We start from the raw sequence: 72,089 nt of genomic DNA, 5'->3' as shown, positions 1-72,089 counted from the left end.
GGCTACATGAGGTAGATGAGAGATAGAGGTGGCATGGTAGACTGGCAAAGGGATAGAGACTGGCGGTCTGTGGGCTGGGGCAGCATTGACAGGAGGCTGGCGATTGGCTGGCAGCTATAGGAGGGGCTGCACTAACACATGGTGGGGCTGTAAGGGCCGACGGGTCTGCAGGCTCACCTACATAGGAACCGGTGCATTTTTTGGCATGGATCATGGTGTGCCACCTGGCACACAGGGTGCAAACTCTAGAGGCAGCGGCTACAGGTGGATGCAGGCTGTAGCATAATTTTTGGGATGGGGGGGCGACGAAGATTTCAGGAGGGGGGGCTGGCACAATTACTGGGGAGAAGACATTGCAACACAAAGGTCAATGCCCCATAATTAAAGAGGGGAGGTTGGGGAGGAGTTGAACTCCAGACTGGTCACTACCAACTGGGCACCCGCGTAAGTTGGTGGCACCAATAATTTCTTCCATCAAAACAAGTCTGACGAGACATTCTCCATTTTGCATGCCATAAAGGCTATCAATTGGATCAAGCCATGCTCCCCCCCCTTTCTTTTTAAACATCACCGTACATCAATATGCACGAGATTCGTGTTTCTTTTTTTTGGGGGTAAAAACTTGACTTTAAGAGAGGGAAAAAGGAAAGCCCCCTGGTGATTTCTTGATGAATGATTCTTGATTCTCCTCGATTACTTCACACCGATGTTAGCGATTGTTGCAACTTCCACATGGTAGGCTCTCACAGTCAAAGGATCTTGGCTTTGATACCACTTGTCATGTACTGGTTGGAGGATGCACATGTGTGAAAGAATGATGCATAAATTGAGAAGCATTGGCCCTCCAAATGGGGTGGAAGGAGTGCCTACGTGAGTGTACTTTTGCTATTGATCCTCTAGAATGCTCATACAATCCACATACCACATATGAATGCCTAATGGCTCATGCTCACACTCCATGCATACGAGAGGTTACAACCTCTCATGCCTCTTGGGATCCATCCCTTGGGCATACCCCATCATTCTACCCTTAGCCTATGACACTTTTATGCCTACCATTTATTAATGCATACCCATGCATTCCTACCCATTCCTATCATAGGACCTACATGTGTGAGCGAACCATTTATTCCATTAATATATGAAATACATTATCCATATGGCCTTAGCCATTTAATCCTACCTAGCCTACCTTCTAATTAATACATTTCAATCAGCCTAGCCTAATACATTCTAGGCTATATAATCGAGTCGGTGACAGTTTATGCGCCTAGAGATACTCCAAACTCATACATGACCGTGGGCAGTCCTTTGAGGATGGACGTTGACTAGGTTGGTTATTTAGATCTTATAGGCTGGAGAAGGCCATTTCTCAATGTACACCTTGCTGAGCTTTACATTAGGAGATCGGGATTCCTACCCATTAGAGCTGAGTATCCATGAGAGACTTAGGGAATCCCAACTACATCGAGGCTACGTAGACAAACCACAGATATAATAGTAATGGTTGCCTTACGAGGACAAGTGTATTCAACCAAAATTCCCATCGAGGCTACCCTCACCGTTGGCCGCATTTTAACTCAGGGCAATCGAGCTTGGCACAGTAAATAAAGGCATGACTGGCAGTCGTTGTTCACTCTTTGATGAGGGACTGCATGCCAGTCTATAGAATCGCCTACCAAGCTTAGATCCTCTGAAAATATATGTACGTTTGGTCTCGTGCATACTTTTGGATTGCAGTAATGCTTTGCTTTGGTCATACTACATTTTAGGAGCTGCCATGACCCGAAAAGAAGGGGAGAAATGGGCAAAATTGGCTAATTTTATGAACGTTTGCCTCTTGTATTGATCGTCTTAGTTTGCTCCTTGAGCACATATGGAATAAGAAGTATGCTAGGAATATGTACTTACAGAAGTCGGTGAAATAGCAATTATTTCTATATAGTGCATGGACCACATTGTTTTCTCATTTCCTTGACCGATTTCATGGACAACTTCTTGCATTTTTTGAAACTTGTAAGCTAGTATTGAAACCATAGAGCCTAGCACAAAAAAGAGGGAGCTCACATCCCCTCATACTCCAGAGCAAAATCCAGCTGCAGAAAAGATGAACCGTACCATTCAAGAAAGGTTGCAATGCATGCTTTCCAATGCAAGTCTTTCTGGTGGTTTTTGGGCTGAGGCAATGAAGACTGCAGTGCATGTGATCAATAGATCACCTAGTAAGAGTTTGGATGGTGGTATTCCTGAAGAGGCATGGAGTGGCAAGAAGCCCTCTTACTCTCATTTGCGTATATTTGGGTGTGAGGCATATGCACATGTGCCAAAAGACCTTCGAAAGAAGCTAGATCCTAAGTCTAGGAAATGCATCTTTCTGGGTTATGGTGAAAGTGGAGAGATTGGCTATCGTCTCTGGGATCCAGAAGCACAGAAGATCATACGCAGCCATGATGTAGTCTTCAATGAGAAGAAGATGCATAAGGCACCGATGAGGGATGTGGAAATGAGGAGAATCACTTTCCAGGATGTGAATCCACCTGCATATGTTGATAGACAGCAAGTTGTCCATGCACCAAATGTGCAAGAAATGGTACCACCAAGTACTCCCATAGGTATACAATCAAGGGTAGATGATGGATCATCTATTGGTGGAAATGATGAGCCAAATGTGGCTGATATGCAAGTGGGACAGCAAGCTGAAATGCCCTTGAGAAGATCATCTAGAGTGTCTAGACCGCCTGATAGGTTTGTTCCAGGGGTAGACTATGTGATGCTTACTGATTGCGGGGAGCCTTCTTGCTATAGAGAGGCTATGATGCGTGAGGATCAACGCAAGTGGGAGTATGCTATGCAATCAGAGATGAGTTCACTTATGAAGAATAAGACTTGGGACTTGGTTTCTTTGCCACATGGAAAGAAAGCATTGCCATGTAAATGGGTCTACAAGATGAAGGTCACAGGTGATGATGTGCCTAGGTACAAGGCCCGTTTGGTTGCTAAAGGGTTCAAGCAAGAGAAGGGTGTGGACTTTGATGAGATATTCTCTCCGGTTGTGAAGATGACCACACTTAGATGCATGCTTGGACTAGTGGCATCAGAGGATATGGAGCTTATGCAGATTGATGTCAAGACAGCTTTCTTGCATGGGGATTTGCATGAGGAAATTTACATGGTGCAGCCGGAAGGCTTTGAAGAAAAGGGCAAAGAGCATTTAGTTTGCAAGCTAAAGAAGAGTCTCTATGGTCTTAAGCAAGCGCCTAGGGAATGGTATCAGAAGTTTGATGCTTTCATTCGGTCCTAGGGTTTTAGGAGGAGTGAAATTGATCACTGCCTCTACACTAAAAGGGCTAAGGATAGTAGCCTGATAATCTTGGCACTATATATGGATGATATGCTATTGGCTAGCAAGAATACTTATGAGCTAGATGCATTAAAGGCCAAGTTGCATGAGGCCTTTGATATGAAGGATTTGGGACTTGCAGGTCATATTCTTGGTATGCGCATCAAGCGTGATTGGAGTAGGAAACTCCTTTGGCTTTCACAAAAAGAGTATGTTACAAAAGTATTGCAGCGTTTCAATATGGAGGGGGGGAAGGCAGTGAGTACTCCATTGCCTCCATATGTGAAACTGAGTCATACAGATAGTCCCAAATCAGATGAGGAAAGGGCCATGATGGCCAAGGTTCCTTATGCATCAGCAGTTGGGAGTCTTATGTATGCTATGATAGCTACTAGACCAGACATTGCATTTGCAGTGGGAGTTGTTAGCCGGTATATGGCTAATCCAGGAAAGAGGCATTGGGAGGCAGTTAAGTGCATCATGAGGTACATGAAGGGTACCAAGGAGATGTGCATTTGCTTTGGTAAAGGAGACATGTGTGTACTTGGGTACACAGATTCAGACTATGCAAGGCATGTGGATAGTAGGAGATCCACTTCTGGTTATGTGTTCACCTTTGCAGGTGGTGCAGTGTCGTGGATGTCTCGCGCACAGAAGTGCATTGCTTTGTCTACCACAGAGGCTGAGTATGTTGCAGCCACAGAGGGTTGCAAGGAGGCTATATGGCTTGATCGGCTAGTGGGAGATTTGGGGACTCATACATACAGGTGTACCGACATTGCATAGTGATTCCATGAGTGCTATTCAGCTAGCACGGAATCCGGTCTTTCGTGCAAAGACCAAACGCATTGAGGTCAGGTACCATTTCATCAGGGAGGTACTTGAGGACAAGCACATAGAGCTTGTTAAGGTTCATACAGATGATAACCTTGCAGATATGCTGACGAAGAGTCTACCTAGTCAGCGGTTTGAGTATTGTCGTGTATTGATGGGCATTGGATAGTATGCTCACTGGTTGTTCTCCCTTAAAGGCACATTGTCCTTTAAGTGGGAGGTTGTGGGGGTTAAAGGTCACTGTGCCTTTACCCCGGTTATGTACAATACTCAAACACATATATAAATGAATGAAAAAGAAGATTAGGGTGGTTCTGCACCCACCAAAACTTGTGTGGCTCTCTGTCTCTCTCTCTCTCCTTCTTCCGTTCTTGCTTCCGTTGAGAGCACTCTCACCATGACCCGAAAAGAAGGGGAGAAATGGGCGAAATTGGCTAATTTTATGAACGTTTGCCTCTTGTATTGATCGTCTTAGTTTGCTCCTTGAGCACATATGGAATAAGAAGTATGCTAGGAATATGTACTTACAAAAGTCGGTGAAATAGCAATTGTTTCTGTATAGTGCATGGACCACATTGTTTTCTCATTTCCTTGACCGATTTCACGGACAACTTCTTGCATTTTTTGAAACTTGTAAGCTAGTATTGAAACCATAGAGCCTAGCACAAAATTGGTGTTTCTAGCCCTTGTGCTTACGCCCACCGCCTCGTTCTACCAGTTATGGTTTGCACATGTTTCAAGCACAACAATAGATCAGCCCAACTTAATATATCTTCACGACTGTTTGTAGTCTATACTCATCAATTCATGCTACATCATCACCGATTATTATCCCTCAAAGTGTCAATTCGTGTGAGTTTTAAGATTTCTATAGTAGCAATGGACTGTGTTTACATATGCACGAGGGAGTTGAAGCCTTCTATGAGTTAGAAGGAAGCCATGGATCCCCGTAAACATGGTTTCAAAAAGTTAACATGTGTAGGTCTTCGGACATAGGGAGCCTTGACCCAAAAGAATTGGCACCATGCTAGGGACAATCCAAAACTAGAACAAGAGTAAAGGACGTATCCTTTGTGGAGTAATCGACCTGGTTCTAGGTTTGTGTCACTTGGTGTGGTTCATGAGATTGTTACTAGGTTTGTGCTGACCCGTGACTGCAAGATATCCAAGGCCTTTTTTCCATTTGAGTTACTTTTCGAGGGCTAGGATATTGGTATAGGAACTTTAACACTCTGTGTCCCATGGTATTGTATCATTTTGGCATGGAAGGAAGTTTTGGTGTATAGCTTAAAACTGAGACAACTTCTCATATATGTGGAAAATTCTGTTAGCTATTATGAGATTTTGTGACTCTAAGTTTACTGTGTATTGTTGGGTTTTTGGGTTTGTTTACAAGGTTGTTGTGGAAAAGGTACATGGGGAGTACATATTCCAGTGCTCTTGGTATATTGGTGATGATTAATCATGCTGGTTTAATTTATTTATTATAATTTTGATTTGATATGGAATTTAGTCCCTATTAGGGAGCAAATGACCTTGGCCTAACAACCCTTTATTTGTTACTCACAGCCTATTATTTATATAATTAGCCGATTATAGAAGGTGTCAATGAGGGGTTGATTTCCACCATGTGCACGGTCCCATAGCTTGAAAATTGGCTAATAATACCTATCCTTTGGATATTCTACGCTATTAGTTAGAGGAGAAATTGAGTAGTCGATTGGTAGCATGGAACCATGCTATTGAGAATATAATAGATAATCATAGTTGCTTCATGTTATTACCTTGACTCACTGGTTTAAAACAATAAGACCATAGGACTGATTTTAGATTCTTTTGTTTAATGCCATGGATAACAACTGCACAGGGGCAGTGAAGCCGGCCTTCCCATTTAGAGCTAACTAATGTTTCTTTTTTTGGATGGTGGGGCAAGTGAGTCCTTGCACTTCTCGACAAGTTTTTCTGAGAATGCCTATGGTAGCTCAAGTGGTGGAGAACACTGACATGAACATTCCTGTATTGGGATGAATGGAATATTTTCTTCTTTGTGAAGGGTCCTTGGAAGGGCCTTTATAGGTCAAATTTTGGATATCCATATGGAATAGTCTAAGGACTGGGAGGGTTATGAGGTTGGTTAAACATCTGAAATACATTATCCCCCCTTTTTTGATTTGGACAAATACATTTTTGAATAATGTACTTAATTTTGTAGTATATAAGCAGTTAGCAGAATAATTTAATACAAGGGAAGCTCTTAGAGGATGAAATCTAGTTTTAAAACATGGGAATATTGGGGTACAATCTTATTAATCATGTCTCCCTTGCAAGTAATTTGATGTATAAGGATTAGTGATGATGCTGGTTTCTACATATGGCTAATATGGACAATACACTTACGCAGCTTGGAGGCAGCTTGGTGATATGGCATATAATTAACACTAGTTTGATAGAGCATAAAAGGACATAAAAGTGTCCTTTTGAGGTTTTGGAAAATAAATCACAACTTGTTGTAGATGTGTTTTTTGGTGATTTCCTCTCTTGAGCTTAAGATAGACTCATAATACTATTATCTAAAAATATAAGGAGCACAAAAAACTATTACATGTGATTACAAAATGCTCACAAATGTATCGTAACACAGTCTTTCACCCAGACAATACTCAGATTTGAAACTTTATCTAGCATGCCTAAAAATAAAATTAATTTGAAGGAGCTAGCATTTTTTACAGTGTTTATAAGTATATCAAACACCTAAGAGTGACAAAAATTTCTTTAAAAATCATTTTGGCAAGATTAATTTATCATTAATCAAGAGTAGTTAGCCTAGTAGGTTGCATTATAAGTTGCATTTCACAAATAAGCATCTTTATATACTACACATAATAGCAACAAAGTGTCATATCTTAAGTATAACAATATTATATCATAAGGGAAAGTCACCACATCACAATAAAGGCTAAAACTAAAAAAGATTAAGTGCTCTTAATATCAACTACCAAAACAGGTTTTGCATTAAATCTCACTTTATAGTTTTGAATTATAACGTATATAAGTGTTTTGCAAATTAAATTTTTAAATTGGTATCACTCATTAATGATTAGAGGCACTCTATAGGTATAATTTAAACGTATCAAGGTTCTTATAATATCCATTAACCCTTGTATCTTGAATTTAGTGTGGATTACAGCATAAGGAACAATCAATATACGATTTGAATTTGGTGTTCTACATGACATTAGGTCCCCTAAAAACTCATGCTACTCCATAATATCCTACTGAAGACATATATGAAGTATGGTTGAGTTTGGAACTTGTTAGACATGTCAAAGAATTTGTAAAAGACTAATTTTTGCCTCGCCATCAACATTCACTAAAATTACATGTAAGGCCATAGATAATAATGAATATGATTATCTAGCTCCAAGGAAATATAAACATATGTATTATAGTAATCCTTAGACTCTAGGACTTACAAACTCTAAGAAAACTCATTCTAAGTAAGAAGTATGGCCATTTTATCTAAAACTTGAGAAAACAACTTGAAATATTGATGTTAGGTTGACCTTAAAACTTTAGGTAGAACTCAAAGTCATAGGTGCAAGTTTGAATCCATAATAATTCCAAGTTTTTTTCAACATATAACCTAGTATGGCAAATAATCAAAACCCCAAAACACCTTATCAATGCTTTTAAATAATTCTAGGAAGTGGCTACTTTAACATGACATAAAAGTGCCCTAGGACATTTTTATGTCCTTCTACCAAACTAGTGTTAAAAGAAAAAAGAAGGGAAAAAGTTAAGTCATTGTGAATGTAGTTATGGTTAGGACAAACACACACATAGATATGAAGAGAAGTCCTTAGTACTTAATTAATCTGGGAGAAGAATGTCTAATGATCCACAAGATTTTCTTGTTCAATAAGTGCATGCACCCTATTTTAATATGTATCTACTTCACTTTCGTTTTTTTTGCAACTCAAGTTTTGTTAAATTAGTTTTGCATCTTTTCATTGAGCTGTTTGACATGCATCTCGTAGATGAGTCCTAACGAGATTGCTTTGGCATGACTCGAGGCATTATCAGCCAGGGGCCAACTTCATCATAAGAAGAGATTAGGATGTTGTGTTTTAAGAGCTTCAGACGATGTGGATGAGTCCACACATCTGAGTTGAAGCCCCCATGCAAAGACATAGCCCGCCACTGGATCCATCACCACCCTTGTATTTTTCACCCCTGCCCCCACTTCCACCCCTCCCACAATAGCGAGTATGGCTGAGCCAGCCGCCTCTAGTGGTACTATGAGACCCTTGGGGTCATGCCCTCCAGCGCACAATTAATGTTGGAATGCCATTCTTTGACCTGGATCACACCTTCCCCCATGATAGAGCTTAGCTCCTTTTAAAACACGGCGGCAGTGTGCCAAATTTCATTTAATATGTTGCCTTGATAGTCCTGCACACGATCAATTAAATCTCTCTGGCGGTTTCTCTCAATCGCTTGAAAAAAGGCCTTCGAGGGGTAGTCTCCCACTGCTAGCCAGGTCTACCGACTCATGGTTCTCGCTACCTCCGCTTCTTGCACAGCCACCTCAGAGTTGACCACTAGAGTGGCCAGGTAGGGATCTTTAGGGGAGTGCATGATGGTGGCACGAAGGGATTCCTGCATCGCCAGACCAACCACCCTAGGCCCATCCATAGCCTTTTGGTTTCCCCTAGATGCATAGCAACATTATTATGCCGATGACTCACGAGAGATCATCGAGGATGACAATGGCACCGCTATCATAGCTCACATGAACTAGCTCATTGCCATGATGTTTGACTCAAATATGTTAGATCCATGGCCAAAGTAAGACCGACAAAAAAAAGACTATGTATAGATCGACTCATAAAGGAGTACCCTATATTGCTTGGTTTTGAGTTTGATAGGAAGTACATGCTTAAACGCATGGGTGACGTACTCAAACATCTTCAATCAGAGATATGGGATACAAGCAAGGAGGGCACAGGCCAAGGCCTCCTCATGTGGATAAGCTAGATTGGAAGAGGGCCAAGCAAGAGCTTTGCTCCATAAAAGTGCAATAAGTAGCCAAGACATGAGCACATATGCATAGCAGAGGTGCTTCACACGTTGAGAGTGGTGGCAAGAAAGGATTCAAGGCTGTGGTAAGTGTATGTGTGCTATATACTCCTTTTGTAATTTTAAGTTTGGTTTGAAGACATTTTTTTTCTCAGTAGCACTTCATTTGATGTTTTTAATTTGAATTTACAAGCATTCCGTTTACTTATGTATGTACGTACATACATATATGCATACATAGTACACATGCACATGTATATATATATGTATGTATATACATACATACATGCATACGAAGGTATGTACATATGTATGCATGCTTGTATGTCTATACAAGTATTTATGTAAGTACATACATACATAATAGCATACCACCTAATTTGAGAATTGTAAACTCTAAACGAGAACTCTAGGGAAATCTTGTTTTTTCATGTGAATTTTGTATATTTTGTAAAAGATACTCCTTTTGCAAACTGACTTTTGACAAAAAACCAAAAGATCGTAACTTTTGAGAGTTTTTGTTATAATCATATTCTAAAAAAGAAGCATGAAAACTTTTCGTTGAAATTGGAAAACTACATAAAACCCTTACAATATGGACCTATGCATCCAATGCAAATTTCAAGCCATGGCATATCACATATCATAATTCAAATAAGCTACAAATTATGTTGCTTCTCTCATTATACATGCTAGTGATCACTACAGGATATTGGCCGGTTTTCAACTCATATTTCACCAAAAAAAACATTGGGAATTTTTCCTAGCTGCCTAAAGAAATGTCACTATGTCCTTCAAAAAAAGTGTGTCAGTATAGGCATCATGTCCTAATTGGTATCTAACAGTATTTGACAGCATCAGTATAGGCATTGGGCCCCAATGCTATCTTTTTTTAAAAAGGTTTTGTGGAGCAAAATGGGGCTTGTTCTAGCTCCATTCTACATCTTTTATAATAAAAGTTTCCCTTCAAAATAGGGTAATATAGAAGGGAATACATGCCATCTGAGCTACAAAATTGTCAAATTGCCTGAAAGTCTCACATCATGCGCATTACAAAAGCTCCCTTCCAAAGAGGTTAGTACAAAATGAAGAGGGTGCAAAATGGTAAAATACGGGTAGGGTGGCTAAATCTAAGCTAAAGTGCTCATCTTTTGATCCCCCATCTTGCCTCCTCCCTCGCTCTCACCCATGTTCTCGCTTGGATCGATCATGCCCTAAGAATGTTGAGTGAAACAATTTAGAACATATAATTAAATTCTTATTTTGGAAATGGAAAGGTCCAACATGATTTAGAATAAGGAGGATCGGAGACTTACATGGCAACTTTGGTCCAACCTCTCAAAAAGAGCCCACATGCCCATAGCATATGCATATTGACACTCCTCAAAGACTCCTCATCTGTAGGGTTTTGGCCAATCACAAAATGCTTGTAAATTCAAATTAAAAACATCAAATGAAGTGCTACTGAGAAAAAAAATGTCTTCAAACCAAACTTAAAATTACAAAAGGAGTATATAGCACACATACACTTACCACAGCCTTGAATCCTTTCTTGCCACCACTCGCAACATGTGAAGCACCTCTGCTATGCATATGTGCTCATGTCTTGGCTACTTATTGCACTTTTCCGGGAGCAAAGCTCTTGCTTGGCCCTCTTCCAATCTAGCTTATCCACATGAGGAGGCCTTGGCCTGCCCTCCTTGCTTGTATCCCATATCTTTGATTGAAGATGTTTAAGTACGTCGCCCATGCATTTAAGCATGTACTTCCTATCAAACTCACAACCAGGAAGTATAGGGTACTCCTTTATGAGTCGATCTATGACATAGTCTTTTTTTTGTCGGTCTTACTTTGGCCATGGATCTAACATATTTGAGTCAAACATCATGGCAATGAGCTAGCTCATGTGAGCTATGATAGCGGTGCCATTGTCATCCTCGATGATCTCTCGTAAGTCATCGGCATAATAATGTTGCTATGTAGCTAGGGGAAACCAAAAGGGTGTGGATGGGCCTAGGGTGGTTGCTCTGGCGACGCAGGAATCCCTTCATGCCACCATCATGCACTCCCCTAAAGATCCCTACCTGGCCACTTTAGTGGTTTTGCAAGAAGCGGAGGTGGCGAGAACCATGAGTCGGCAGACCTCGCTAGTAGTGGGAGACTACCCCTCGAAGGCGTTTTTCCAAGCGATTGAGAGAAACCACTGAGAGACTTAATTGATCGTGTGTAGGACTGTCAAGGCAACATATTAAATGAAATTTGGCACATTGCCGCTGTGTTTTAAAAGGAGCTAAGCTCTATCATGGGGGAAGGGGTGATCCAGGACAAAGAATGGCATTCCAACATTAATTGTGCACTGGAGGGCATGACCCCAAGGGTCTCATAGTACCACTAGAGGCGGCTGGCTCAGCCCTACTTGCTAGTGTGGGAGGGGTGGAGGTGGGGGCAGGGGCGAAAAATACAAGGGTGGTGATGGGTCCAGTGGTGGGCTATGTCTTCGCATGGGGGCTTCAACTCAAATGTGTGGACTCATCCACATCGTCTGAAGCTCTTAAAGCACAACATCCTAATCTCTTCCTATGATGAAGTTGGCCACTGGCTGATAATGCCTCGAGTCATGCCAAAGCAATTTCGTTAGGACTCATCTACGAGATGCATGTCAAACGGCTCAATGAAAAGATGTAAAACTAATTTAACAAAACTTGAGTTGCAAAAAAAAACAAAAGTGAAGTAGATACATATTAAAATAGGGCGCATCTATGATTTTTGTCGAAAGTCAGTTTGCAAAAGGAGCATCTTTCTACAAAGTATACAAAATTTACATGAAAAAACAAGATTTCCCTAGAGTTCTCGTTTTGAGTTTAGAATTCTCAAATTAGGTGGTATGCTATTATGTGTGTATGTACTTACATAAATACTTGTATAGACATACAAGCATGCATACATATGTACATACGTTCGTATGCATGTATGTATGTATATACATACATACATATATACATATGTGCATGTGTATTATGTATGCATATATGTATGTATGTACACACATACTTACTTATGTATGTTTATATGTACTCATGCACACATCACAATAATTTGAGTCTATAACAAAATAATTGAAACTATTTAAAGGGCTAAATCTAAGAGCACACGCATGCATACATCTATATAAATATAAGTAAGTATGTATATTATGTGTGTGCACATACACACTCACACACACTCACATAGATGCACGCATGCATGCACGCATGCACACACACACACACATACATGGACACACACACGATTGCATTCTCACATTCACATACATGTGTATACATGTGCAAATACATGCATAAATATGTAAGGCAGTGGACTCATGAAATGGCAATTTTTGTTCATCATATTTTCATGCTCCATAAGTTTATGGCATTTGAAAAGTATATGCACTTTAAATTTGAAACATTTTAAACAAAACTTATACGACATTGGACACAATCATTGAAAGTGAGAGAGAGAGAGAGATAGATAGATAGATAGATAGATAGATAGATAGAGAGAGAGAGAGAGAGAGAGAGAGAGAGAGAGAGAGAGAGAGAGAGAGAGAGAGAGAGAGAGAGAGAGAGATGTATTAACATCTTCTAGAGGCCTCGCGGGCCTATGATGCAATGTACAATCACAAAAGTAACCCATACAAGCCACTGTGGGTCAAAGCAAAAAGGCTCGCTAAGGCCCTTTGCTGAATGCTAAGCACTAAGCTAAAGCAAATACAACCAAACAAGTACTCAAATTCAAGGTCAAAATACATATCCCAATGCCATAGTAACTCTCCTATGAGCTGTGAAAATATCTCGTATATGTGTCTATCGGGTCGTCTCTCTTGGCGGTGGGGGCATGGTTGGTATGCCATGTCGATAGTGACCCCTCTGGTTGGGAGATCCCTTTTGAATATGGTTGTGATGGGCCAGACCTCCATCATGTGTGCCCTGGTCCCCATCTCTGCATCTTTTGTTGCATCTCTCCACGTCGGCGTCTCATCCCATTGACCCACTCATCTCGCATGTCATCTATTTCCTCCTCCGCAACTCCGTTATGTCCAAAGGCAAATTGAAAGTTGTAAAAATCTGTCACATGTTGCTAGGCTTGATCTAGATCAGACACATGTGCCATTGTCTCCTCCTGCTCTCTGATGCGGTGCAACAAGGTCTCTCTATGTCATCGCATCTCCATCAAATAGAGACCAATGCACACCTAGTCGTGGAAATGAATGAGTTGAGAGAGAGGTCCAAAATCATGTCCCTCCTGAAATTAGCATTGGTATCATCCTCGGATCTCATAGTATACAAGGCAAGTATACAAGAATTGCTCCTCTGTCTCCCGTGATCCTCAAGACATGTGAGGCTTGTCTGTCCTCCGTCCATTGACACTCTGAGAAAATTATCACGATGGAATTAGATGTTGGTGGGGAACTCTAGGTCCCCTCTCAAGTCCGCAATGTGTGGAGAGAGAGAGAGAGAGAGAGAGAGAGAGAGAGAGAGAGAGAGAGAGAGAGAGAGAGAGAGAGAGAGAGAGAGAGAGAGAGAGAGAGAGAGATGGGGGGGGGGAAATGCTAAGCAATCTAACTATATCCACAAAAAATGATAGGAATAAGAGTAGCAAGGGATTTTAAAAGCTTTCTAATACCATATATAGTATTATGATAGAAAATGATATTAAAACAATATACTTTAAAAAGACATGATGGTTTGAAAACTATTATGGAGCATGGGTATTAGCAAGGTGGATAGCCTCAATAATAAATTATATCAAATATTGGTTCAAATAGAACATCGTCTAGATCCACAAAAATATGCATGAAGGTAAAGTCAACACCACGTTGCACCTGCTAGGGATGAGAAAAGATTATTGCAGATATGTTTGGGGATTGATAGCTAGGGATATTAAAGCCTTCTAATACTATATGTAGACAACCTCGATAATATTAATTTATAGCAAATATATATTGGGTCAAATAGAACATGGTCTAGACATACAAAAATAAAGCATGAAGGTAAAGTCAATACCACTTTGCACACGTTAAGAATGAAATAAATATTATTGAAGATATGTTTGGAGATTGATGGCCATTGAGAACTACGTTTTTGAAACCCTAGTGAAACTCATTAAGCTATCAACTTTAAAGGTCATTGACGTCGCTTAGAATAAAGTACCATAATGGTGAATTAGATAGTACTTTAGAAAATGTTGAGCGCTCATTCACTTTTTGATGGTGTGCAAACCGAGAAATGTCCCACCATCTTTGAATGAATGCTATATGGTCAATGGAGATTAGGTTAGTATTATTAATGGAGGGTTTATTTCACTCCCTCCTTTTACCTCCCTCTTTCCCTTTCACACCTCTCCCCATTTCTATATGCATTCTCCTTTACTTCTTTTTGTCTCCTCCCATACACCCCTCTTCTCTTTCCCTTCTACTAATTATTGGTGCATTTTCTTTTTATCTTGCGTTTGAGAGCTCTACTATGTATCATGCTTAATGGTGAGTGTAAGGATCTTCCACGCTTTAATGAACCAAGCAACTCCATATTTATATGCATTTCACATGAGGAATAGGTATTCAAGCCAGAATAGAATTTGTAATTCGTCGGCCCACTACTACCAAAGAAAGGGATAATTGTGTTGTTGGCCTACCATGGGTAAGGTTGTGGTTGAGATGGTAAAAGTAAAATATTTGTTATTATTTATGCTCTACTTGTTAATTTGTGGTTGGTGCAATTGTAGAGTATAATTAATGACTCTGGGGCCATTTGCATTTACTCCTCTTTGCATACTCTTAATCTCCTTCTTCCTTTTCACCTTGGACCCTCTTTTATGCTCTGTCTCGGCATTTCACTCATGCATTTGTTTGGGCATTTCACTCATGCATTAGCAGGCCTAATGAATGATATATATATTATTCATCCTGTTTTATGATTTTAGAGTAGGTTGGCAATGATATTGCCTTGCCATTTGCCACTAGCACTTAAGCTATCCATTTGGTGGCAAGTGGCCTGGCTTGGCGGTGGCTTCTTTGTTGTGGGCAGAGAGAGAGAGAGAGAGAGAGAGAGAGAGAGAGAGAGAGAGAGAGAGAGAGAGTCAACCACTTTAAAGTCTGCATGCAAGTCCAACGAAGAAGAGCCAATAGGAAAAATGCACTTCCAAAAATTCAAGAAATGCCTAATTTCTGCTTTGCCAAAATCTCACAGTTGCTAAGGCTACCCTGAGGGGCAGACCAAAAAAATGATATTGCCTTGCCATCACATCTTGCCTGACATTTAGTTGTAAGTGCATAGGAAAGCTTACACGTGACTTTTGTCCCATTATGTTCACCTCATCATAATGAGGTGAACATAGTGCTAAGTGAATAGCCCAGGAGAGCCACCAATTTACACGAGGGTAATTGTAGCTATGAATTCCCATTAAGAGTGCTTTTATGTTGAGATCTTCACCTGAAAACGGCTCCCTAAATTTGTGCATGAGAATGAATGCTGTGGAGAGTGCTCAGTGGATGGATGCCGAGCAGTGTTCACGAAAAACATTTTTCTCAACAAATCACAAAACTTGGGGTTTCAAATTTTGAAGGTTTTTCTTTAGAATTTGTCAATTTTTAAGCTAAAATATAACTAAATTACCTAAAATTTTGCAGATTTTAAAAAATTGAGAAAATGTTTTTAAGGGGTGAAGATTAAAATGTTGTAGGTTCATTGTATATATGGTTTGCAGGTTTTCGGTGAACATTGATACCGAGGTAGAAGGACTGATAAAGAGACTCATTACTGTAGTGTCCACCGGTCGGGGTTGCAATAAAGAAACAAGACTTTGAAAGCTGGAACTTGGAAGGACGAGGAGTCAGGACTCAGGACCGTTGAAAGAGGGAGGCATTTCCAAAGCAGCACTGAGCAGGAGACGTGTGCTTCACTTGCCGTTTACTAATTGTATTGCGGCGCTGCTTGTCCGTTCAACTCACGAGTCACAGTCTCACGATTCACACGCTGCTAATCACGCAGCCACTGCATGAGCATCACTCTACTCAGCTCCACAACCATCTCCACATGGTAGACGTTGATCACCCAACCCAAGTTTTCATGGCCGTTCGCCACCCGTCCCTTGTTCACACTTTCTGCACTGAGGTTGGCACAAACATTAGAGCCCTTTTGCTGCCCGTTGCCGACTCCACTGGTCGGCGTACATTCATCTACTCTTCTACCAGCTCTGGCTCTTCTTCCTTCTGCATGCTGCTACTTTCGCCTTCCATTTACTCTCGCAGGCTCGCTCTCACGCGCTCAACAAACACTGTCGCTCTGCATCGACGTTAATCCATTAATCTTCTCATTTTGTCTCAGTAACGTGGCTCGTTTCTCAGGACACATTGCCCTACGTTTGTATCACTTCGTTTGAAGGTACTTCACCCCGTACTTTTAGCCTGCAGTTACCTCCCGCATTGTCTTGCCGTGTTGTTATCTCTGCAACTTGCTGTTGTTATTATTCTGTAGATCATGCTCACCCCCTCGTTTTAGTACCACCGCATTTCTACGCAATTTGTGGGTTGTATCCTACAAAGTTCCAAAGTAATTGAGTATCTATGAATTCAATTCCATGTATATTCTCTGACTTCTTTGCAAACTTCATGACTGGACTACTCCAGGAACATGGGCTCCTTGGCCCTTGGTAAAGTTCCTTATCCTCATGGTTCGTGATTCGGAGATATGTGTGATGGACTTCATCGTTTCCCCAATAATATGGTCTCATATATTGTCTGAATAACAGGGACGGAATGAGTTTCGATTTACTGAAGAAATTGATCAAAGCGTCGCTTCACCGAACGAATCGGCGTGTGTAAACTATTTGGCCATTTTCTTCGGGTTAGCATTTTGACATTTCTGCAGCTCTTCTATATGCGACTTGGCAGCTTGGTTTTGGTGACTTTAAATGCCTCTGAAGATCATATTCATTCCTTTTACGGGCCCCTCCTAATGGATTGAACGAAAAGTTTGGATCTAAACATCAAAGTAAGTCCCAACCCATCTCAAACACAATGTGCGTATTACCAAGAAACTGAACCAGGCAGGTAATATCTTGAATCTCATAAATCCATATAGTAGCTGAACAAATGAAAATAACAAGCACGGGAATCAGGGCTGCTGAATACACACTTGTAGGTTGTAGCTGTCAGTAACTGACCATACAAACTAGTGTACGTAAGGAGGGACTGAGCATGCATGAGGAACGTCATTGAATGTTGAGTTAGAAAGATAGAATGACAGCATGCATGGCATCGAAATTTTGTTTTTGGGAGGCCCAAGAGGAGGGTAGGGGGTACAAACCGTATTAGGAGACGAAAAGACTTGAATCATAGGTGAAAAAAGGAGCGGTTTCTCTGGAGACTTGAATTTAGAGCTAAGTAAAACCATGTGCAGCTAGCATTAGACGTTGCCACAGGGATACGGCGCCCATTACACTGATGCTCTAAGTTGGCTGACCACATCATTGAGAATGGAGTTATTTGACTTTATCTTAGGTTTTGAATACCTTTCAGCGAGGAGCAGAAACGACCATCTGATGCTTGGGTACAGGAGCGCCTTGCTATGGCAAGGGCTCACTTGCAGACATTGCTTGATCAGAGAGCAGAGTATGCCTTCCATGCACGGGTTTGGATATAGATGGGAGGGAGAGTCAATAAACACTTTTTCTCTACACTTGGTCCTAGACATAGTAGAGAGAGTGTCAGGCAGCTTATTGACTTTGACGGCGTTTTGCAGTCTCATCCGGATACCGTCATGCACTTAGCGACAACTTTCTATGCCTCCCTTCTTTCCTCAAATCCTGACACACATGCCAGAGATATGGCTAGAGATGAGATTTGGCAGAGTTTACTTGTGTTGGTCACACCAGAGATGATATGCTCACTTGATGCACGCTTTACCAACACAGAGTTTAAGAGTGCTCTCTCCGTCCTTCATAAGGACAGATGCCCTGGTTCCGCCCTTCATAAGGGCAAATGCCTTGGTTCCGATGGTCTTACTCCTTTTTTTACAGCCTTTTGGGATATGATAGGTGATCATATTACTTCAGCCCTGCAGGGCATTTGGGACTCAGGTGAGATGCCTGACTCACTGACCGAGGGACTCATACACCTTATCCCGAAAGGTGGCAACATGAATTTTGTATCCCATTGGAGACCCATTACTCTTTTGGGCACTCTGTACAAAATCCTAGCCAAGGCGATCAGCATCCGGTTGCAGCCCCTTCTTCCAGACCTCATCCATGATACTCAGACAGGCTTTGTGCATGGCAGGAGCATATTTGATAATATCTTCACCCTCGCCTTCCGGATGGAAAATCCCCTCCCTCTCTCCTATTGGTTGTCCCCTCCTCCTTAGCCATTCCGCCGTTGAGCCTCTTCATGTCTCCTGCAACAGCCAGCTTGCGCCAAGTCAGTGCCTTGTAACTACTCCATGTGCACCGTTGCAACCACCCTGTATCTGGCACCGCTAGATGAACGTCTATGCCACCCGACCTAGTAGAGGAGACCAACTTCCCCTGGGCCGAAACACTTGTGCTGAGGGCAGGAAACTTAACAGGTGAAAGGATCCCCACACCTGCTGAGGGGGAGGCCCTATCAAAAGGAATCCCAATGACTGGGACCCCTAAGGTGGAGGACACAAACTCCTCATCCATGAAAGTCGCCGAGTCTGCCAGTGCCGAAAAAGAGTTCCTGAGAAGCAGGTCTGGCCGAGGAGTGCGAAGAAGACCTGTACTCATGGAAGATGGAGGAGAAGGACCTGCCAGGCCTCTATCAGCAGAACTGGAGCTGGGGGCTGAGGAGGCCTGTGGCTGGTCTGAAGAGGAATCTAGAGTCCTCATCTGTGCATGCATTACCTCAGTCGTCCTGACTGTGGCAGGAACAGTCTGTGGGGAAGAAGTATCGGTAGCCCCCTTATGATCAGAAACCAAAGTGACTGGGGCTGGTACCGGTGCATCTAGATTCTAAAGGCCCCTCTTGATGTGGAACTGTAGTGTTTCAGGCTGCAGCAACATCTACCTCTGGAATTTGGATGGCGTCTGTTTGAACCGGATCAAAGGTCTCCTCCTAAGGTAAGGGAGCCGCTGTGATCTCTCTCCATCGTGGTACTGGGTGTGCTGCGGGCTTTGGGCGCCTTGCTGCCCCTAGTGGTCTTGGGGTACGTGAAGCAGGGTGCCCTGTTGCTCCTGGTGGTCCTGGAGTGCGTGGTACAGGGCACTGGGGAGGTGCAGTCGGGGTAGTACGTGAAGGAGCCGCACCAAAAGACCTCTTAGGTCTTTTTATCTTCGTTGGGCAATCTCTAGCAAAGTGCCCAAGGGTCCTGCAAATCCTGCACTAGTCCTGTCTACTTGCAATCTCGACTCTCTATTGAAAGAGAGAGCCATCTGGGCACTGAAGCATGATGTGGTCATCTGAGATGTTAGGGTCAGAGACAATGACCCTAAGTTGAGGCACCCCGTCCACTCTGACTGCCTCTACTGAGGAAGAAGGCATGTTAGGAAGGGGGGGGTGACCACTCCGAATGTGGCTCCGATAGTAGCAAGAAGTCGATGGTAGACCTAAGGAAGACCAGAAAATCTAATGAACAGTGATGTGACTTGACTATCCTCCTCGACCGGATCAAAGCTTAAGGTGTAGGGCAAAAGAAAAATCCTCCTCGAACCCAAAGCCAGAGGATTAGCTTTGAGAACAAGGGCTGTGGACTCGTGGGAGTCGAAAACCACTTGGAAGGATCCATGTCCCAAAAGTCGAACATCTCTGAGGTGTGGGGTGAGATCTCCTGGTAACGCTGCCAGATCCGATAGCGGCAGGAACGTGGACAGCGCTAGGTTGGGGTGGGCATCTCTCCTTCACAACAGTTTGCTCCGGTGTTGGAGAGCATAAGAAGAAAGCTCCTTTTCTGGAGCTCAGCCAAACTTGACTTGGCATCCAGAGTGGTGGTGGTTAACCAGGTTCTTCTAGCCACAACATGGTTTGTATGCTCTTGTTGGTGCCACTCTAGGGATTGTATCACTCAGCTCAAGAGGCCCATATGAAACTTTTTATGGAGTGGTCTAGATGGCACAATTGATGTTACAGCCAGGGTGGCTTGGGAGACCTTGATTCTTCCTACAAGAGAAGGGGGTTTGAATATCATTGACCCGGATCTACAGTGTAGAGCCTTACTTTGCAAGGTCATTGTGAGAGGACTTATGCCAGGGCAAGAGCCTTGGAAGGACTTTTTTATCAGATGCACACAGTCTCGCACACCCACTTCAGGAGATGATTGGATACACAGTACCAGATGGGTTTTCACCACAGCCCACCTCAGATCTCCTTCTTCCCCTCTTATGGTTGCTATCCTGAAAGCATGGGCTAGCTTCAGGAGTACTCTTTGCAGGATTCCCCCGTCCGCCCGTGAAGAGATTGAAAGGCAGCCTATCATGTGGAACGATAGTATTTTGGATGAGCATGGCAGACCACTTGGAGCTTCTCTTTACATGCAGTGGCCCAGATGGGAGAGGGGCCCTGCATCTACTGTGGGAGCATGGAAAGCCTTCAGGAGGCTTCTTGCAGACCGACAGGCCCAGGTGGTTCATAATCTCAGAGGGAATGGAGGGAGAGTTCAACAGATTGATGCAGCCTTGCCCTTGGATTGGGTGGACACAGATGACATGTCTATTACTTGTTCCACCTGGATGGGGACTTTTTCCAGATCAGGCATTCCTTTGCAGGTGATTGCTTTATGTAACACACATGAGGATGCCCTAGTCTTCGATGTTTCTTCGGGGGGCAAGCTGTCCAAGTCCACAAACGATATATTGTTGAAGGTACCGTTTCAGCCAGTCAGGATAGTGGGCTTCATGGAGCATGGCTCTCTTTCACAGTGGTACTTGGATTGTGACCCGCTACTCACTGGGGAATGGGAGTGGATAGATGAAGGGCACCGAGAGAAGAGCATCCCCTTCTTTTGTTACACGGTCAGTAATGCCTGGAAATTCCAGCTCAGCTGTAGGGGTTGGAGGCCCACCAGAGCTTCTCATTGGGAGTATGATTAGATTTCTGCAGACTTGCAGAAATTTTTTTGGCAGAAGCTCCGGAAATCCCACCGGAATAGAAAAATCACTCTCTTCTTTTGGCTTTCTATTCATGGTGGGATAGCAGTGAATCATTGGAGATCCAGGTTCGGAGCTGACCCTACTTGCCCTCGTTGCCTTTCTGCTTCGGAGATAGTACAGCACTGCCTTTGGGATTGTAGACAGGCGAGAATCATATGGAAGGGGATTGCAAGACTTTTCAGCACTTTTGTTCGCCTCCCCTTATATATGACCTGGGGATCAGTGGCTTGGCTCACTCTTTCAGGGCCCCAGGTTTTCTTCGAGAGACATGACTCGTCTTGGGCTCTACACATCCGACAACACCTTGTGGAGTCGTGCTCTTTAGAGGATGTTTAGGCCACTCTCTTCAGGGGTGCTCATTCCTTGGTTGACTCTCCATGGGAGGTTTTAGCTAGCATTGCAGCATGGCACATTCGTAGAGTCAGATGCACTGAGGCTATGGAGGGTTCTCAGGTTTACCCTTCTCAGATCTTGGCCAGTACTTGGACAAATACGGTACACACTCTGATGGCCATATGGGTGACCATGCAGGGATCCTCTCGAGCAGCCTCCTCCAGTGGAGTTACTTTTCTCAAGGATTGGAGAGACTCTCCCTTCCTTGTTGAGACTTCTACAAGGTTGAGTTGGCATTTTCAGCCTCAATCTTGGTTTCTTTCTACCTCATTCTTTTGAGGTGTTTTTTATTACATGCTTAGCATGTTGTATTTCCGCACAAAGCTTGCTCTAGCGAGTTTCTTTCTTACTTAATAGAAGTCTCTTTTTTGCAGAAAAAAAAATCCATTGTTTTTTATGCTAGAACTTGACTTTTAGAGTGTCCCAAGTATTTTAGATTTTAAAATTTTGGCTTGCCATTGCTTTTGCTATGCACGTCTAGTGCTTCTTCTTTGAACCTCAGCTCTGCTGCTCTGAATCTTTGCACATGTTGTACTACTCTGAAACTTTGCATCTACTATCCTGCTCTATTGCTCGTATCCTACACTTGGTATCCTACTCTGAACCTCTGTTACTCTTTTGCTCTGAACCTCTTCTACTCTTGTTCTATGCCTTTGCTACTCTTGCTCTAAGCCTTTGGTACTCTTTTTCTAATCCTCTGCTACTCTTGACTCTGTGCCTCCTAGTTTCTACATTGTTCCTGCGCTGCTGCTCCTGCCACTGCTGCTGCTGCTGCTGCTGCTGCTCCTGCTCCTGCTCCTGCTCCTGCTACTGCTATTGCTACTGCTACTACTACTACTTTTATGCACTCGCTCTTTCTCCTGATACTACACTATGTCTTTTATGCACCTACAATTGCTCCTCCCACTCTCCCACTACATTGTTACACCCTTTGCTTGTGAACTTTACTTGCGCTACTACACTTTCATTGCACCCTTACTTTGGCTCTATTGCTCTAGTCTGCAACTTTGCATTGTATCTAGTACTACTATCTAAATGCCTATAAACCATATCATGCTCTCATGCCACACCTCTCATGCTGCTATATAGGTGAGAGATGCAATCAATAGAGTAGCAAGAGAACTATGAGAGCTGTAATGGGATAGTAGCACCAATCATAAAGTAGCAGCATCCTTAGGATCAATGAGAAGAGACATGTAATGGAGTAGGCATACTGGTAATAATGAGAGTTATAAATATAGGCCTACATCACGTTGGCAAGAGCTTAAGTAATAAGTTGTCTCAAATTTATAGTGGTTTCGTCATTACTGAAAAGATGTTATAAAAAATATGAACAAAAATACCTTGTAAAAAGAGAAAAAACGAGTCAACATATTTTATAGCTAAGAAATATCATCATATCAACTACATGGTGTGCAGTTTCTATAAATACTCCCTTAAGTGATCTGTCATGATGTTACAAGATGTTTAATCAAAAAATTCAACAACTATAATATCTTCTTCACATGATTAAAAAAAAACCCATCATACGTATTTGCATAGAAAACATAGCTTAGGATTTGAAACATACCTATCTCCATCAATGTATGTCGAGTTTCAATGTCAAAAAGTGTTACGTTTGAAACTTGAGAGAGAAGGCAACTAGTGACCATGTGTGGGACCTTAGGGGCAATGGGGAGGAACTCCTTGAGTGACTCATGTTCAGAGGTTTGAATTTGCAGTGTAGTAGAAATGCATGTTTTAGGTTATAATGTCACGGGAATGACTTTCCTTTCTATCACGTGATTAAATTCTTTCATTTTTATGGACAAAGGCAGGAAAGTGGAAGTGTTAAGTTTATTTTTTCATGAAAGTGGAAGAATTTGATCGGATGACAGAAGGAAAGTTGTTCCCCACAACATTTTACTCCTAAAAGCACACTTTTTCACTATGGCTCAAAGTTGGGCTCCGGGCAACGAGGTGTCGCTCAGAGGCTCAAATTCACGCTATAGCAAAAAAGTTTTTTTAGTAATAAAATGTCGCTGGGAACAACTTTTTTTTTGTGTGCAAAAAAGAGACTTCTATTTAGTAAGAAAGAAACTCGCTAGAGCAAGCTTTGTGCGGAAATACAACATGCTAAGCATGTAATAAAAAACACCTCAGAAGAATGAGGTAGAAAGAAACCAAGGCTGAGGCTGAAAATGCCAACTCAACCCTGTAGAAGTCTTAGCAAGGAAGGGAGAGTCTCTCCAATCCCTGAGAAAAGTAACTCTCCTGGAGGAGGCTGCTCGAGAGGATCCATGCATGGTCGCCCATATGGCCATCAGAGTGTGTACCGTATCTGTCCAAGTACTGGCCAAGATCTGAGAAGGGTGAACTTGAGAACCCTCCATAGCCTCAGTGCATCTAGCTCTCCAAATGTGCCATGTTGCAATGCTAGCTAAAACCTCCCATGGAGAATCAACCGAGGAATGAGCAGCCCTGAAGAGAGTGGCCGAAACATCCTCTAAAGAGCACGACTCCACAAGGTGTCGTCGGATGTGTAGAGCCCAAGACGAGTCATGTCTCTCAAAGGAAACCTGGGGCCCTGAAAGAGTGAGCCAAGCCACTGATCCCAAGGTCATATAGAAGGGGAGGCAAACAAAAGTGCTGAAAAGTCTTGCAATCCCATGATTCTCGCCTATCTGCAATCCCAAAGGCAGTGCTGTACTGTCTCCGAAGCAGAAAGGCAACGAGGGCAAGTAGGGTCAGCTCCGAACCTGGATCTCCAATGATTCACTGCTATCCCACCATGAATAGAAAGCCAAAAGAAGAGAGTGATTTTTCTATTCCGGTGGGATTTCCAGAGCCTTTGCCAAAAAAATTCCTGCAAGTCTGCAGAAATCTGATAATACTCCCAATGAGGAGCTCTGGTGGGCCTCCAACCCCTACAGTTGAGCTGGAATTTCCTGGCATTATTGACCATGTAACGAAAGAAGGGGATGCCCTTCTCTCGGTGCCCTTCATCTATCCACTCCCATTCCCTAGGGTCCCACTACAAAAACTTAATTGACACCTCCATAGAGCCACAGCCTCCATGAGCCCAGGGCAATGAGTAGCGGGTCAGGATCCAAGTACAACTGTGAAAGAGAGGCATGCTCCATGAAGCCCACTATCCTAACTGGCTGAAACGGTACCTCCAACAATATATCGTCTGTGGACTTGGACAGCCTGCCCCCCGAAGAAACATCAAAGACTAGGGCATCCTCATGTGTGTTACGTAAAGCAATCACCTGCAAAGGAATGCCCGATCTGGAAAATGCCCCCATCCAGGTGGAACAAGTAATAGACATGTCATCTGTGTCCACCCAATCCAAGGGCAAGGCTGGATCAATCTGTTGAACTCTCCCTGCACTCCCTCTGAGATTATGAACCACCTGGGCCTATCGGTCTGCAAGAAGCCTCCTGAAGGATTTCCATGCTCCCACAGTAGATGCAGGGCCCCTCTCCCATCTGGGCCACTGCATGTAAAGAGAAGCTCCAAGTGGTCTGCCATGCTCATCCAAAATACTATCGTTCCACATGATAGGCTGCCTTTCAATCTCTCCACGGGTGGACGGGGGAATCTTGCGAAGAGTACTCCTGAAGCTGGCCCATGCTTTTAGGATAGCAACCATAAGAGGGGAAGAGGGAGATCTGAGGTGGGTTGTGGTGAAAACCCATCTGGTACTATGTATCCAATCATCTCCTGAAGTGGGTGTGCGAGACTGTATGCTTCTAATAAAAAAGTCCTTCCAAGGCTCTTGCCCTGGCATAAGTCCTCTCACAACGACCTTGCAGAGTAAGGCTATGCACTGTAGATCCGGGAACAACTTTTCCTTCTACCAACTGATTAAATTCTTTCATTTTCATGAAGAAACAGAGGGAAAATGGAGGTACGAAGATTGCTAGGTTGTGTGTGATGATTTGAGTGATTTCTTGATAGAAATTGAGTTGTATGGATGATTTATGGATCTTGAAGCTTCTGAGAGAATAATCACAAATTGAATTGCTCAAAGAATAAACATACACATTTAAAAGGGGTACGAAACGAGGAGATATAGATGAATATTAATCTCTACATGCTCAAATATGCTCCTACAGTACCCCAACTTAGTTTCTAGGTAGATGCCATCTTTTAGACGGTGACATATCTTCACAGGGTTTGGGATTTCCTAGTTGGAGACTATTGAGGTTGGCACTAGAGTCATCCAGATGACTAGCAAAGAGAGGGGTTAGCACGGCCTGGTAACTCACACATATCTAGATGGTTTGTCAGTCAGGGTATTCAGATAGACCCACTCCCCTCCTTCTAGTACATTTTGGATGCCTTGTCCTTTCTGCTTCCATGAGATGAGATCAACCATATCATATGCTTGAATCTACTCCAACTCTATACGTCGCAGTCTTGGGAGAGGGAGCTAGGAGTTTTCACAAGATCTAGTTCTATGGCAACCACTTCCTGAGAGTATCAGAGAATGGAATGATTATCAGACTTTAGTACCTGGAGGACAGACAAGTCTCACATGTACTAAGGATTGCCATATGAATAGGCACACCTAGGGAGCAACGGATCTGTAGGTTGTGCACACCAGAGGAGGTGGAGACAAAGGAGATATCCTATGCACTTGCCCAGTCTTTTATGAGGTTCGTGGACGATACCATTGTCTCTTTCAAGAGGAGCATGGTTTTGGGTCACTTTCTCAACTGATCCACTTTCATGACCAGATTTGCATTGGTCTCTATCTGATTGAGATGCAGCAACACAAAGAGAACCTACTTAGAGAGATCAAGTAGTAGGAGGTGACAATGCCACATGAGATAGTGACAGATTGAGCACAACACCATGTCACAAGTTTCTATGCATTTGAGTCAGTCCTAGAACATAGTGGAGTGGAGGAGGGGAGCTAGCTGGGATGAGGGTAGAGTGATCACTGCGAGAGATGACATGGAGTTGTGGAGTCAGAGACACACATATCACGCATGATATAGAGAGCATGTACGATGGAGGTCCAACCCATCCTAGCTCTACTCAGAAGGGACCGTCAGAGTCGAGGTGTCACTCTCGACATGGCCCCACTGCTTATAGAGATCATGGAGACCATACTCCCCACCGCAGTGAGAGACGGCCTAACAGAGGGAGATACACAATGTCTTTGCAACCCACTGGAGAGCTACCATGGCACCAAGATTATAGGTGACATTATCACATCGTCATTTCAAGATTTTTTATCTTTGTGTGTTTTGAGTTTTGAGTTTCTTTATTAGAGCGCTCAGGAAGGGCCCTAGTGAGCCTTTTGCTCCAGCCCATAGTGGCTTGTATGAGTTAATTTTTTGATTGTACCTTGTCTCATAGGTCCGGGCCTCCCGAAGACGTTAGTATATCTTTCTTTCTCTCTCTCCTAATCTACTCAGCTCACTGCACCACTTTTCAGCCTCAATCTCTCTCTCTCTCTCTCTGTGTGTTCCCTAACTCTCATTTTCCCATTGTTCTCTTGCACTTCCCCCGCTGTTATACTCTTGCCTCTTTCCCTCTTTCACCAATACATGGTCATTTCACATAATGGTGTTGAGTAAGTTGACTGCTATATCCTGTTTTAGACATCTTTTTCCAATTTATTGCAACCCCATCTTGCCAGACCTGATTTTCTTACGATGGCAGACCAAAATGATTTGACAGCGAGTACCAAATGTCTAACCTATTTTGTCTAACGCTTCACCACCATAGGTAAAATTTCAGCGTTTGTTCTATAGTGTGAAATAAGGTTTTGCGCTAAGACCTGCATTTCCATATGTAGCTTGCACTTGTAGGATGTTTAAGGAGATCTCTTTGCGATGTGGCCTACATGACCTGAATCGTATTTGTGTGACAAATGTATAAGGGATAATTGATGCATATACAAAACAATTGAGTGATAGAACATCATCAAAATGGCTTTATGGTGACATTGTTTTCAAGTGCCTTTTAAGCTGCTTGTGCTACCATTGTGGCTTGTTTCATAGGTTCATTCACATTGCATACCCTTCGGAATTTTATGCAATTTTGCAAAGGGGTGCTTCTCCACACTCAACTGTTTCTAAGGATACTAATAATCAAGCATTTGTGATGATGTTCTGTTGCAGAAGTTTTGGGGAAGCGAGTGTTTGATGGCATTTGCAGGCCATTTGTATCGGGTACTGAATTGCTATTTTGCAAGTGACAGCAGAATATGTTTATTCTTACAAGAACAGGGAGCTGCAGGCATATACTCTACTTTGTAATATAAATGATGGAAGCAGGCAGTGTTTTGTTTTCTGAAGCTGCACTTGATGTGGGGGAGGCAGTCATGTCTGCATCAACAAATTTAGAAAGAAAAACAGATAATGAGCAGGAGGAAGATTTGGCAGTGGTGTCGAGCTATGCAGTTTTAGAACAAACAGGATATGGTCAGTCCTCAGGGATCACTTTATTATGTACCACAAAAGAGACAAAGGAATCAAATAAGGATGACAAATCTTATCTGCATCATGGACAATTCTATCCTACAAAGAACTCTGAAACAGCTGGTGATGAGGGAGCTTGGACTAAGGAATGTAGTGAGGATCCTGTTTTTACACACCATCAAAATTATGAGCCTTGTACTGATTTACCTCAATCTAGGGAGTTTTTTCCCACACAAGAGCAAAATATGGATGGTATAGATATTAAACATCTGGATCACTCAATGATCAGGAAAGATCAGCCAGGCAACCTCTTATCTTCTGCGCAGAAGAATCCAGAAGATGAATATGCCAGAAATAGTTTTACATGTGAAAACACAGATGATGAAGAGCTGAGAGAGCACTGGACCCGTACACTTCAACTGAGTTCTTCCACAGGAGAGATTGTTGAAGAAATCGTGAGAGTTATAAAGCATCAAAACACACACGACCTCCTTTGTCCTGTGTGTGGTTCCTGCGTTACAAAAAGAGTCGTGTTGCGCAAAAGGAAAAGATCAAGCCTGATATCAGTTGACAGATGGTATCCAGATTATGTAGAGGAGGCTGATGATTTACGGGTTCAAGATTCTTCAGTAGAAGACAATAAAACTCGTGACGAGCAAGAAGATTTGCAAAACAGGGACACTGAAGCGTTTGGTTGCTTGGCATGCTTCTCCCTCTTTTTCCAGAAAGGTTGGGTATTGTTTGTCTTCTGCATAGAAAGGGATTTCATGTTCTTGTGTAGAGTTCAGGTCTGAATTTTCAAACTTTATAGAACATCCTCAGTGCTATTAGATTCTTTCTTGCAATTGCATTGAGAGCACATATAAAGATTAAAGAGATAAGAATGAGTGGATATAAATTTTCCTTTGTAAGACACCATTATTGGCACCATTATCGGTTAGGCTGCCAAAAAAAGTTATCATACATCGATCTAGTTGGTGGTCATCCAAGCCACCTAGTTTTACTGACCAATTGCCATACTCTTAATCCTGAAGAAAATCCAGCAAATCCAGCCAAGTGCATGGACTTTGGAGTTGTATTTCGATCCTTAAGTTATGCAGGTTTTGTAGGTGATTTATGGGTAACTGCTGTAGTAACAAATACCAAGCAAAAGGAAACAAAACAATCAAAATACTTAATACTAAGTATGACAAATCAAACGAAGAGGGCAAGTTACTTATGCATCATTCGGAGCACCAAAGAACTCAAGGAATCGATGCACCATGCAAAACATGAAAGAACATGAGGAATCAACTTTGACTGTGGCTGAAAAGGCCAGAGGGGGTGAGAAAGGGCTGTCTCTCCATTCCCTGAGAAATATCCTTTCCTAGTCGATGCTGAGCTGGACTTTTTCTGCATGCTAGACCAAGTGACCAAGTGACCTGGCATATCTGGAGATCCAGATGCACAGAGGCTATGGAGGGTACTCAGGTTCATCCCTTGCACACATTGGCTAGTATCTGGACAGACGTCGTACACAATCTGATGGCCGTATGGACGGGTATGCAGGGGGACTCCCGTGCAGCCTCAGCTAGGAGGGCTTCTTTCTTCAGGGAATGGAAGGATTCTCCTTTCTTCTCTGAATCTACTACAGGGTTGAGATGGCACTTTCAGCCTCAGCCTTGGTTTCTTTCCACCTCACTCTGAGGGGGTTTTTTATTATCCTCATGATTTCATGATGTATTCCGCTTTCAACAGATCTTTTCTTACGACATCGACATGGCTTGGGGATCAGAGACATTCTCACAATGTCAAAGGGGGTTGTGAAGTGATTCACAATGACATTGTTTTCATGTACTCCCTTAGGTCGCATATCCATCTTGATGAATTTGTGCAACCATGGTACTTTAGGTACTGCAAGATACACCTGAGACGTTTCCAGGGTACTTTCAGCCATATCTTTGAGGGGAGATTTGTAAGAGATTACAAAGATATGGTGTTGTAGGGATAAAGTCAACCCCGTGGTTGACCAGTAGTACTTGGTTACTATATATACCAAGTACTTGTATTGTTTCATTTGAACATTTCTATTGGAGCTTTCTTGTGTGTGCACTCTTGCTCACTTGTGTTCACAACCTGTCCACTTTGTTCCTATACTTGCTGTTTGCATTATTGCGGTGGAGGGGGGATCAGTTTACTCCTTGCGTGTTGGGTCTCACACTCTTTTCTCTGAGGGAGGGTATGTTGGAGAAATCATAGTCAAAGAGTGTGTTCTAAACTAGTTTTATGAGTCTTTGTGTGAGAGAGTGTCATGTGGCATATTGGGAGTTATCCCACATATGGTACTTGAGTGTGTGTGTCCACTCTATATAAGTGTTGTACTTTCACTTGTCAAATCAATCAACTCAGTGGAGCTTTTGGTCATGTAAGTGATTTCATTTTTGGTTCTTGCCTTTCCTTCCATTTCATTTCATTTCTAGTTCAAGTTTTGCTTCCTTCCTTCTAGTTCCCTTCTCTCCTTTCCTCCTTCCAGTTCCTTCAAGACCTGCACATGCATTAGTTGATACGTCTTGGAAGATTTTGGCAATCATATCAACTTGGCATATGTGGAGGTCTAGATGTATAGAGACCTTGGACGGCTCCTTGGTTCATCCACTCATACCTTGGCTAGCATTTGGACAGACACAATACATACTTTGATGGCCATATGTGTGCAGATGCAAGGGTCTCTGTGGGCACACTTTACCAAGAGGGTGGTATTCCTTAAGGAATGGAGTGGTCCCCATTTCTTATCGGAGTCACCTACAATGTTGAGATGGCATTTTCAGTCTCAACCTTGGTTGTTCCATTGCTCCAATTAGGAGTTTATTTCTGGTCCTTCTAGGGTGTTTTCTCATGTACTACATGATCTTGAATTTTCTCAAGAGGATTTCAAAATCCACGAGTAGAATGGCAAGGCGTTGGACGATCTAATAGACCGATGCGAAGCCTCCCAAAAAGAGAAGATATTATCATAAGTGCTTCTGCAATGCACAAAGCCCATATGTGTATCATGAATAAGGTCTGGAAGAATTCGGTTGCAAAATGCCGGCGACTGAGTTTTGGTCAATATCTTGTAAAATGAGTGATGGGCCTCCATTGGGAAATCAAATTTCCACAACCTCTCTTAGGGATAAGATGGAATCAGGCATAGTAAACATGGTATAATTCTTTTTCTATATGCCCATGTTGATAGACCTTTTTTCAATATTAAGAGACCGCTTTTCAATATGTCCATACTTCTTTCAAATATGTTTTTTGTGGCGTGTGGGGATTTTATAAAACGCATGCAATCTGTGCTTATATAGTGTTTTGATCCAGTAGGATGAGTGGATCTCTAAGGAAACAGAGGGCAAGTTCAATCAGAGGAAATTTTTTTGGAGGTCTCTGAGCCTGCTATCATTTAGCTTAACCAGGAATTCTATTTTATTTAAAATGATCTTGAATATCACCTGGTGCAGGAGCAGTCCACAAGTCTCTTGTCAAAGAGGAAGTTATTTCAGGGGCTATGGTTGTTTCCCAATGTACTAATCTGGAGTTAGACACTGCCACCAGGGAGCCAAATCAGACTGAGAGTTCTGAATTTTTTTCGGGGGCTATTGCTGTTTCTCAGTATACTGAAGACATTGCCACCGGGGAGACAAATCAGACTGAGAGTTCTTACCGAAAAGTACAATTGGCATCTGAGGAGAGAATCCCCATCTGTGGGGTTTCTCCTGTCCTGCTGCCTGATTATCCTTGGGGCCATATGACAAAATCTGAAGGTTAAAACTACAGCACTCCTTGCTCATTGTAAACTTTTGGATGAAATTTGTCTACTAGAAGTATTTGACCTTCAAATAGAGCTCATGAGATGAGTATGTGTTTGTAGTTCGTATGTAGTGGTATGGTAAACTTTTGTTTATATACCCTATTTTCGTGTCTACCTACAGATGCAGTGCCCCTGCAAAAGGAGAGTGAACCAAAAAGAAAATTTGCAAAGCAAGCAGAGAAGAGCGTGGCAGAGGTTGGAGAAGGTAAATTTGAGCTTGCCTCTGATGTTTTCCCTGCTTACTTAATGGGGAATATGATTACATTGAAGGTTTCATAATCTCCCTTGTTGTATGCTATACATTGGCTCTTTTCAAGTGAAATAGCATCAGCATATTTAATCACAAGATAATTAGGGTAGTATTTTGTTTTCCCTGTAGAGCTTATTGAACAGGTGCCAATACTAAGAAATAAGAGCAACGAAAAAGATGGTCTGAGAACACTTGGTCAGAATGGCACTTATGTAATGGAGGAAATGGCTTCTGCAATTTTACCTTCATATCCTTGGGGTACCAACTCTATGACAAAGTGCATCGAAAATGAAGCTGTGAGCACAGTTGGTCAAAATGGTTCTCATGTGGTGCAGGACATGGTTTCTGCAGTTCTACCTCCCTGTCCTTGGGGCACCCATTCTGCAATGCAAACTGGAGAAGGTAAAAGCAGGGACCTTCAGTTTATATCAGATTTATTTATGTTGGTGGCTACATAATTTTGATGGGTGCTGAAGGTGTGCATTGTTTTTTAACCTCTGGAAAACCATAGGATGTAAAGATTATTATTGTCTCCAACAAATTAAAGATCTTACACCAGAATTACGCAATGCTGGTAATGCAAGCATGATATCTCAACCAAATAACAAGTGCTCCTAAGGGTTTCATCATTATCTTTTTTTTTTCCAAAGAAGGTTTCATCATTATCTAAACAGCCTCATTGAGAAAAGGACTGAAAGAAGTTCCCCTGAGCAGCCAAAAAGCACAGTACTATTGATTATGGAACCAGGTAATATGAGAATGCTTTAAATTTTCTGCTTCTTATTCAAATTTCAAATCTCCAACCACCATTGTCTGCCCTTCCATGAGACATGTTCTATAGCCTATCTGCCAAGCGTAAAATGTTTACAATGGTGAACAAGCGAACACTGGAAGCACTTTTCTAAAAGCTGGTTGCTCCTTTTACAATCTTTACAATCTTCTTCAGATAGGCTTTTTGTAAGGGTAGAGACACGTGAAGATTGCGCTGCTAGGACAGGTCGCAATAGTCATCCCTAAAATCAGTAAACACCATTGTAATTGATAAAAGTTGAAAGAAGTTAAATCCGAATATGGACAAGAGCTGAAGGCAAGATGTCACAAAGCAACACAAATTGTATTGATCACTAAGAGGATACAACTCACAAAGATGTCTCACACACTCATGTACAAGACCTTAAATAGTAAGAGGAAGAGTCCACTTGTTCTGCACTAAGCACTCCTCCAAGTGTTTCTCATGCAAGGAGGCAATTACAATTTGTTGCCACATAGCACTTTTATGTGTCATATGACTAGCACACAACTTGAGCCTTAGACAACCACTTCACTTAGGTATACATAGCTCAATTGGAATTGGATACTATGATCATATATTTCTCAACACTCTCTCTTGATATCCATACCATGCAGGGTGTGCTTTAACCAGGGAATTACTAAGGACTTACTAGAATTTGTTTGATCACAAAGAAGTGTAAAGCCACATAGTCTACAGTATACTTTAAGCATTGGCACGATTGGCAGCATGGCTAGATGCAGTATCTTTACGATTAAGCGTCTCATCTCGTTGCTTCTTGCGGCACTCCTTAATGACATGCCCCGGTTGTTTGCAATAGTAGCAGACATGTGGCTTCTTCACAAAGAGAGCTTACTCACATGGGCCTTTACTTTTTTCTTCCTTTGAAGAGTCAGTACTTCTCTCTTTTTCTTTGCCATTTTACTTCCTTCAAGCAACTCGTGCCTCCTCCAGGATAAGAGCGGCAGCAGCATCACTAACTGTTAAGGTAGATTGATTCGCAATATCAGGCATGTTGGTTATAAGAACAAACATAGCTTCTTCGTCACTTGCAGTCACCCTAGCACCAGCAAGTTGATCCACCAAGGCAAGGAGCTTGCCAATACATTCGGCCACATTCACAACTCCATTCATTTTGAGACGATATATGTTCTCTCGAAGAAACAACTGAGGGGCTGCAGTTACTTGACCAAATACATGTTCGTGTGACGAATTTACTGAAGCCACTTGATCTATTTGAGATTCTACCAGAGAGAAGGAAGGAAATGTCTTCATATCCATGGTCACCCAAGCTGACATGTCTTCTGGTTGATGAGCAGAAGGCTTCTTGTTGGCTCTAGATACTATCCCCCACTTGTCTTGCTCGATTAATCCCATCTTCATCTTGACGGAGAAAGGGTGGTACTTAGTTCCGTCAAACTGATCCTTCTTGTCGAAGTATTTTCCTTCGGGAGCCATCAACTTTTATCAAGATAATTCTTGCTGCAATTAAAGGAAAGACAGCTTGAAAGCATGCTCAATAATGAATTCAATCACTCAGGATAAATTTCACACACAGAACGGAAATTTCATTTAGATAGCAATCACCAAGATAAAGTGCCCTTTGCCTTTGAGTTTTTTCCCCTCCAAATAGAGACATACAGTTGTTGTAAATATCCTTACAAAAACACAACCAGATTTCTCAAGGCATATGAGATCCTTTTACTGGAAAATAGGGCCAAACATTTGAGTAAATTATAAAGTCATCTTGATGGACAAAGTGTGATTCTTAGTTCCGTCAACTGAACCTCTCAACCACTAAAGGGTAAACATCACATTTAGAACACAAATTTGACTCAGACAACAATCGCCAAGAGAAAGTGTCCTTGCCTTTGAGCTTTTTGTCTCCACATAGAGACATACACTTATTGTAAATATCCTTAGAAAAACACAGCCAAGTTTCTCAAGGCATATGAGATCCTTTTACAGGAAAATAGGGCCAAACATTTGAGTAAATCATAAAGTCAATGTTGTTGACTACTTTTTAGAGCTTTGTAAAGAGAGGTGCAAAAATTCAACTCCACGCGTGTCACAAGGAGATGCCTTCTCTCCCGACTTAAAAAAAAAAAAACATTCACAAACTTTGTTGAGAGCTTGTAGACGTGTGAGATCTTCAGGAATTCTCCACATGCAGTTTTCTCACAAAAACAGGAATTGGAACTATGAACTGAAGGTTTTGGATCCTTCTAGATCCAAAACTTTCCAGATCCAATGGAGCAGATGGATTATGAACTGAAGGTTTTGGATCCTTGCAGATCCAATGAAGCAGACAGATTGTGAAACAAAGGTCTCATCATACCTGCCCTGAATCGTTGCAGCTTTGCTATCTATTCAAAGAATCTTTGTTCCTTCTTTTAGCTCTCTGTTCTAGAGCTGTTGCACCCCTTTAGCACTGATGAGTAGAGCAGAAGCTTACTGCTTGCTGCAATGCATTCCCTTGCTTTGTCCAATGAAGAAGCTACTTCAGCAATCATAGCAGAAAATTTAGCTTCCCACGTCCCGGTGCTGCTTCAGGCCGATTCTCAGAACCAGTTGCAGGCTTACAATAAGCGTCCTTAAGCCTCAAGCACAAGTAGACTTCTCGAGCCCGAAAAATGCTCCTCGTTGGGGACTTCAATGCGAGGAGAGGTGGTGCATGTCACGTACCACTTCTAGACTTCCGAGACAATGCTATCTTGCTACCAGACATTGACCTAGGTGATACGAGTCTCCACTGACAGACATGCCCCAGTCACATAATATGGACATGCACAGTTGGATATGGGTAGGATACATGATCATCATCTACAATTATCTCAGTTTATGGCCCTCTTCAGGTGATTTCACTTATTTCCCACATGAGGGAGGCTCTAGTGTAGTTGACTACATCACCTTCACATCTTGTATCACCGACTTCTTTGTTTCGTGGCCCCCTCCAGGGGCATACCATACCTACCTTTTCTTCAGCATCTCTACCCCTCATCTCACCAATCACCATCGGTCACACCCCTATCACTCACACCACCTACCGTGACACATACATTGACCGTAATCTCTCACCTAAGTATTCTGCATGCCTAAACACACTGCACACATACATTGATCACATACCACTACTAGAGGATTACGCCGCTCTGAACACACTATTTCACTTCGCGAGGCTGCCCTTCACGCCTTCCCCTCCCACGCTCCACTTGCCCCCCGCCTCATGGTTTTGTACCCTGCAATAGCTGGTACGATGGTGAGTGTAAGGCTCTTTGCTGCCGCCAACTTAGATTCGAGACCAAGCATAGCCTTCCGAACGAACCAGAGACGATGCGTGAGTATCGTCGACTGGTACTTAGGATTTTGTCCATCAAAACGAGGAGCAATTAATAAAACTAAGCAACAACTCAAAGGAATTTTGGTGGAAATTCTTAGAGTGATGATCCCCGTCATCCCTCATAGACACTTGATCTATGTTACAATAGACACCCCATGCAGTTGCTATCTTCAAGCATTGAACACATGTTGACCATGTGTCAACACAGGTCAGCCACACGACACGAAGGGTTGACCACATGGGTTCATCTAGGAGTACTATCCGAGGCGACCATGCGTTGACACATGTCAACCACAAGAGTACCATGCCCAAGGCGTGATCTCATCGAGAGCTACGCACATGGAGAGTGAGCTTAGCACATGGAGCAGTCAGGAGTATTTACAGTTACACAGTGGTTTAGTAGTTGAGTGGTGCGGTGATCCAGCTCACCTGCACATGGAGTATTTACACCACCGTGGCTAGAAGAGGCTGGCAAGTCAGGGGGTCAGGAAGTCACCGGAGCCATCAAGAGAGCCAGCGACGCAACGACTATCCTCAACAGCTAAGGAGATAGGAGGATGATCAATTGGGAAAAAGGGGAGAGATTCTTAGCGAAGAGGGGACCCTCCAAGGCAAGGGGATGAGGATGAAGGAGAAGGTGGAGAGGGGATTTGAGATTGAGCATTGAGGATTCATCATTGGGCGTTCGGCATTGGAGCGGGGAAGAGGAGAGTGTGAGGAGCTGGAGCTATGAGCTCGAGTGTGGAGAGACCTGTGTGTACCCCTTTGTCTACTATGGGGATAGACCTGTGTGTTCTTGTGACTTGCGACTTGTGACCTATAGGTGTTGGTCCAGTGATATGTACTTTGGTAATCTTGGTCACTTTCTCATTCTTCTTGTCTCTTTTCGATATGGAGATTGTTCACTAGTGTATGACAACGTTTCTTCTTATGCTTATGTTGTGGAGTTCTCATGTGATTGTCATTTAGCATAGTGCACTCGTACATCGTTGTTCACTGCAGTACACCCTACGACACCCGCACACCACTGCATGGGGCACTCCGTGCGATCCATTGTATTAGAGCATTGCAACACTCATGCTTCTCACGCCAGCGGCCTTTGGTCTCCGGTAACACCTCCGGAAGGATAGGAACCCCTCTCCTCAGACAGCTTATGGCGATCACAGTGGGACACTGCTGGTGTTGTTGAGTAGCAAGAGAGAAGTGGAGTTCTAGGGTCCTAGAGGAGAGAGTTCTTATGCCGAGTAGTTCTGATATCCTTGAAGGAGCGAGTGAGAGAACTAGGAGGTCCTCGAGGAGAGTGGAGAGGAGACTTCCGGCCGACCAAACTAGATACAAAAAGCATTACGTGAGATGGAAGTTCGCAAAGTCCTCAGGAAGAGCACAAAGTGAACCTAATGGAGCTATAGCAAGAGCATGCAACTTTATCGAGACTCTCATCGATCTGGACCAACAAGATCAGTGGTGGTCAAATCTCGACTCTGGAGAAGAAGAAGTACAAAGCGGGGAACGGGTGAAAGAAGAAAGTACTAAGGACGAAGACGCGCATCAAGGTCAAGACAGCCCCTTAGCTCCTGTTGCAACGATGTCTTCATCAACAGCCACTGCAGCCACTTCAACGGGAGTAGTACCCACTTCAGTGCCGGACTTGACATCCAGTGGTCAAGCTGCCATTTCGTCTACCATACATAACCCTGGTCCCTCGAGTCTAGTTTCTACATCCGTGACACCCATGGGTTCACCTTTTGCTCCTACCATTGCCATTATCTCTACCCTTCCCTCGTCCTTATCCATCCTACATGGCTTCGATCCCTTCCTTCTCCTTCCCAACTGCCTCCGCATCCCTATTGACCCCCACATTCCCCATGTCTTCACCATCTACTTTCGCAACGGTAGTGCCTGCAGTAGCATATGCAGTACCGTCTATCTCCACTATGGCTACATCAGTAGTAACTGCACCAGTGTGGTCTCCTGCACGGGGTGTGGTCTCATCATCCACTCCACCATATGTCTCCTTAGTACCCACATTGAGTACTGCTCCATCGGGAGGCCCTTCCGCTCTTCCTTTTGCCTCAGCTCCCGAGGTGAGTGCGATGGTTCTCAGTCCTGGAGAAAAAGTAAGATTTCTGGAGTTACTTAACAAATTCCATGTGAAGACTCAGAAGTTCAAAGGTCACCTACATGAGGATGCAGAAGCTCATGTGAGGAAGTTTCTCACAGCATGCAAAGCCAAGGGTGTGGAAAATGAGCATGCCTTTCTACATATATTTCCTTCATCATTGGAGGATGCAGCCGATGTATGGTATAAGCCCATTTCCGGCTGACCATTTTCAAACTTGGACAGCTCTAGGGAGGAGTTTCTACGGACTTTCAAATTGGAGAAGTTTAATTGTCCAGGAGTTGTCCACTGACACCATGAAGCCTGGAGAAAACATCTCTGAGATGTACACAAGGATGAGGGTCTTGGCGGCGAAGATGTATGTGCCACCTAATGATGCTGTCATGAAGGGGTGGGCCCCTCGCCACCACGCCCTCGCCTCCGCCCTTCGCCCTCGCCTCCGCCCGCCGCCCTTCGCCCTCGCCTTCGACCTCCGCCCTCCGCCCTCGCCACGCTCTTGCCCCGCCCTCGCCTTCACCCTTCGCTCTCACCTTCGCCTCGCCATTGCCTCCGCCTTCGCCCTCGCCTTGCCCCCGCCTTCGCCCTCGCCCTCGCCACGCCCTCGCCTCGCCCCCCCCGCCCTATACCCGCCGCCTTGCTTCACCTCGCCATCGCCTCCTCTTCTTTCGCCCCGCCTCGCCTCGCCTCGCCTTATCCTCCTCCGTCACACCCAGGCTCCATCCCTCGTCTAACTCCCCCCCTTTTTTGGTGGCAGCCTTTTCCTCATCGGAGTTCTCGCAGTTTGTCTTGGCGGTATGGCGGCTCCCTGCCCAGAACCGGAGGCCCAGTCGGACCCTCCCTCTCCAGAAGCCTACCGCGTGATCTTGACAGAGCAACAGTCGTCTCGGGTACAACAGGTTGCCAATGACTTTGCCCACACTTCAGTCTATGGCAGAGTCATTGGACACTCTCCCTCCAGACCAGCCATCAGGGATTGGCTTCAATCCACTCTTATGCTAGAGGACAGCCACATCGAGGAGGTGGCCCTTATGGGAAGGGGCATATTCTGGCTTAAACTCTCCACTGCGAAAGCTGCGAGCAACCTGATTGCTGGTTCCCCCACATTTGTGGATGGAAAGATCATCATGATAGTCCCTTGGTACCGAGGATTCAACGCAGCGGACTTTGATGCTTGTTTCCGCATACCTCGCCACCCAGTGACGCTAGTTTTTCTAGGCCTTGCTGCTGAGTTGTGGCCGATAGTCAGGGACCTGGGTTCCCACTTTGGCTGGGTGATGCATGACACTTTCGTCGACGCGGTTGCTGCGGCAGGAGCTCCCAGAGTCCATGTGGCTGTGTGGCAGATCCTGCGTCCCTCCCTGCAGTGATTGAGATCGTGATAGATGCTGGCAGCATTACTCAGAGCATGGTAGTCACAGAACAGCCAGGCCAGTGCCTGAGGTGTCATGGCTTTGGGCACCTGGCTGCTACTTGTCCGCGCTTCTCCAGCTCCTCTCGGCCCCCCCCGCCCCCCCCCGCAGCCCCCTCCCCCTCCCTCCGGGCAGCCACGTCAGGAAGAGCAGAGGCAGCCGGAGTCCGGTCCAGAGGTGGCTGGCGGCTGGACCGAGGTCAGAAGAAAAAGAGGAAAGAATAAGAAGACTTCTGACAAAGGCAAGGAGGCAGAGGTTACCCAGCCTGCAGCAGCGCCTCAGAGACCTGACAGGCAGCCGCCCCAGGGTCCTGGGAGAGCTTCTTCTTCGTCTGTAGCCCGCCCTCCGCAGCCTCAGGTCCCCCTCTCTTCCGATCCCCTGCTCCCTTCCACCCAGCCCCAGCCCCTACCCCAGCCGCAGTCCCCTTCTTCCGACCCGCAGCATCAACCCCCGCCTCTTCCTCTTCAGCCCCAGTCCCAGCCCCAGCCCCATCCCTCCTCCCCCGCCCCTCTCAGCTCTTCCGCAGTGTCAGCTTCATCGGTGGTTTCTCAGCCGCGTGCAGCCCCCACTCCCCCACCTCCGCCCCCCCCGCTAGTCGCTTCCGTGGAGTCTGTGTCGCCTACCCCTCAACCTCCTTCCCCTTCCTCACCCCAGGCAGGGCACCCCGAGACTGCACCACCCCTGGAGCAGTCTTCCTTGTCTGCTAGCCCGGCCCCCTCAGTTGCAGATTCTGGCGGGCCTCAGCTCCAGGAGAGAGAGCTTCCTCGCGACTTCTACAGGTCCGGTCCCTGGGATTATTTGGATGTGGCCGACCTTGGGACCTTCCCAGCTTGCCTCGACATCAGTATCTTCCTGCTGCGTAAAGGGGCGGATGGGAAGATTGCAGCCTTGGCCCCGAGGGATGGCCCCATCTTTGCTTTCACTTTTCTCAGCGACGGCATCGAGATTTGGACAGACGACTCGGTTTGGGAGGCTCTCAGAGAGCAGACGCATGCTCAAATTTGCTCCTGGATAGGCCCGTCGGGTGGACAGCTTCTTGAGACTCAGTGGTCCGAGGGTGACGTGCGCCTGCGGTGGCGATGCGCCGCCAAGCGTTTCAGCTTGATTGTGATCCTCAGGCCCCCTCTGTCGTGGCCCCTCCCCCAGGATGTCAGAGCCTGGACTCCTCAGAAACTTCGCGCCTTCTACGGGATGACTACCTCAGAGATCTCGAGTTGGCTCGAGAAAGCGTTTGTCCATGGCACCAAAGGCCTCACGCCTTTGCTAAAAGTTTTGAAGAATGGGCAGGATAACCCCGCCTCCCTCTCCAAACCCTCACAGAAGCGTTAGCGCCTTCACTCCGAAGTACCAGCCTCTTCATCGACCTCAGCCGCGAGCAGACAGTTGTTCGCAGCCTACCAGTCCTCATCATGAGCTTACACCTTGTCTCCTGGAACGTGAACGGGTTTCATTCTTCGGGCACCCGTGGTCCTAGGAAGCTCATCTTGAGACAGGAACTTCAACCAGCAGTGATTGGTTGCTTGGATATACTCCTGCTCTAGGAGCATAAGCTTTCAGCGGCTCATACCCGTAGCTACGGGAAGATCCTCCGTGGACGCTCACACTTATTGGGAGCCCTTGATCGGTGCACAGGGGAGGAGTGGCGGTGTCTGCACTTCCGTTTGCGAGTCGTTTGCCCAGGGAGTTTTTGGCCATGGTACGTTGATCCCAGGCCGTGCACTTTGGGTTGGCCTAGAGTTGGAGGGCTCAAAAATAGGAATCCTCAACATCTATGCACCCACAGACCTCCGACGCAGAGCCACCTTCTGGAGGACTCTCACAGAAATTCTCCCAGACATGGATTCGTGGATTGTTGGAGGTGACTTCAACAATCTGGAGACTTTGGAGGACTAGCAGGGCAGAGGACCAGAGTTTACAGGTATAGCTCAGGCAGAGCAGTCCGCTTGGGACTCCTTTCTCTTCGTGATAGGAGGTAGGGACAGCTGGAGAGACCCGTCCTTCCGCCGATGGCACGGGAGCTTGGACTTCTCGTGGGGCTTCCGCAGGGAAGGGGGCAGACTCCTGGAGAGACTGGACAGATTTTATGTCAGTGATTGGGCCATCAGCAGAGGTGGTCAGGTGGGTGTAGTGCCAGGGACGACGCTCTCCGACCATGCGCCAGTGCTCTTATCACTAGACTCGGCAGCTCAGTCCCTTCCTCCCCGTTCGTTCAGGATTCCTGATTCCATCTTCTCTAGGGAGGAGGTGCGCAGTAGTATCGGTAGCCTTTGGGACAGAGATTGGGGCGAGTGCGTGGATTTGGTAGAGTCGGTGGCGCAGGCTCTGTAGGAGTCTAGCCAGATTTGTCAGCTCGCAGCCCTTCAGGTTCGCCAGGAGTGGTGGGGTTGAGAGAGAGCTCTTCGTAGGGACCTCACCTCCATTCAGCGACTCCAACAGGCAGCTCCGGGTTCGGAGGAGCTTCGGATCCGGGCCCTTCGAGCCAAAGCCCTTCTTGAGGAGACTCTCCAGCGTCGCTCAGAGTTTTCTTATCACGCCTCCCTCTCCTACTGGGCTCGGAAGGGCGACCGGATGAGCAAAGAGTTCTTCAGGATGCATGGCCAGAGGGCAGCAGGTGACCAGCTCCGGAGTCTTAGGACAGCGGAGGGGCACATCATTACCAACTTGGAAGAGGTCTTGGGGTTGGCTACCGACTTCTACAGGACTCTTTTCCAGTAGGAGCAGCTTGCCCCCCATACTAGACGTTCCCGCGAGGAGGTGTGGAGGCACATTCCGGCCCTTGTTCAGCCCAGCATGCAGACGACGCTGATGTCACCGTTCACCACTGTTGAGATGCAGGAGGCCTTGATGGCCATCGATGGGCAGAAATGCCCTGGCGAGGATGGGCTTTCTCGCGCTTTCTTCACCTCTTTCTGGGATCAGATCCATCAGCCCCTCCTAGCAGCCCTCCAGAGGATTTTCAGCAGCGGACATATGCCAGAGAGCCTCTCTTCGGGATTGATTTGCCTCATCCCGAAGGGAGGAGATCGACAGCAGATCCGTCAGTGGCGCCCGATCACTCTCCTCACCACTGCCTATAAAATCCTTGCCAAGATGATCAGCGCCAGAGTTCGGCCACTACTTCCTGACCTCATTCATGACACTCAGATAGGCTTTGTCCAGGATCGTAGTATCCTAGATAATGTCTTCACCTTCTCAGAGGCTACGGAGTGGGCTCAGCACAGCGGGTTGCACTTAGCCATCCTACTTCTCGACTTTGAGAAGGCCTACGATCGAGTGGACTGGTCCTTCCTGGAGGGTACTTTGGAGAGACTTGGATTCCCAGTAGGATGGATTCAGGGTATCTCAGCGTTATACATGACAGCTTCCAGCAGGGTCATCATCGGCGGCAGGATGGGAGAGCGATTTCGATTGGAGAGATCAGTGCGTCAGGGTTGCCCCCTCGCTCCTTACCTGTTTCTCTTCTTCGCCGAGGCGATGACTTACTATCTTCGGGCGAGGTCGACAGGGATCCGGGGTGTTCGCCTTCCCATCAGGGAGGACACGGAGCTCCTGGACTTGGAGTATGCAGATGACACAGCGCTGTATGTTCAGGATGATGAGATGATGCTGGAGAGGGTGAGGCTGGCCTTAGAGGTCTTCTGCTCGGCAGCCGGTGCGAAAATCAACTGGAATAAATCAGTTGGTTTTCTCACAAACCCTGGGGCCTGCTCACAGTGGGGGAGGTTTTTGGGTTTCAGATGGATCCCGCGGGGGCAGACTACTAGATATCTCGGCTTTCAGGTCGGCCTGGACATCATGCCAGCTCAGCAGTTTCTCCCGGTGCTAGATTCCATACGACGGAAGCTGGCTTTCTGGAGCACTGCTAAGCTCTCTCTTGCAGTTCGTGCTCTTGTAGTCAACCAAGTTCTCCTGGCCACGGCCTGGTATGTGGCCTCTTGTTGGTGCTTCTCGAGATCCTGCGTGGCACAGCTCAGGAGGATGGTCCGGAATTTCCTGTGGTCTGGGGGGGATGGTCTCAGAGATACCAGAGCCAGGGTAGCCTGGCAGACAGTCATTCTTCCGCAGGCTGAGGGTGGCTTGGGGGTCATAGATCCTGAGCTTCAGAGTCAGGCCCTGCTGGGCAAGTTAGTTATCCGCGGTTTCACCCCGGGGGGGCAAACGTGGAAGATGTTACTTCAGCAGGGGATCAGTTCTTGCGTCCCACGCCGAGGTGGAGAGTGGCTACCGTCCCTCCGGTGGATCTTCACCTCTGCACCGCTTACTCACCCCCGCTCCCCGCTCATTCGTAGCCTTCTCACGGTTTGGAGGCGACTCCGTCTCAGTCTCCTCCAGTCCCCTCCTAGCAGTCAGGAGGAGATGAACCGCCAGCCGCTCATCTGGAACGATCAGGTCAGAGATACCTTGGGCCTTCAGCTGGGGGAGAGGTCACACATCTCGTGGGATGGCTAGATGCGGGGGCCAGCCCGGTCCCTTCGAGTTTGGAGGGACACTTACAGACACTTGGAGACCGTTGCTCTAGCAGCCGCAGCCGGAGGTGTCCGTGGAGCTCAGGCGAGACGCACAGAGATAGATGGAGCGATTCCTGCCGGTTTGTTGGTTCCACCCGAGATTCAGATCCTCATGCCTGGTGATACCCGTTGGCTTGGACAGTTCACCCCCCGTGGCATCCCACTGGTGGTTGCAGGCCGGCTGGACGACACCTCTGTATCCTTCTTCGCGGTTTTGGGGGACGGCCCACTCAGGAGAGAGGGTGTGCTCATCGACCCCCTTCTCTCGTGGCAGAGGGTTCGTGTCGTAGGCCTCGTGGGGAAGGTTTTGCGGATCGATCCTAGTATAGAGCAGGATCAGCTGCAGTTATGGCGCCTCTGGCTTTGGGAGGGGCGGGCCCTGTCAGAGCTTGATTGGGACCCAGGTGAGTGGAGATGGCCAGAGGTTGTGGCGGCGGGCCAGGGGCCGACCCCTTTCTTCGCTTACAGCACGAAATTGGGCAGGAGAGTTCTCGGAGGATGCAGAGCCGACCGCCCACCCAGCGGCCTAGTTGGTATGCTCAGGGTATCTCTAGGCTATTTTTGCAGGCCTTCTGGAAGGCCTTGTGGGAGAGCTGGCGGCCGCGGAAGATTTCCTACTTCCTTTGGCTACTCGCCCACAAGGGTCTTCCAGTGGGGAGCTGGTTGCGGCAGATTGGTCAGGATGGACTTTGTCAGATCTGTCATGAGGACGAGGAGACACCAAAGCACTGCCGGTGGAGCTGCACTCGCGCCCAGGACGTGTGGAGGTGGGCCTTCGGGATCCTTACTCGCGCAGCACCGGAGTTAGGTTTGATCACCTGGGGCGCGTTCTGCTGGTGCAGCACCACACCTGGCTATCATCAGTTGTTCGAGGCAGGCCCGTAGGACCCCATGTTCCTTATCACACAGGGGACTTGGGGGCCGCTTGAGGGCATCCCACAGCACTTGGCAGAGGCGGACATAGGATCTCAGGAGAGGCAGCCAGTCTGGGAGATTATTAGCAGCATCGTCGGATGGCACATTTGGACCTCGCGCTGCGCGCAGATCCTCGGTGGTACCTCTCTTTCGACTGCCCAGGTCATGGCTGACATCTGGAGCGAGATTATCCACACACTCAGAGGCCAGTGGGACCAGATCCAAGGGGATTCCCGGGCTGGCCGGGAGAAGCGGAGACGTTTCCTCCGAGATTGGGATACGCAAGGCCTCTTCTTCGAGCATACTTCTCAGGGCCTTCAGTGGCACTATTCACCGCCTCTCTGGCTGTTTATTCACACCCGCCTGATCCCTCCGTGAGAGAGAGCTTTTTGTTTCCACTTAGGGCTGCGTCCGATTTGTAAACGCAGCCCCGTCAGCTGCAAAACTGACCCCATGTATCTTGTTTTTTCGAAGTAATATAATCAGCACTGTTTTTTCGGCAAAAAAAAAAGTTAGCACTAGAGGCCTCAGCACCAATCAGTTCGACAAGTGCTCCCCCACAAGGTCATTCTCCCCCTCCAAGGTAGACAGTACATGCCTAGGAATAGACCACCCTCGCTTGCTCCTGATAGTGATTCAGAAACAAAGTCGAAGGGCACACAGCCATTAAGGTCAACCACTAACTCTGGAAGTGCCTCATTCTCGGGTGATTACTCTATGCCTTTGAGGTATTAGGAGGTGGTAAAGAGTGTCATGAGAGATCTTCAATCCAGTTTTGAAGATGAAGGTAACACATCTCAATTTCCGTCCCACAAGTCTAGAGCTGTGAGGTTTGCAACACAAGTGACAACCCTCAGATAGCACAAGGAGAATGAGGCACAAGTAGGTCCTTCCACTTTTTCCCCAACTGCACTCAACAGAGAAGGGGCGATGGGGAAAAGACACCACATGAGACAATGACTTACAGTTCAGACGTACATCCGCATCCTCATGTAAGCTTTGACCCTTGGCCAGAGGCTAGGAGGATGAGGTCGCACAAGGCTAATACTAGTGTCCATCACTACTCCTTGTCTGAAGATCTTATGAGTTTCAAGCCCAACATCACTCTACGACAACTTTGTCTATTGTCCCCTCAAATCAAGCATCAGACCATTACATTTCTCAACCAAGCCAACACCAGAGACATTACCGGGTCAGCATGGATCTACACTAGACCACTTCTCTGCCTACACTGCCCTCACTTGTGAACAGAGTCCCAAGCTCACCGTGGAGATTCATGGAGTAGAGACAACCCTGGAAGGATTCGAAAGTTTGACCTACTTGTTGGATCGAGCTAATCAAGAAGACAAGGAAGCTGTCATTTTGGATTGGATGGGAGCCCTGGGCTCCTTAGCCGTCAACATGGTGGAACTATGCCAACAAGAAGATCCCGAAGAACACCTGCTTGCAGTATCAGAAGTCCACCTAGAACCATATGCACAGGGTCTAGCTGAACTAGTTTACGAAAGGATGCCCTTTGGTCTTTGCAATAGTCCACACATGTATAAGACAATGGTCACTAGGGGTACTACAATGGACACCATTGATTGTACTGAGGACAATGATGGTATTTCTGTGAACATTGATGGTCGTCCAGTGGCCACCATGGAGGACAATGGTCAAAATGATGCTGATGGTACTATAGCATACAATGATGGGTCTACTGTATACAATGCTGGTATTGCACAACCCACCAATGGTACTCCAGTGTACAATGATGGTACTACAGAGTACAACCATGGTACTGCTGAGTACAATGATGGTCATACAGTGGACAGTAACACTAGTGAAGAAGAAATTGATGGTGATGGTGATTTCGAAGAAGAAAGTGACACAGACATTGCTGAACTTGAGGAGAATCACCACCAACAGCTTGAGGTCTTGGGGGGACCCCGGGTGCATACCAGGTACGGAGATGAGGACATGGCTGGATCTCACTTTGCTTGACCTTTACTTATCAGAAGCCGACCACCCCTCAATTGAAGACCTTCCTAAAACCACTTATGAGGTGGAAGGCTTACCTTACCGGGGCATGCTGAAACAAGCACAGAGGCATCGAAGGCATACAACAGCTACAACATCAACTGACTCTACATCTCAGCCCGTGCATGTGCCCGAGAACCCACCAATTACTTAACCCTCATCTTGGTTGAGAGAAGTGGAGGGGGACTTTCCCCTTGAGGATACTCTAGCACATACAGGACTGAGAACGGGTGAGCCAAGTGCCTCAACTTCCCAATGCATTGCCCCTGTTGATGAGGCATGGAACTGGCGGTACCTCAACATTGGGACTGAGGACCAACCCCGGCATTTGAAGGTGGCTAGCCACTTGGGTCTGGGAACATGACTATCTTCTAGCTGCAGTGACAGATCTTTTTAAAGAATTTGTGGATGTCTTTGCCTGGTCCTACAAGGATCTGAAGGGGGTGCCCGCTGATTTCATGGAGCATCGCATTGACTTATTTCCTGATGTAGACCCTGTGATTAAAGGTCCATACCGCATGAATCCCAACTATGGCAAGGCAGTCCAAACAGATATACAGAAAATGGAGCAAGCATGATTAATCTATCCAGTGGATTACTCGGATTGGGTTAGCGGAATCGTCATTGTACCTAAAAGAGAGACAGGCAAACTCAGAATGTGTTGACTATCGGAGTTTGAATGCTGCAACACGACGTGATAGGTTCCCCCTTCCCTTCACAGATAGAGTGTTGGAGACAATTACAGGACATGCTGTATACTCATTAATGGATGGATATAGCGGGTGAGGAAAAGCAACAACAAAGTAAACACCTCAGAAAAGATAGATCTCGAGCTCATGTGAGCCCCCCTCCCTCCCTCCCGCAGCCTCTACCTCCCTACTCTCCTCCGCCTCTCCCCTCGCCCCCCCTCACCCTCGCCGTACCCCCCTCGCCCTCGCCGCTCACCCCCACCCCTCGCCTCATCCCGCCTCCTCGCCCTCACCCCTCGCCCCTCCGTCCCGCCGCCCCTCGCCCCTCGCCTCACCTCTCGCCTCGCCCCTCGTCCTCACCACCCCGCCCCTCGCCTCGCCCTGACCTCGCCCCTGCGCACCCCTCCGCCCGTCCCTCGCCTCACCCCTCGCCTCGCCCTCTCCGCCTCGCCCCCGCCCCTCGCCACGCCCCCGCCCCTCCGCCCCTCCCCCCCCCGCCCTTCTGCCCCGCCTTTCGCCCCTCACCCCCCCCCCCCCCCGCCCTCGCTCTTCCCCCCCTTCTGCCCCTCCGCCCTCCGCCCTCGCTCCTCGCCCTCGCCCCTTCCTCCTCCGCCCTCCACCCTCGCCTCCGCCGCTGTCCCTCCCTCGCCTTTGACCTCCGCCCTCCGCTCTCGCCTCCGACATCCGCCTTCCGCCCCCTTCCGCCTTCCGCCTCCGCCCTCGCCTTCGCCTCCGCTTCCACCGCCCGCCTCGATTCGTCTCGCCTCTCCCGTCACACCTAGGCTCCATCCTTCGTCTATCTCCCCTTTTTGGTGGCAGCCTCTTCTTCATCGGAGGTCTCGCAGTTTGTCTTGACGGTATGGCGGCTCCCTGCTCGGAACCGGAGGTCCAGCCGGACCCTCCCTCTCCAGATGCCTACCGTGTGATCTTGACAGAGCAACGGTCAACAAGTTGCCAATGACTTTGCACTTACTTCCGTCTATGGCAGAGTCATTGGACACTCTCCCTCCAGATCAGCCATCAGGGACTGGCTCCAGTCCACTCTCATGTTAGAGGACAGTCACATCGAGGAGGTGGCCCTTATGGGAAGGGGCATCTTCTGGCTTAAACTCTCCACTGCGAAAGCTGCGAGCAACCTGATTGCTGGTTCCCCCACATCTATGGACGGAAAGATCATCATGATAGTCCCTTGGTACTGTGGATTCAGCGCAGGCGGACTTTGATGCTCGTTTCCGCATACCTCGCCACCCAGTGACGCTAGTTTTCCCAGGCCTTGCTGCTGAGTTGCGGCCGATAGTCAGGGACCTGGGTTCCCACTTTGGCTGGGTGATGCATGACACTTTCGTCGACGCGGTTACTGCGGCAGGAGCTCCCCGAGTCCGTGTGGCTGTGGCAGACCCTGCGACTCTTCCTGCAGTGATTGAGATCGTGACAGATGCTGGCAGCATTACTCAAAGCATGGTAGTCACAGGACAGCCAGGCCAGTGCCTGAGGTGTCATGGCTTTGGGCACCTGGCTGCTGCTGGTCCACGATTCTCCAGCTCCTCTCGGCCCCCCCCACCCCCCCTTCCGCCCCCTCCCCCCCCCTCCGGGCAGCCACGTCAGGAGGAGCAGAGGCAGCCGGAGTCCGGTCCTGAGGTGGCTGGCGGCTGGACCGAGGTTAGAAGGAAAAGAGGAAAGAATAAGAAGATTTCTGACAAAGGCAAGGAGGCAGAGGTTACCCAACCTTGCAGCAGAGCCTCAGAGACCTGACAGGCAGCCGCCCCAGGGTCCTGGGAGAGCTTCTTCTTCGACTGTAGCCCGCCCTCCGCAGCCTCAGGTCCCCCTCTCTTCCGCTCCCCAGCCCCCTCCCTCTCAGCCCCAGCCCCCTCCCCAACCGTAGCCCCCTCGTCCCGACCCGCAGCATCAGCCCCCGCCTCCTCCTCTTCAGCTCCCTCCTCTTCCTACTCAGCCCCAGTCCCAGTTTCAGCCCCAGCCCCCCTTCCCCGCCCCTCTCAGCTCTCCTGCAGTGTCAGCTGCACCGATGGCTCCTCAGCCGCGGGCAGCCCCCTCTCCCCCTCCTCCGCCCCCACCGCTAGTCGCCTCCGTGGAGTCTGAGTTGCCGACCCCTCAGCCTCCTTCCCCTTCCCCACCCCAGGCAGGGCACCCCGAGTCTACACCACCCCTGGAGCAGTCTTCCCTGTCTGCTAGCCCGACCCCCTCAGTTGCAGACTCTGGCGGGCCTCAGCTTCAGGAGAGAGAGCTTCCTCGCGACTTCTACAGATCTGGTCCCTGGGATTACTTGGATGTGGCCGACCTCGGGACCTTCCCTGCTTGCCTCGACATCAGTATCTTCCTGCTCCGTAAAGGGGCGGATGGGAAGATCGCAGCCTTGGCCCCGAGGGATGGCCCTAGCTTTGCTTTCACCTCTCTCAGCGATGGCACCGAGACTTGGACAGACGACTCGGTCTAGGAAGGTGCTCAGAGAGCAGACGCACGCTCAGATTTCTCCTGGATAGGCCCGTCAGGTGGACAGCTTCTCGAGACTCAGTGGTCCGAGGGTGACGTGCGCCTGCGATGGCGTTGCGCCGCCAAGCGCTTCAGATTGATTGTGATCCTCAGGCCCCCTCTGTCGTGGCCCCTTCCCCAGGATGTCAGAGCCTGGACTCCTCAGAAACTTCGAGCCTTCTACGGGATGACTACCTCAGAGATCTCGAGTTGGCTCGAGAAAGCGTTTGTCCATGGCACTAAAGGCCTCACGCCTTTGCTAAAAGTTTTGAAGAACGGGCAGGACGACCCCGCCTCCCCCTCCAAACCCTCTCAAAAGCGTCAGCGCCTTCATTCTGATATGCCAGCTTCTTCATCGACATCATCCGCGAGCAGACAGTTGTTCCCAGCCTACCAGTCCTCACCATGAGCTTACACCTTGTCTCCTGGAACGTGAACAGGTTTCATTCTTCTGGCACCCGTGGTCCTAGGAAGCTCATCTTGAGATAGGAACTTCAGCCAGCAGTGATTGGTCGCTTGGATTTACTCTTGCTCCAGGAGCATAAGCTTTCAGTGGCCCATAGACTCGGCAGCTCAGTCCCTTCCTCCCCGTTCGTGCAGGATTCCCGATTCCATTTTCTCTAGGGAGGAGGTGCGCAGTAGTATCGATAGCCTTTGGGACAGAGATTGGGGCGAGTGCGTGGATCTGGTAGAGTCGGTGGCTCAAGCTTTGCAGGAGTCCAGCCAGATTTGCCAGCTCGCAGCCCTTCAGGTTCGCCAGGAGTGGTGGGGCAGAGAGAGAGCTCTTCGTAGGGACCTCGCCTCCATTCAGCGACTCCAGCAGGTAGCTCCGGGTTCGGAGGAGCTTCGGATCCAGGCCCTTCGTGACAGAGCCCTTCTTGAGGAGACCCTCCAGCGCCGCTCAGAGTTTTCTTATCACGCCTCCCTCTCCTACTGGGCTCGGAAGGGTGACCGGATGAGCAGAGAGTTCTTCAGGACGCATGGCCAGAGGGCAGCAGGTGATCAGCTCCGGAGTCTTAGGACAGCGGAGGGGCACATCGTTACTGATCCGAAAGAGGTCTTGGGGTTGGCTACCGACTTCTACAGGACTCTTTTTCAGTAGGAGCAGCTTGCCCCTCGCACTAGACGTTCCCGCGAGGAGGTGTGGAGGCATATTCCCCCCCTTGTTCAGCCCAGCATGCAGGCGACGTTGATGGCACCGTTCACTATTGTTGAGATGCAGGAGGCCTTGATGGCCATCGATGGGCAGAAATGCCCTGGCGAGGATGGGCTCTCTCGCGCTTTCTTCACCTCTTTCTGGGATCAGATCCATCAGCCCCTCCTAGCAGCCCTACAGAGGATTTTCAGCAGCGGACATATGCCAGAGAGCCTCTCTTCGGGATTGATTTGCCTCATCCCGAAGGGAGGAGACCGACAGGAGATCCGTCAGTGGCGCCCGATCACTCTCCTCACCACTGCCTACAAAATCCTTGCCAAGATGATCAGCGCCAGAGTTCGGCCTCTACTTCCTGACCTCATTCATGACACTCAGACAGGCTTTGTCCAAGATCGCAGTATCCTGGATAATGTCTTCACCTTCTCAGAGGCGGCGGAGTGGGCTCAGCACAGTGGGTCGCACCTTGCCATCCTACTTCTCGACTTTGAGAAGGCCTACGATCGAGTGGACTGGTCATTCTTGGAAGGTACTTTGGAGAGACTCGGATTCCCAGTAGGATGGATTCAGGGTATCTCAGCGCTATACAGGACAGCTTCCAGCAGGGTCATGATCGGCGGCAGGATGGGAGAGCGATTTCTTTTGGAGAGATCAGTGCGTCAGGGTTGCCCTCTCGCTCCTTACCTGTTTCTCTTCTTCGCCGAGGCGATGACATACTACCTTCGGGCGAGGTCGACCGAGATCCGTGGTGTTCGCCTTCCCGTCAGGGAGGATACGGAGCTCCTGGACTCGGAGTATGCAGATGACACAGCACTGTATGTTCAGGATGATGAGATGATGCTGGAGAGGGTGAGGCTGGCCTTAGAGGTCTTCTGCTCGGCAGCCGGTGCGAAAATCAACTGGAACAAATCAGTTGGTTTCCTCACAAACCCTGGGGCATGCTCACAGTGGGGGAGATTTTTGGGTTTCAGATGGATCCCGCGGGGACAGACAGCCTGATATCTCGGCTTTCAGGTCGGCCTGGACATCACGCCAGCTCAGCAGTTTCTCCCGGTGCTAGATTCCATTCGACGGAAGCTGGCTTTCTGGAGCACTGCTAAGCTCTCTCTTGCAGGACGTGCTCTTGTAGTCAACCAGGTTCTCCTGGCCACGGCATGGTATGTGGCCTCCTGTTGGTGCTTCTCGAGATCCAGTGTGGCTCAGCTCAGGAGGTTGGTTTGGAATTTCTTGTGGTCTGGGGGGGATGGCCTCAGAGATACCAGAGCCAGGGTAGCCTGGCAGACAGTCATTCTTCCGCAGGCTGAGGGTGGCTTGGGGGTCATTGATCCTGAGCTTCAGAGTCAGGCCCTGCTGGGCAAGTTAGTTATCCGCGGTTTGACCCCGGGGGGGCAGACGTGGAAGATGTTACTTCAGCAGGGGATCGGTTCTTGCGTCCCGCGCCGAGGTGGTGAGTGGCTAATGTCCCTTCGGTGGATCTTCACCTTTGCACCGCTTACTCACCCCCGCTCCCCGCTCATTCGTAGCCTGCTCTTGGTTTGGAGGCGACTCCGTCTCAGCCTCATCCAGTCCCCTCCTAGCTGTCAGGAGGAGATCGACCGCCAGCCGCTCATCTGGAACGATCAGGTTAGAGATGTCTTGGGCCTTTAGTTGGGGGAGAGGTCACATATCATGTGGGACAGTTGGATGCGGGGGCCAGCCCGGTCCCTTCGAGTTTGGAGGGACACTTACAGACACTTGGAGACCGCTGCTCTAGCGGCCGCAGCTGGAGGTGTCCGTGGAGCTCAAGCGAGACGCACAGAGATAGACGGAGCGATTCCTACCGGTTGGCTGGCTCCACCTGAGATTCAGATCCTCATGCCTGGTGATGACCGTTGGCTTGGACAGTTCACCCCCCGTGGCATCCCATTGGTGGTTGCAGGCCGGTTGGACGACACTTCTGTTTCCTTCTTCGCGGTTTCGGGGGACGGCCGACTCAGGAGAGAGGGTGTGCCCCCTTCTCCCGTGGCAGAGGGTTCGGGTTGTAGGCCTCGTGGGAAAGGTTTGGCGGACAGATCCTAGTATAGAGCAGGATCAGCTGCAGGTATGGCGACTCTGGCTTTGGGAGGGGCGGGCCTTGTCAGAGCTTGATTGGGACCCAGGTGAGTGGAGATGGCCAGAGGTTGCGGCAGGCCAGGGGCCGACCCCTTTCTTCGCTTACAGCACGACATTGGGCAGGAGAGTTCTTGGGAGGATGCAGAGCCGCTCGCCCACCCAGCGGCCCAGTTGGTATGCTCAGGGTATCTCCAGGATATTTTTGCAAGCCTTCTGGAAGGCCTTGTGGGAGAGCTGGCGGCCGCGGAAGATTTCCTACTTCCTTTGGCTACTCGCCCACAAGGGTCTTCCAGTGGGGAGCTGGTTGCGGCAGGTTGGTCAGGATGGACTTTGTCAGATCTGTCATGAGGACGAGGAGTCACCAAAACACTGCCTGTGGAGCTGCACTCGAGCCCAGGAAGTGTGGAGGTGGACCTTCGGGATCCTTACTCGCGCAGCATCGTGATCACTTGGGGCGCGTTCTGCTGGAGCAGCACCACACCTGGCTTTCATCAGTTGTTCGAGGCAGGCCCGCAGAACCCCATGTTCCTTATCACACAGGGGACTTGGGGGCCGCTAGAGGGCATTCCGCCGCACCTGGCAGAGGCTGACACAGGATCTCAGGAGAGGCAGCCAGTCTGGGAGATTATTAGCAGCATCGCTGGATGGCACATTTGGACTTCGCGCTGCGCGCAGATACTCGGTGGCACCTCTCTTTCGACTGCCCAGGTCATGACCGACATCTGGAGTGAGATTATACACACACTCAGAGGCCAGTGGGACCAGATACAGGGAGACTCCCGGGCTGGCCGGGAGAAGCAGAGACGATTCCTCTGTGATTGGGATACGCAGGGCCTCTTCTTCGTGCATACTTCTCAGGGCCTTCAGTGGCGCTATTCACCACCTCTCTGGCTATTCATTCACACTCGCCTGATCCCTCCGTGAGAGAGAGCTTTCTGTTTCCTTTTTGGGCTCTGCGTCCGATTTGTGAACGCAGCCCCGTCAGTTGCAAAACTGACCTCTTGTATCTTGTTTTCGAAATAATATAATCAGCACTGTTTTTTCGGAAAAAAAAAATGGATATAGCGGGTACAACCAAGTCCGCATGAAAGAACAAGATCAGCCCAAGACTACCTTTATCACTCAATGGGAAACATACGCGATGCCCTTTGGATTATGTAATGGTCCTGCAACATTTCAACGACCTGTAACCAAACTCTTTCAGGAGAATATCGGCAAGTTTCTTGAGGTATTTCTAGATGACTTCTCTATTTTTAATGGTAAAACCACCTCCCATCTTGATCAGGCCATACAAAATGATCATCTACATAAGTTGAGATGGGTCTTTGATAAGTGCAGAGAAGTGCGCTTGTGTTTGAACCCTGACAAATGCTTCTTTCTCACACTCCAAGGTGTTCTCGGGGACGAGGATTTTCCGAGCGTCCGAGCGAAGGAAAAAAAAAGCTTCCAACTATGCAAAAATATGACAAAAATGGATCAGAAGAAAACGTAGTTTCACTTAGAAATATGAAAAGTATTATAGGAATGCCTATTTTATACACGAATATTTATGTGAATCTTTGGGAATGGTGAGAACATAATGGGATGGCTTTTGAAGAAACCCACATGTAGAGTAGACTTCTCTATGAAAATTCCCTTATGATCCTTCTTACAACTTTTTACTTAATAGGGGGTGACATTGAAAAACCTCTCTCAACCTATCTTCATGAAAGGGTTTCTCCAAAGAAAACTCATTGAAGCAAGCCATCAAGGTAGTTTCGCCAGCAAAACCCCTTTGAACAAGGTCTTTCAAGGTAGTTTCGCTGGCGAAACTACCTTGGACAACACTTTTAAAAAGTGACATAACTTTCACATCCAATGTCCAAATATAGTCATTCAGCCACTCAAATTGATCGGAAAACCCCATTTGAGCACATCTATGGAGTTATATTTTGGAAAACCTTACATATATAGTATTAAATATTACATGTATTTTATGAGAGTGATATATAAGCCCAAGTTAATACTTATTTACAGTAATTTAAACTTCTATAGAAACATGTCCATAAATATCTTGTTATTAATACTATAAAAACACTTGAAAGATATTACCATATGATATAAATGTGTTTAATAAGTAATTATTTATGTATAATATTATTATATTGAGAGTGATTATGAGGGAGGTTTCTTAAATGAATTATTTTTCAATACTTTTTTAAGGTAATAACAAGGGTACAAAGGGATGTCTATGAATAAGAAGATTTATGTTATGTAAAAATGAATGAGTGACTAGTCTGTATATTTTTATGATAAAGGGATCTAGTTGTAATGAAAATAAAAGTGTAAAAACCATGTTTCCTAAAGAAATACTATTTTTAAAATCTCTTGAAAACCACGCTCGTATAAATATGCTCATAGGTTTTTGCTCATAAAATTGACGCATCCGGTGTTCTCCTTGGTCATATTGTTTCTGCTGAGGGCATGACTACTGACCCCGCCAAGGTAGAGGTGATTATCTCATTGCCTATCCCTCGTACACCCAAAGAGTTGAAATATTTCTTGGGGCATGTAGGCTATTACCAAAGGTTCATACGTTTCTATGCCGACATTGCTGTTGCATTGACAGAACTCCTATATCAAGACCAATCTTTTGTTCGGGCCACCCCACAACAACTAGCTTTTGATGATCTAAAGCATCGCCTGGTGAAGGCCCCCATCCTCAAGCAGCCAGATTGGGATGTCATTTTTCATGTCCATGTGGATGCTAGTGGGTGGACAATAGGTGCTCTACTTGCTCAACCTAACCAGGATACCTAGATTGATTTGCCCATCTACTTTGCCAGCCAACAACTCCAATCTCCTCCGTGAGAAGGTGTGCATGTCTGTATACTACGTAAGAAAAAATCCTTCCAAGGCTCCTGACAAAGCATCAAACCTCTGACCACCATCTTGCAGAGCAAGGCTCTACACTGCAAGTCTGGATCAATAATATTGAGGCCCCCTACCTTAGTGGGTAGAATAAGAGTCTCCCAAGCCACCCTGGCTATCACATCTGAAGTGCCGTCTAATCCACTCCACAAAAAATTCCTGATAGGTCTCTTGAGCTGAATGATACTGCTTGTAGATTGGCACCAACAAGAGCAAACAAACCAAGCTATAGCCAATAGTACCTGGTATACAATCACCACTTTGGATGCAAGGTCACGGCCGAACTCCAAAATAGGAGTTTCCTCCTGATGCTCCCAACACGGGAGCCAACTGCTGTGCTGGAGAAATGCCCACCCCAACATGGCATGCAAGATACCTGACGGAGACACCCCTCTGAATCCAAGTAAAGCCAATATCAGCACCCCAATCTCGAGTGTCCTCATCACTAATCCAGAAACCATTGGATTTGTTCCAGTTAATGTGAGCCCCTTCTGCAATGCAAAATAAATCCAAGGCTATCGTGAAAGAGGTCAGTGTCTGTGGAGTGGCATCCAAAAAAGTAGCTGTGTCATCTGCTAGCTCACTGTCCAACAACTCCTCTTCTTGTCTCAATGGAAGTCTCAGCCCAAAAATATCAGCTTGAGCTCTAATATAGAGGCTCATAGCTTTAGCCATGAATAAGAATAGAAAGGGGGCTAGAGGGCATCCCTGTCGAACTGATCTGGATATCTGAAACCTGTCTCCCCTGACTCCACCAATGAGTACCTGGCTATGGGCTGACCTGTAAAGACCAAGAACCCCTCTAATCCACAAATCTGAAAATCCAAAGTGAAGGAGGCTTCCTTCTAGAAAACCCCAATCTACCCTGTCATATGCTTTTTCGAAGTCCAGGAGTAGAATTGCCAGTCTATGGCCCTCATGCATAGCCCACTCAGAAGCCTCCCAAAATGAGAATATGTTATCAAAAATGCTTCTGCCATGGACAAAGCCTGTCTGTGTGTCATGTATAATAAGATCTGGCAGGATGGGTTGCGATTGCAAGCTGATGGCTTTTGCCAAGATCTTATATAAAGTGCCTAGTAAGGTGATCGGTCTCCAGCGAGATACTAAATTTCTGCAACCTCCTTTTGGGATAAGATGAATGAGACCCTGCGAGAGTGAGTCCGGCATCTCACCTGAGTCCCAAACGCCCTGCAGGGCTGAGGTGATGTAATCCCCAATCTGATCCCAAAAAATAATAAAAAAAGGTGTAAGCCCATCTGACCCTGGACAACTACCCTTATGAAGGGTAGTAAGAGCGGTCTTGAACTCTATGTTGGTGAAGCGTGCATCAAGTGAGGCTCTCATACCTCTATCCACCAACATAGGAATATGCTGCCAAATAACCTGTCTAGCATCATCTCTGGCCTGTGAATCAGGATCTGCAGTCAGAAGGGAGGCATAGTAATCTGAAGCAATCTGCATGACGGCATCTAGATGTGTTTGAAGTATCCCGTCTGAGTCAACAAGCTGCGAAACACTTTCTCTACTATGTCTAGAGCCGAGAGTAGAGAAGAACTACTTGTTGACTCTACCTCCGATCTGCATCCAAAAAAACTCTCTGGCGTGAAAGGCATACTCTGCTCTCTGATCTAAAAGTGTCTATTGATGAGCCCTTGCTGCAGCAAGGCGCTCCTAAATCCAAGCATCTGTAGGCCGTTTCGGCTCTTCTGTCTGAAGAGTTTGCCAGCTGCTGTCGAATGGCAATCTCTCTCCTACGAATCTCATCTCTCCTAATACTAGCAACAGAATTATAAAAGCTGCTAATGTTAGTGAGGGCTGCAGCCACATCTGATGGGGATGACTGCCCACCCTGCAGGTGAGAAACCCAAATCCGTAGCACTGCCTGTGTGAGGCCCTCCTTTGCGTAGAAGGCATTTGGAATCCTGATACTGGCAGAGCGGCCTCTCGTCCGAGGCTCTAAAACCACCAAAACAACCGAAAAATGATCTGAAGTGGACACCCCAGTGCTGATGCATACTGTCCCACCTCTGTCCAGTGCCCAATCATCCACATAAAATTTGTCAATCCCTGCGTGGATAGGCATCCTTACTCTCTTGTTCGACCAAGAAAACAGAAGAGATTGTGGCTGAGTGTGAAAAGCATCATCATACCAAACATCTCTGCCACTGAACTGAAAAAGGAAGGCATCCCATGCTGCTCTCTCCAGGGAGTGAGTGCCACCCTCCCTACCCCCTCTTTTGTCTGAAGGCATTTCAACCATGTTGAAATCGCCCCCAATAATCCAAGAATCTGCAATATGTGACCAAGAGAGCAACTCATTCCAAAGGAGGACACGATCCCCTCTCAAGTTGGGTGCATAAAGGTTAAGGAAGCCAACCTTAAGCCCACCAATCATCAAAATAATCCACTGTACTCTAGAGGGGACTACGACTCCGTGTCCAATGACCAAGGGGAGCATCGAAGAAGAGGTAGAAATGCAAATGCCTCCCCTGGTGCCCAAGGCAGGTGCCCAAAAAAGTATGGCCAGAAAGAAGGTTACCTGACTTGGCACAATCTCTACCATCCAGCTTATGCTCTTGGAGCATAAGGATATCAATGGGGCCACCTGAAACACCTGGATGGAGTTGGTTACGAATCAGCTGCCTACGGCGGCGATGAACTAACGATCCTCATCGACGGGAGGAGGAGGCCGAGTGAAAGGCCCTACCTGACCTGGTGGTGGAGAAAATCCTCTCCTCTGAAAGCGTCCTCCTGTCAAGCGGAGGGAAATCAACTAGTGAAAGAAAACCAACTCCAGCAGAGGGGGAAGCCTTGTCCAACGGAATCCCAATAACCGGCTCCCCCAAGGTAGAGGGTACAAACTCCTCCTCTGTCTCAAACTCTGCCAAATCTGCCAGTACTGCAAAAGAGTTCCTGTAGGAGGGAACTGGCATAGGAGTGCGAAGAATCCTTGCACCTGAGGGAGAAGGAGAAAAAACCCCCTTACCTCTATCAAGAGGTGAAGAGTGACTCATCGAGGGAGGGTGCTGATTAGGAAGATCAGTGATAGGACCTGAAGAAATGGGTTGCCCCTCCTGATGAGCAGGTGGGGGGACTGGGGCAACCACATCTACGCCTGCTGGAATATCACCTGTATGTGACTGAGAATGGTCTGAGGTGCCTCGTAGAGGTGGCGGAGTGTCAGCAACCCTCACAGGCATCCAATGAGGTACTGATTGTACTGTGCGCGCTGAAGAAAAGGGTCCAGGTCTAGGGGTTGGTCGCGAAGGTCATGGGCGAGAAGGGGGGGCTTTGGTAGCATGTGTAGAAGTAGGATGAGAAGGCGGAATAAACCGTTTGGGCCTTTTCTTCTTCCTTGGGCAATCCCTGGCGAAGTGCCCAAGGGTCCTGCAAATCCTACACTGATCCTGTCTCCGAGCAACCTCAACTCTCTGTTGAAAAAAGGAACCATCTGGTCGCTGAAGCATAATGTGATCATCTGTAATATCAGGGTCAGAGACGACTCGTGGCACCCCATCCGATCTGACAGCCTTTGCTGGTGAAGGGGGCATGCCAAGGAGGGGGGGGATCTCTGTGACCAACCCAAAAATAGCTCCTATATACGGTAAGAGTCGATGGTAGACCTGAGGAAGGCCGGGGAACCTGATGAAAAGTGAGGTAACCTTGCTATCTTCATCTACTGGGTCGAAACTCAAACTGAAGGGTGTCAAAAAGATCCTCCTGGAGCTCAATGCCAAAGGACTAGCCTTGAGTACTGAACGTGCTGACTCATGAGAATCAAAAACCACTTGGAGGAAGCCTCGTTTGAGCAGACGAACATCGGTGAGGTGCCCTGTGAGGTCTCCAGGTAAAGCCGAAAGCATCCAATCCCTAGCATGTAGCTTGGAGGGGTGGGAACCGTGGATGCGAGCAACCTGCTCTGAGTCTGTCTTGAGTTGCTGAAGCTCGTCTTTGGAAAAGGTAATTGTTTTTGCTGCCGGTGGAAGCGGTCGAGGATTGGCTGAATGGGAACCCATTCATCAATCAAGGTGGAATGGCCGACACGAACACGAAGATGCTCTGTCCATTCGACAATCCTGCTGCAACAGAGAAAAAATCTCTCGCTTGTTCCGTCAGGGGTTGAAGAGAGGGGGGGGGGGGAGGGGTGGGAGGTCGTGATGCAGAGGCTGAGAAAGGGGCAGAGGGAGGGGCAGAAGGTAGGGGCGGGGGAGGGGAAGGGAGGCGGGGTAGGGGTAGAGGGGACTAGAAGGAGCATGGGGAAATAAAGGAGGGGCAGTAGGGGGTTAGGGAGAGGAGGGGAGAGGGCAGCGGGGTAAGGAAGGAGGGGCAGTGGGGGGGTAGGGAGAGGCGGGGAAAGCAGCAAGGGGAGGGGAAGGGAGCGGGGTAGGGAGGGGAAGGGAGCAGGGTAGGGAGGGAGAGGTAGCGAGGTAGGGAGGGAGAGGTAGTGGGGTTAGGGGGGGAAGGGAGCAAGAGGGAGGGAGAGGTGGCGGGGTAGGGACGGAGAGATAGCGGGGGTAGGGAGGGAAGGGAGCGGGGTAAGGGGAGGACAGCAACGGGAGAGGTAGAGGGGGGGACAGCAGTGGGAGAGGGAGAGGGGGGTACAGCAGCGGGTGAGGGGCAGTAGCCTGGGAGGAGGGGGGATGGCTAGGAGAGGAGGGGCTGGCAGGGAGAGGAGGAGGGAGGGGAAGGGAAGGGCTGTGAGGGAGGGGAGAGGGGTGTAGGACGGAGGGCAGCAGGGGGCAGCAGGATGGGGAGCTCAGCAGCTCACTCCTATTCAAGTATGAAGATTTGAGAAACGTGATGGACACAATTGAGGCTGAGGTGACATAGTTGGCCACCCTTCAGACTTCCCATTCCACCTTGCAAGCTAGGGGGCGAGGGGAGAGGGCGTGGGAGAAGGGGCTGAGCAGCGAGATAGGGGGCAGGGGGGGGGGGGAGGGGCTGAGGGAGGGAGAGGAGGGAGGAGAGAGGGGTGGGGAGGGAGGCAAGAGGAGGCTGAGAGGGGGAATCAAGCTAGTTGGGGAGCAGCAGCAACTGCATTAACTGAAATTTATGTATGCATGTGGTGATAAATAGCCTCACTCTGCGATGATCTTAATTAGGGCATTGGTAAGGTCACACCCGATGAGTTCTTTCATGTGTGTGGGTGACACCATCGCCAAAATCAAACACCCTGTAGTACTTTTATTGGTGAGTCACACCTGGGTCACACCTTGTTTACATCCTTGTCACTGAAGCAACATGCCAAGATGGTTAGACCTTGGTCACATTTGGGACACACCTTGGTCAATGGAGCGTCATGTCAAGGATGGATAGGCCTTGATCACACTTTAGTCACATCTGGTCACACTTCGGTCATTGACAACGCTACATCTGGTCGCACTTCGGCCACAGTTGAGCTCACCACCAACTAGTGTCAGGTGTACATGGAGTAGACAGGAGTGCATATGGAGTACTTAACTCACCGACTCAAAGGAGATTGGGGAGTGGTAGAAGCCATCAAGGGACGAGCGGCAGAATAGATAAGGAGATAGGAAGATAACCAATAGGAAGGAGGAAAGGCGATTTCCCCATCTAGGAGGAGCTGATGAGGGGAAGGTGAAGAGAAAAAAGGAGGGAGGATTGGGGGGGCATAGGCGCATTTGGACCGGAGTATAGATCTTAAGTAGGGAGAGAGAAGCTAGAGTCAAGAGCTCGCCTAGTGTGTATCTTCTCCTTGGTGTATTAGTCATCTGTGTAACTCTCATCGGTGTATGATTTATTCCTCCTAATGAACTATGCTTCTTCCCATCTCTGCTCGCTACTCTAACACTTCTCCCTACTGTGTTCTCCTCCCCTCATCTCCCTTTACTTGGTATAATGGACCGTGTGTCATGTGGCTTGAGTTCTGCTCCATTCATGTCGAGGGTTGGCTCTTGTGTTTCCGTTCCACTCGTCTTTAGCTTCTCTCTTGCATGCGTATTGCTTGCATATCGATGATACCATCGTCCCTGTGTGTTCCATTGTTGATACCATCGTCTAGCACTCGCATCATGCACCACCGGTGATACCATTGGCATCCTACTTGCTCCTCACACCAGTGGCCCTAGGTCTTCGGTAACACTTTCGAAAGTGGTAGGACCCCTCCCCCTCAGACATGCGTAAAGACTTATCTTGGTCATTTTCTGCCCTGACTGCATGTTGCACTTCTGCTACAGCTCATACTACTCTAGCCTTTGCTCCAAGCTCGCTTTTCAGCCCGTATTGCTGCAACATTTCAAGTAGACATGGAGTATTCCAAAACGGGAATTTGCCATTGAAAAATTTTCTAGTAAGAACATTTTAACTTGGCAAACCAAGCTGAGGCTTCTGCTTATGAAGGAAGGTGTGTGGAAGGTGGTTAGTGGCAAAGACAAGAAACCTGAATCTGATGAAAAGAAAATTCTAGATTGGGAAAATCTCAATGACAAAGCTCTTTCTATCATTGGTTTGGGTTTGTTTGATCAAGTTATTCATCACTTGGTTTTTGATGACACTGCACATGAACTGTGGGACAAGCTAAAACGCTTTTTGGTAACAAAATTATCAATTCCAAAGTATTTCTCAGACATGAATTCTTTAAGCTCCATATGAAGCATGAAGATTCTCTTAATGCTCATTTGAATCATATGGAACCCCTCATCACCCAACTTGTTGCTTTGAAGGCCCCTGTTGGGGAAGATGATCAGGTGGCTGTCCTGCTTTTCAGCATTGAGGATATCCCTCAGTATCATTATATTATACCAGCAATTCATGTAGCACGGGATATGTCCTTTGATCAAACGGTTGCAATGCTTCTCAATCATGAATGAAGACACACAGGAAGCTTGGCCATACAAAGGACTGTTGTTTTCAGAAGCTTGCCAAATAACAATCCAAGGAGCATGCTAACTTAACTGCAGCTGCCACTAGTAAAGAAGAAGCTTGCCAAACAACAATCCAAGGAGCATGCTAACTTGGCTGCAGCTGCCACTAGTAAAGAAGAAGAAGAAGACACTTCGACACCAACTTTTTCTCTCACTGCACATATCCGAAATCTATCTTTACCTCAAGAAGTAGATGAGGATGATGAATATGTCTTCTAAATGTGTGAGTGCCATGTGTCATATTGGAGATATCCCATATACAGTTAGGTATTCTAGTGTGTGTGTCTATCCTATATATGATTGTACTTGTGTGTCACATCAACACACATCAAGGAGTCTGCATTAAGCTTATCAATGTGTGTCATGTTTCCTTTCATTATGTTTCCATTTGAGTATTATCTTCTCTCTCCCTAGTGTATCCTCTCTCTCTCTCCCTTTCCCTCTCCACCATGTTCCTTCAGACAAGCCACTGAAACAACTCACCATGGATGATATGAACAAGCGGAGCAATCGCAGTGGCCTACAAGTGGACAGCATAGCCACACAAAAGGAAGCCACCAAACCCACTTCCAAAAAGTATCTCACTCCACTTCAGACTCTTCAGCCTCTACAACCGCCGCCACATCATCGTCAGCATCTCCAAGTTCATCTCCGTCACCCTCTGTAACATCATTGGGAGTGATTGCATCCATATCGCCCGTACCTAGACTAGAGGGGGCCCTCTCAACCTGACTCACTATCCTACCACTACACACAACAGTTTGCCTCATTTCTTCTAACCTTACCACTCACCCATCAATCTTTCCCCCTCATAGTCAGCCCTGCCACTCCAGATGTCTCCTCACCATGCCCCACTTTTGGCCCCCATCATCCAGCCCCCTTTCACACTACACCGCTACGCACTTCATGACCTCACGATCCCGTCATGACTCTTGGGACCATATTCTTCTAGAGATACACCGCCTCCGCACATGAGAGGTAGAGCAAGATCGTCTTATCCACAATTTGAGCTAGGAGGTATCATAGTTGCGAAAGGAGATAGCTGCCACAACTACAGCTAGACATAGTGGGCCAGGCTACCGCAACACAGCTATACATAGTGGGCGAGGCTGCCGCAACACAACTACACATAGTGGGCCAATTGTAGAAGTTGCTGAGGCATAAATAGCCACCATGCAGTCAGCCATTGCAGCGACCTCCAGGTAGGTGGATGTTGCGAAATGAAAACCTGCGAAGGCCACCGGTTCGGCCATCATTCTAAAGAGAATATAGATGGCCAATAAGGCTCTCAATGTCAAAGTATGTGGGATACCTCGCACGGCTACCACCCCCACAGATGATGCGATCGGCTTCGTGACCTCTACACTTGGGGTTTAGGTACACGGGATCGATGGAGCCTAGCGTATTGGGAGGGACCCCAAGCGCAAGCAGCCTCTCATCATCTGCTTTAGAGATACCCAGGCACGCCTCACGGCGCTACGCAGATGCTCAATCTTATGTGCTCACCCAGAGATCCACCTAGATGAGAATCTTACGCCCCTTCAGGTGGAGGAGAGACGCACCTTCCTACAACAGCGGGATGAGGCTTGCAACGAGGGGAAGTGGGAATTGGTCCAAGAGGGATGGCTCTTGACAAGCCCTCAATGGTGGGGTGTATGAGATTTAGAGCACCGAGACCTCGAGTTGTAATGTTTGGAACTGCAACGGTACTTTATGGTCAGATCCAAAAAAATTATCAAAATCCTACAATGCACCAGAGTCCAAAGTACCCTTTACCTATAGTCAGCGGGTATACATAGGAGATAGCATATCGAGATGAGACCCGGGAGACAAGAATCCATGGATCGGGAGGAGTGGGAGTGCTATATCGATCATCTCTGGTAGGGACGATCTCTATCGAGAGGTGAGACTAGGTTCCTATGGGTTTGGATCATATGATCTACCAGCCGGGACCTTTTCGTTGTAATCTATTACTTCCTCTCCAAGGCCTCACATTTTGCTAGGGATCTACGCGAGGAGGCTGAGACGTTGCCATACGCAGCCCTCTACTCTAACATCATGGATTTCTCGAGCCACAGGGAAGTTCTCCTTATTGGAAACTTTGACGCAAGGACAAGTATACGCCATGTATCACTTCTAGATTTTCGTGATGATTCTGTCCTATTACTAGAGATCGATATAGATGAGACCGTGATGTCTCGAGTTTCGCGGATAGACTGGCCCTTGTCACATCTTATGGGCATGCACTACTCGACATGGGCAGGATACATGATCTTATCATCTACAATGGCTTGAGTTGTTGGCCATCTTCGGGTGGATACATCTGCTTTCCCCTCGAGGGAGGGTACAACGTAGTTGACTACATCATGGGATCTCCTGCCTTCACCTCACACGTCACTGATTTTTCTGTCTCACCACCACCACCACCAGGAGTAGTTCATACTTATTTGCTTTTTAGTATCTCCACTCCATACCCACATTACACACTTCACCATCAATTACACACACTACCTACCATGACATACACTTTGACCACACACTCAAACCTACGTACTCTGCTTACCTCGCCGACCTACTTAGAGACATACATCACATCTTACTCTTAGAGGACTGAGCTGCCTTGATCACATAGTCTCTCCATGAGACACCTTTCCACACACCACTCGATCCACATGTCTCCCACCTCTCGGTTTGATACCTTGCAATAGCTGGTACGACGACGAGTGTAGCAACAACAACAGCAAGCCGCATCCAATCCCGAAGGCTGATGGTGTAGCAAAAATCCGCAGCAGCTCCATGAATCATCTCCACTAATCAACTCCCACGAACAGTGCCAAAATGAAGAGGCTAAGGTTGGAGAAAGAAGGGCTGCCTTCCAAGAGGAAAGAGGGAGAGTAGCTCCTCTTTCTTGGCCTCCTTCACCTCAATCCCTTGGAAGAGCAAGGAACAAGAGGGAAAGGACTAGGAGAAGGAAGGATGGAGGAAGAACGAAAGGGAGGAGAAAGGATGGCTCTGATACCACATGAAGGAACATAGTGGAGAAGGAGAGGGAGAGGGGGAGAGAGAGGGTAGGCTAGGGAGACAGAAGATAATACTCAAATGGAAACATAATGAAAGGAAATCGATGAAATGGAAGTACCAAAATGAAAGGGCTCACATTGATAAGCTTGATGTAGACTCCTTGATGTGTGTTGATGTGACACACAAGTACAATCATATATACACACACTCAAGAATACCAAAGTGTATATGGTATATGTCCCAATATGACACATGGCACTCACACATAAGACTCTATTGGAACTCCTAGGAGAACACACTAAACACACTCAACTTGACTTCATCTTCTAACATTCACAACCACGGGACTGCCCTAGCCCCCGCCTACTCCTTCAAGGGCCCCTGCCTCAGCACACAGTTGCGGGGATGCTTCTAGCCCTCACATACCTCTTGGCTCCTTGCTGCTTCAGCTGCCCCAAGAAAAGCCACAATCCATGGGAAGGACCAGCTCTCCAAGAAAAACAGCCCCCCGACCTGCTCCGACTGCAAGAACAGCCCACAGGGGGCTGCTAGACCTGTGCGACCTTCAAGAACAGCCCCCAAGACCTGCTTGACCTGCTCCTTGCCTACACGACCTGCAAGAAGATCAAGAAACGCCAGCCCACACTAGGCAGGAGCGGCCTTCATTCCACGGTCTTGTGATAATGGAAGGTATGAGGACTATACACTCTCTCCCCTTCCATGAATTACAGCAAGAATTTCAGCAAAAGATTCAGCCTCATCTGGAAAAGCAGAGAATAAGAAAGTCAATGGCTAAAGGGAACAAAGGTGACCCGAATAAAGGGATACCCAAAAAGATGGCTAGCAACAAGGTGAATGAGGTGTAGCGGGATGGCGAGCAGGGTGGAGCAGGGTAGAACGAGGTGGAGTGGGAGAGAGCAGGGTGTAGCGGGATGGCGAGCAGGGTGGAGCCGGATGTCGAGCGTAGAGAGAGAGAGAGAGAGAGAGAGAGAGAGAGAGAGAGAGAGAGAGAGAGAGAGTCCATTAACGTCCACTGGAGACCAAAAGGTCTATGGGACAGCAAGAAACCCTCTAGTATATCTACTTTAGGGAGGGCACATGGCAGCTCTCAAGGGGGGAGAGAGAGAGAGAGAGAGAGAGAGAGAGAGAGAGAGAGAGAGAGAGATGATATGATATGATTGTATTAAAGTCCGTGTGAGACCCTTTAGGATCTATGGGACTAGTGATCATTATTGAATTAATAGTGTTCTTTTACATCAAGTGAAATAATCTTCTTACAAAATTGTTATGCATTTAGTACTTGTTGTGCTAGCTTGTGTTCTAGCCTGAGTATCTTGTTGCGGTATTCTAGAACTTCTTTTAAGTAGCTTCCTAGCTTTTTGGCTGCTTGTTCCAACAGATTTTTCAGATTCCCTCTGCTGTCCCCATATTCTTCTATGATGTGTGCATAGGCTCTGCACCTAAGGAGCACATTTATTCATCTTCTACCTGCTACGGGCAGACATTTCAGGTTCTTTCCTCTCTAGGGATCCTAAGTCTTTCCCACCTGCCCCTCTCCACCTCTAGATCATCGGAACTAGTTCTAATTTTGCAAATCAGATGCCTTTGGAACATTGATATACCATAGCTGTCTAGGCTTCCTCTGAGAGAGAGAGAGAGAGAGAGATGTATTAATGTCCGCGGGAGGCCTCGCGGGCCTATGTGACAAAGTGCACAAAAAGATAACTCATACAAGCCTCAATGGGTTGAAGCAAAGGGCGCGATAGGGCCCTTGTTGAGTACTAATCTATGCCAATATAATGAGCTCAAGAGCTCAAGAAAAATCAAAATCAAATACAAACTAAGAGCTGGGACTCAGAAGCCGAAGCCCGGCACCGTGATGGCTCTCCTAACAGTGTGGCGGGAGCGCGGTCTTCTCAATCTCTAAACCCCCTGAGCTATGTCCAAAGTGATCCCTCGTCTCGGTCAGTCTCCCTCGAGTAAAGCTGTGATAGGCCAGACCTCAATAAAGTGTGCTCTGGTCACTCTCCGTCTCGCGTGTGGTCTTTGCATCCCTCTCTCAGTGGCACTGTTCTCTCTCTGCTGATCTAGGCTGCCCTCATATCAGTTAGCAATTTAAACTCTGTTGCTCCAATGTTGGGAGATTGATGCAAACTCTCTAGTTTTTGTGTTTGCATTGGATCAAGGCAAGAGGAAAAAGGTTGCAAATTCTCCGGTTACAATGCATAAGACTACTGTGGATATTGGTGGAATTAATGCTAACTCTCAGGTTTTTACGGTTGTACTACCCTACAGTTGATAGGGAGGATGCATCCGGTAGAAAAGAGGGTAACAAGGTTACACAGCAGGAGACGAAGATAGATACCCACATTACAAGCAAAGTAGATACATTGTCATTTTATAAGAACAATAGCCTTGAAGGAAGACATCTGAAAGATACAGAATATAGGGTTTCACAGCAAACTTCTCAGATCATTGGATCCACCATATCACATCAGGCAGTGGGGGCTTTTAATTCATCCACACAATTTGATGATGATGATTTGAAAGATGAAACACACCCGAGAAAGACATTGGCATCTGTACCGTCTATTGGATTTGGTATGCTGGATTCACCAACTAAAGGTTTACCAGAAAAAGGTACGCTCAAAATTGGACCGTCCACTGAATATCCTGTTTTGGAAGATTTAGAACACGTTCCAAGTGAGGAGACACCAGAGATTCAAGAGGGCCCAATCTCAGGAAAGGAAGTACCAACAACGCCACAAGAAGAGTGTACTGATATTCCGGAAACTGGGAAAACAAAAACTGGGAAGATACTACTTGGTTGGCTGTTTCCGAGCTTTTCATTTTCTGCAGCAAAGGTGACTTCAGGTGCGAAATAAATTCTTCATTCTAGCCTTTTTTCAAAAACAATTTGGATGTTGGTTTTCCATATTCCTCACATGGGTATAGATTTCTTGCAGACGATTTGAAGAAGCCTCTGTTGAAGACAGGGGAATGGAAGACCTTGAGTAAGGCTAAAGCCAAACCTTCAAGCTGGCTTTCAGTGTTCAAGAGTACAAAGCCTTCAGGTGACGTAGCTTGCGAGCGTTGAGTAACTTAAAAAAGGAAATAGACAAATTCAACTAACATATTTTATTTCTATTGAAATTCCCAGATGACACAAGTGTATTGGCTCCACCAGAGCCTTTGATTCCAAAAACAAAAGAAGTTATACTCCCAGCCATTGAAGACCCAACAGGAGATGTAGCTGAAGCAGTGATACAGGTAGAGCCTAGTCATTCAGGAGATGTTGCCATCAGGACAGGTAGAACGACCCCCATATTGTTTTCGACAGAGCAAACCCATGGGTGGGATATTTTGAGGCCCATAGTATACGGTGGCCTGGACATCTGTGTGGCCAGTCTAGGGGTTACATCTTCTGCAGCTGGAGGTGATGCTATCACACGTGAGTGTACCTGTATTCAGACTTAAAAACCTGGCGTTCAATTTATTTTGATATGTCAAGGTGGAATTCAAATGAGATTCTTATATGCAATTGCTAGTTAATCTGGCTTTATTTAATGCTTTGTTTTCAAAGGTACGGTTGTATATATGGGCTTAGCAACATTGCTCTCTGGACTCATTGGCTTCTACCATAATGTGAGTGTATTTTTTCAAGATTTTGGGTATAAGGATCCTCCTATGATTTCTCTCTTTTCCGATTTCAGAAGACAAAAATGCCATGTGGGTAGCTTAATATGTTGGACTGGAATTATCTATGGTGCAGGTTTTGAATCTCTACCACTGTTATAGAGAACACTACAAAGTGATGGTTGGTAGAAGCCTTCTATTACATGGAACATTGGCTCTTATTTCTTTCTTTTTGTTTGGCCTGCTATCACCATTGACATATGCATTGTCATTTCGAGATTCAGATGATAGAGACAGAAAGTTTTTCCTATGCTGTGCAGTGACATTAGTCACAGTGATTCTTCTTTCCTTGGGAAAAGCTCATGTGACAAACAAGCTCTATATTAGGACATTGGGGGGGTACATCCTTTCTGGGGTGTTGGCATCTGTTGTTGGTTATGTAACAGGTGAACATGTTGCTGATTTACTAGAAAGATGGGGTCTCTGATTGAGAAAACATAGGATCTTCAATGGCTGAAGCCAAGGGGGTTTGAATTGAAGAAAAAGGCAAGTTCTATTTTCATCCTTAAAAGTTTCATATTTGTGATGACATGAGGTCTCCATTAGCCTTTACATTAGAAAACTTTTTTTAAAACTCCAAGCCTGTTTGTGTCATTATTGTTCTCATGCAACTTCATTCATTTCCACAAGAGCCTACATTGAGAAGCTTCTATTCACTGGTCATTATTTCAGATGAAAACTAAAGATTGTATTAGTAACAACATAAGCACACAATTACAAGGGACTGGGTAAGTGGAGTTTATTTCATCCCTATCTTAGAAATCGATGTGTAGATATTATATCAACACACTTGTAAGTTGTACCTAAAGCTGGTTTCAAAAAACTGGATGTTATGAAAGCCTTCTGGAAAGAGCTCTTCGTAGGATGCAAAGTTCAGATCTACGCACGCAGTGTTGAACAAGTAAAGTGTCTGGCAATAAAAAAAGCAGCATGTTTTTTTTGGGGGGTGGAGGAAGCATGTTTGAAGTGGCTGTGTGCATTTTACAGCATACTGCATTTTCTCTAGGGTAAATGCTGTTTTCCCATCACACTATTGTATGGTCAAGAACCAATCTGGGGGTTGCTATATACAGTTTTGGACTGACTGCAGTAAGCTGAAATCAAAGATGAGGCTCACATGAAGCCAGAACCTAGCAAGATTTTTTTGATTCAAAGAAAAGTACCTGCTATTAAAACTTTGAAAACAAAACAAAGAGTCAGCCAGCTATCCTCGGCAGCAGGAGAGATTACAGAAAGAAAGGAAGTGCTTTGGGTGTGAGAGGGTGGGAAGACTATAGGTTTTTTCGACCTAAGCAAGAAGGTGAAGCTTCAGCATCTGGTTGTAAAGCAGAAATGCTATTGTTTCCCATTACACTTTTGATCCACATGGTTCATGTAAAGATGTTTGGTAGTGTAGGTGGTTAACCATTGTGATTCTATTTGATGATGGGAGTAATTGTGATATTGTGTTGACTAGGTTGGCTAACCTAGTTAAATCTAGGAAATGGCCACCAAACATGAGTATTACTGGAGCTTTCTAAGGACAAGAGTAGTGTCTGTCACAAGTTAAGAACGTACCTTTTAGGGTCACAAGGACTGCCTCGTAGAGCAACCTGTAGGATGAACAAGATGGAATTATAAGTATTTGAGAAGCAAGTTGCTTGAGAAAGCAAGATGTACGGAGGCGACCCAGGGTTCACAGGTTCATCCCTTCCAGTCTATGGGCTTATATTATACATACTCTGATGGCCATTTGGTCGAGCATGCAGGGATCCTCCAGAGCAGCT

At 46.8% G+C, this 72,089-nt stretch overlaps 1 protein-coding gene across 1 annotated transcript; it reads left to right on the top strand.

Moving 5' to 3' along the window:
- The first annotated feature begins 16,035 nt into the window (after nucleotides 1-16,035).
- On the top strand, nucleotides 16,036-70,852 carry LOC147905228 (uncharacterized). Its single transcript, XM_087378764.1, has 12 exons — nucleotides 16,036-16,674; nucleotides 17,042-17,136; nucleotides 27,908-28,995; nucleotides 31,550-31,577; nucleotides 31,687-31,989; nucleotides 32,158-32,241; nucleotides 32,416-32,688; nucleotides 68,923-69,501; nucleotides 69,594-69,701; nucleotides 69,788-70,078; nucleotides 70,211-70,272; nucleotides 70,400-70,852. Exons 3-12 carry the CDS (start codon nucleotides 28,051-28,053, stop codon nucleotides 70,748-70,750), a joined length of 3,024 nt encoding a protein of 1,007 aa, XP_087234890.1. The 5' UTR covers nucleotides 16,036-16,674; nucleotides 17,042-17,136; nucleotides 27,908-28,050; the 3' UTR covers nucleotides 70,751-70,852.
- Nucleotides 70,853-72,089: the final 1,237 nt, after the last annotated feature.

Source organism: Dipteris shenzhenensis, chromosome 1 (genome assembly GCF_047967505.1).
Source record: "Dipteris shenzhenensis isolate YYH24624 ecotype China chromosome 1, Dip_SZ_1.0, whole genome shotgun sequence".
Lineage (NCBI taxonomy): Eukaryota > Viridiplantae > Streptophyta > Polypodiopsida > Gleicheniales > Dipteridaceae > Dipteris > Dipteris shenzhenensis.
Note: the sequence above shows the minus strand (reverse complement) of the source record. Positions and strands in the feature narration are given on the sequence as shown.

What these genes read in the sequence shown, in the direction of transcription:
- LOC147905228 (XM_087378764.1), top strand. Translation starts at nt 28,051, where the DNA reads ATGATGGAAGCAGGCAGTGTTTTGTTTTCTGAAGCTGCACTTGATGTG. An exon ending in CCATATGACAAAATCTGAAG is followed by an intron (nt 31,990 to 32,157) that starts GTTAAAACTACA and finishes GTCTACCTACAG; the next exon opens with ATGCAGTGCCCCTGCAAAAG. An exon ending in CAAGAGTACAAAGCCTTCAG is followed by an intron (nt 69,702 to 69,787) that starts GTGACGTAGCTT and finishes TGAAATTCCCAG; the next exon opens with ATGACACAAGTGTATTGGCT.